This window comes from Adiantum capillus-veneris, chromosome 17, assembly GCF_014529385.1.
Source record: "Adiantum capillus-veneris isolate H3 chromosome 17, ASM1452938v2, whole genome shotgun sequence".
NCBI lineage: Eukaryota > Viridiplantae > Streptophyta > Polypodiopsida > Polypodiales > Pteridaceae > Adiantum > Adiantum capillus-veneris.
In genome coordinates, this window is record NC_140947.1 from 84,593,633 (window position 1) to 84,665,721 (window position 72,089).

Sequence of the window (72,089 nt, forward strand, 5' to 3'; positions counted from 1 at the left end):
ATGTAGATCCTCATTTCTCTACTTCTCTTGAATATACTCATAATAAATGAATAGAAAACCTCACCATTATGCTACTACAACAAGCAATGTGACATCATCTCTCACAGCAGAGACAAATTTGGAGATTCAAGGTGCTACATCGGAATGAGCCTCATCAAAGAATTCATCGACAAATAAGGATAATATGGCCCATCGACAAACAATCCACAACCTCTTAGCCTCCACGGACACTTTTCAATAGTGCCCGAGGATGGGCACTAAAATCGGAAGGGGGAATGTTAACTGAGCTAACGTCAATTAACAAGAGTTGCTAAAGGCCCAAGACTTGCAAATGCACATCAAAGAAAAAGCAAAGGAGCAATGGCCATGTATTGTAATTTTTTGATTTATTTCAAGCCATTGTAATAACTATAATGTGTTACAGGCTCAATGAGAGTTCCAAGCTATAAATAATATGTTGGTTAGTGTGCCTAGGTTATAGATGCAGTAAAATGTGGAGCTCTAAAGGCCTAGACCGCCCGGACAATGCACATTTTAACCCTAGGTATATAAGACAATGTGTAAATGGAATCAGGATTCTTAGCCTCATTTTGTTGAGACCACTCTTAATGAGAGCTCATGAGGTGTGTGACTATGGAGTCCTTGACCTTCACCTTGCTCATGTGACTCGATTAACATAGATCAATGCTTAATTATCTTTCACTATGCCTCTTTCATTCTCTCTTATGGTTATCTATGATGCTTTGATTAGCTAGATCGTAACTAATTAGTGGTTAATTCCACTCTAATCTTGTGTGATTGTCCTCTATTCTTTGTGTGTGCATGTATGCTTGATTGGAATGTGAATGCTCAATAGATCTATGTATTTACGCTTGCCATTAGTGTGTTGCATGATGGGATTAGTAATGTGTGTGTTATTGCAATTGTTGGCATGTGCGATTAGGTTGATTTGAGGTGGAAACAAGTGGATATGGAGATTGCCAATCATTGTGGCTCAACTCCTCCATAGGTCGAGAAGCTCATCTCGTAGAGTCATTGTTCATGTTGCCATGATTAGCTCGTTAATCGTGTGAGTATTTTCATGCCCTAGCTGAGTAGCTCATCACTCCGAATTGACATTTATTGTTGGTCATTAGAGCTATGCCGTAACGATGGTACCCCCAACAAAGGCTTTTATAAGAATCCAACAATTGTAGTTAAGAACTAAGGTTAAAGTCTTAGATAAGAAAAAGTTTGTTTGATCTATTCACACCGTGGGTGTCTAATAAAAATGACACTCTCCTCTTTGCAAGGTCAAAAGGAGTTTTCATACCATTTGCACATGAGCTACTCATACCATTCATACGTGAGCTATTGTGGTTCCCTTTCAAGTTCAACTGTTCAACCATGAAGGTTTTGTGCACACAATGAAAATTTGGCCATAAGTCTAGAAATGCAAGGTTGGGGGCATGGCTGTACAAAGTGAAGAGCACACCAACCAAGCTAAAATGAGGAACACAAAATCTCCCTACACTTATTTGATGGCCCGTGGCCAAATTGTATGGTATAACTTTTTTCTCACCCATTTCAATAAAGTTCTTTCAAGTAAATAGGTATTGTTTAATTTGTTGGCCTAATTTTTTGGCATTCAAGCCTCTAAACATGGCCACTAGGTATGATCTTTACCATCATCCTTGGGCCAAGTCGCAGATCTAGGAGACGTAGGTGCACTCTTTTAATACTATCCCCGAAAAAAAGTCCACACATGCTTTTGGCATGCATAAGGGTGACAATGGGTTGAAAATTTTAGAGTACTTGTCCATCATTTCAAAGATCTACACAAAGTTTGAAGCCAACATATGTTGTTCTAACAAATGTTAGTAGAGTTGATTATCGACCTTGCCCATAAGAGTCAAAAGCAGGAAACATTTTTGCCAAAAGCCTTCAAGAGAATGGGGCTAAGGTTCTTGAGTACTTCATCAAAAGTTTTCTCACAAGCATTCATGCTATTCTTTTTTTTGCAAAACTCACAATGGTGAGTAAAATATTATCAAGAATACCATTCGTGATATTCTTAGAAGACTGTAGATAAGGAGAAACACAAATTAAGCATTGAGATTCAATTTTCCTTAAGCTTTCTATCCTTGATGACGGAGGGAGAATCAAAGGTCTGCAAAAGGAGCTTGACCATGAAACTAAGTTGAAAGAAGAGTAACAACACATAAGTAGTGGTGATAGTAGACATGATAGTAGAAGTGAACACGACAATCGACATGATGGTTGAAGTCGTAGAAGAGATGATGATGGAGACTGTAATATACATGACATGATGATAAAAATCACGGTAGACATAATCGACATGAAAGAATCTATGAAAGACAAAGAGACCATGAAAGAGAGGATGATTATAGAAGGGTTCATAGCCACAAGGAAGGTGATCGAAGGACTCATAGAGAGCATGATGGTCGCAGTGATATACTCAATGGATATGTTGGTAGTGAGTAATAATGGTGAACACAGAGACTAGAGAAAGAGGGATCAATACAATGCTTCTTGCATCGGCCTCTTGCCCTTTGTGCCACAACACACTTTATCCACATTTAAAACAGGCTTTGCAAATTGACAACATAATTGTTTGAACAAAAATCTGCATCAATAAGTCATAAAGGCTGGTTATCTGCATCAAAATCTCCATATACATGCGTTTGGTTGGACAACACATCTAGACTACGAGGTAGGGTAGAGCTTCCATTCTTTATACCTTCTAGGAAGACATAGTGCTGAGTCCCCACCATACTTCTATATGGAAGATTTGTATGGTGTGCACCATATGGTTTGTAGTTTTCGTCATTCCCCATTGCATGACAACAAGTTTAACTAGTCACATGGTTCTCTTGTAGCTTGACAAAACAACATTCTTTGCCTTACACTCTCGGATGAGATACCTATTCGATTACTAGTCTATTTAATGTTTCCATTCCTCTAGTTAATATATGTAAACAAATTGTTTGTGACTTGCTACGACACGTCAATACTAAACCAAATCAACAAATTTCTATAGCAAGGTCAACCAAGCAAAACTAGTTTCATTTTGTATTTAAAAACTAGACAAGTATGTGGTGCTCATTTTCAAAAACCAAGTCAATGGAGAATCTACAAAGATTGTGTGTGTGTATGTGTGTGTGTGTGTGTACTTTAGACATTGCGGAGCTGCAACTTGTGTGAGCTACAAAGCCTCCTTGTCCTCATATGTGCGAAGGAGTGTCCGCGAGAGGTAGACAACTAGAAACGAAGGGGATGGGGCAACGATGTTGTTATAGAGCTGTGGAAGGAGCTGGGTGTGCATACATGGGAGGGATGTCATATCCTGTGCTTTGGCAATTAAACCAACACCCAAATGCAGTGGAGGATGATGAGAAGATTCTAGTAATAGTGTTGGAGCAAGGTCGAGGGAGGAGATAGGTGGACTAGGAAAGTTAGGCACGTTGGGATGACTCTAGGGCAGAGTCAACCCAATGTTGTGCAACATTGGGGTGATTGTAGGTCTTGAGGCCCTCGGAGGTAGCTCAATACTCGGAGGAGACAAGCCTGAACACTAAGTAACAGTGGGTCTTTAAGACCCTTGGGCGGTGGAATCAACGATTGTTGGCCCTTGCGATAATCTTGAGGCGGATGGACGGCCCAACAGAAATGGGCACCCGTCTTGCAGCCAAGCAAATTGAACCCAACACCTCCCACTTGCAAGACTGATGGCCTAACCACCTCGCCGACGCACATCATGTGCAATGAGTGGCAAACATAACATCGTTTATAACTAAACTCGAACGTCCACCTGTCCCTGTCCTTGTTTACTAATTGTGTCCTTGTTTACTTTTCGTCAATTAGACGGTACCGTGCATCTCGTGACTTTTGCTTGGAGTTCCCACCGTGGATATCATGGCAAGGGCTTCATTAAAGACCCCATGTTACTAAGCGATGACTCATGAGGGGGACAATCGCAAGCTCTTCACACAATTGGAATTTTTAACAAACGGGAGGAATCTCCATACTATTTGAAATTTTAAAAGATGGAGCCAGTACGAGCTTGCATGCAAAACGCCTCGACTGTTTTCTCGGCGGGAAATATGGTGGCGACAATGGCGGGGACGATGATGGTTTTTCTGTTGACGATGAGCTGTGTCAGCTACGTGCGGGCTCATTCTTCCCCTGTCGGCCCCTTGGTGCCGCCTACTCCTCTTGCCGATCAGCCGTGCTGTCCATCGCCGTTCGTGGGCTCATGTTAAATATCGGCTAGCTAAGCGACGTGTAGGTGGCACCAAATTCGTGCCACCAAATTTTCATCCTCTACTGTCAGCACCTGCTCCCGTTCCTTCTCCACTGTCAGCACCTGCTCCTGCGTCACCATCCGCTCCTTTGCCAACACCTCCTTCACCTCCAACTCCACAATGGCGAGTTATAGTCGGATTTTTGGCAGGTATACTGGCAACAGCTGGGGTATTGACATGGTTGGCAGTTCGAGCTCTTCCAGGGCTGCGTAGACGCCATGAGATTCAAGTGTGGGGGCGCATTTATACAGCATTGGATGCACTGATTGCTCAACGGGCCTCCGTTCAGGACACAGCGATTGCAATTGCCAGAGAGTGGCACAATGTAAGTTTTTATTTAAAGGCTTTTTTTAATCATAGGGCCTTGTCATAGGAATTTATGTTTTCAAGGTACAATAAGACAATATTTGTGAATTTTTTTGTAAACTTTATTGAATGAGAAATATATCAAGAAAGGTCGTATGAAACACATTTGTGATGCTACAATGAACCATATATATCATGGTAAAAACAAACATGATTCTTGCATAAAGAACAAGCATAATCTATTCATGAAGAGATCAGAGCACTAACCTTTATTTCGAGAAGTTTCCATTTCAAAAAATTTCGTTTGAGAAACTACAAAATAAAGCAAAATATAAGTTAAGCTTTTAACACTATGAAAAGTTTTCAAAGTTATAGAAAAGTAAACAGTGCACAGACTAAGTGAGTGTCCTACATAAGTATGGTGGAGAGTTGCCATAGTCTCTCTCCAAAATTCATAAGAAACGGAGGCCATGTTGTGCCTCGGGGTCCAGCTAGTCATGGTATTCAAGAACGAGACCACATACCTAAGATTCTCGTTGATAAATTGATGTTGGTGCCAATTTGTCAATGCTCATGCCACTACAATCCAATTTTATCACAAGCTGAGATGGGTAAACTCGGAGTATATTCAGCTCTGAAACATCGGGATTCAACCCCTTCATTCTCTTATACAAGATCTGGTACTTCTCCATGTCGTGTTGAAAAGAGAAGGATACCACCTTTTAGCTCAGTTAACTGCGTCCCTATAATAGTAATGAGTGCAGCATCTAGATAGTCACTCTCTCATTGCTTTGCTTACATAATTTTGACAGGAAACATGCTTCCTAGAATAGTGAAAATGTTACAGTCAAAACAGTATGCAGAAAACGTCTCAGCATCAAGTGTAGCTGAGGTGACTATAAAACACAAATCTTTTAGCTGTCTTACTAGGTCCTCCAAGAGTGCAAAGAGGACAACAATGTGTATTGTTCTTTCATGTGCTTCATCGAACATGATTACAATATACGTTGAGAGTTGGCAATCCACATAGACCCCAATTTCGAGGGATTTTATTGCAAAAAACCTTCCTTTTGCACCCATCTACGCGAGGTTTCACCTCTACTTGCAGCCTCTTAATTGTAGTTGTGTTTTGTGGAGAGGTGTTGTGGGAAATCTTGTCAAATGTCTGTTTATTTCGTAGTCTCCGTGCGGCTGTGTTTTCTTCAGCTAATTGAAGCTTGATTTGCAAAAGCGATTTGTAACAAGCTTGGACACTCCAAGCAAGAAATCAATAGCAACACACGAATAGGAACTTCAAAATCATTGAACCTCTAATATATATATATATATATATATATATATATATATATATATATATATATATATATATATATATATATATATATATATATATATATATATATATATATATATATAGAGAGAGAGAGAGAGAGAGAGAGAGAGAGAGAGAGAGAGAGAGAGAGAGAGAGAGAGAGAGAGAGAGAGAGAGAGAGAGAGAGTGTTGACACCACCCGGCGTAGTTCCGTGCCAAGAGGTATTGGCCCCAAAGTCTGGCTCCACTTTCGGTATTTCTTTATCATTAATCATTGCAAAGTACAACTCCCGAGGGACCTTTGCTCTCAGACTCTACGTCCAGATGCTCTACAGAGTGAGGCCCTAAGGGATCTTATAAACAATACATGGGATGCCCAAAAGCAAAGCCCCAAAAGCAATCAGTCCAAAATCACTTTCACCGGAAAGCTCTGGTTCCCAAAAGCTAACGTTGGAGATTCCCAAAAGCAGCCAGTGTAATTTGTGAAAATCCGTATAGCCTACCACGTGGCACTTGTAGCACAAATTGCGGAAATTTTGTACGGCCTTGCCACGTCAGCATGTCAATGCATTTTACGAAAATCCCTTTCAGGGTTCAAGCTTCTGTCTTTCAGGGTTTTGGGCCCCATGGATGGTGCTTCATAAGTTCTTCAAGTTAGCCCGTTCAGTTTCTCTTGTCCACTTGGCCATTTCTCTCCCAGATGATCATGCCACATCATCACTTTGTGACATATCCCCCTCTTGAAAGAATTGTAATTGCCCTCGATTACGCCTACAAAATGAGATATAAGCCATAAACCAATCAGTAGACACTAACTCTAAGTACCGACGCATTAGACGACACAAATCCAACACTTGCACAAAGATGATAGTCACTAAACATCAAATCACATTCATATCAAATCACATAAAACCATCGAGATTTAGGACCGTGATTCCTGAAAACGTGTTTAGCAATCATATCTAGATCCACACCGGACCTAATTAGTCAGATTGACTAATTCTTAATGTGATCATGTCCATAGAATCTCAAGACCGAAATGTTGCAGTCATTTCATCTTTCAAACTACAATTATATGAGTGAGCAAACATAAATCAGATTCATTTTTGGGAATTTCCATGTCGAAGTACTTCTTTCATAAAATCATCCAGCAGAATACTATCAGCCCATCAGAATCCCTGAAATCCAAAAGAAAATCAGTGACTTTATTCCGTCTGGTTAACTTGTGACAAAGGAGTGGAGTGACTCCCCTCTTGCGTAGTCCCGTCTGCACAAGATTCAACCTTGTTGATTTCCGAGATCTCTCGGAATAGTCAAAGCTAGACCGAAAGCCTCAAGGTAAAGTTCCAATATCTGCGGAGTATTTGCTAGGTCCTCCTATCTGATTTTTTCTAGTTGTCATCCAGTTCCCCTGATTCATTTTTTTCACTGGCAGACTCTTGCCTTGTTGAGGTGGATACTATTCTATCCATAGGATAAGTCAATGAGCCGGCATTTTTTTCACTGGCAGACTCTTGCCTTGTTGAGGTGGATACTATTCTATCCATAGGATAAGTCAATGAGCCGGCATGGGTTCCAAATCGTTGCTTATTATGTCCCATGAGTCTCTGAATGGAGTCAGAATGCTGGTTCAGACAATATTCTCGAATCTTCTTTGGCAAAGCACAACAAAACCACTCAATCTGGTCTCTCTTGGCAAATAAGTATTCCAAAACCTTTGGCAGTAGTCATCCAATGTATCTTTCTTAGTCATTCTCAAGTAATGCCAAGCCATGATGACATCTCTTTCATATTCATCAGATATCCAAGTTGACGTGAAAATTTTCTTCAACTTTAACCACATTGTAGGTGCTTCTGTGCGTAACAACAGAGTAGACGTCCATGTCTATGGAGTTCCCTTCAAGTAAGATGCCGGCCTTCGCACATTGGAGTGTTCTGTGAACCAACCTCCAAAGAAGGCGACGTCAAACTGTCGTACAAACTCAAGGGCATGATGGATGTGTTGGTAGCCTGAAAACCTCTCAAACCTAATGGCCCGACTCCCTTTCTTGAACTCCTTGGTCTTCTTTCTCATCTAGTCACTGTCAGACTAGGACGAGCTCTCCTCCTCCGAAATGCTAGATGGCCTTCCCTGCCATCTAGACTTTCTCAAAAATCTGCTTTTCTTGCTTTTTCTCCGCTTCAAAAATCTTGTCTTTGATGCTCAGAAATGGTGGGAACCTTCTTAGCACCCTCGACGGCCTCAAATGGCGCCTTCCCCGTTGAATCTCAATGAAGGAATTATGTTGTTGTAGGCAAACTCCACGAAAAGCAAATACTTTTCCCATTGAGTCTTTTGATCCGAAATGTAAGACTTCAACAAATCCAAAACCACTGAAATGGCTATCTCAAATTTCCCGTCTGTCTGTGGGTGGAATGAGGGCGAGAACTGCAACCGTGTGCCAATGTTCTCCCAGAGTGCCCTCCGAAACAAACTAGTAAACAGGGGGTCTCTGTCCGAAGCAATGGGCTCATGTATGCCATGTAATTGGACAATCTGTGAGACAAATAGTTTCGCCAAATGATTGGGCTTAAGTGTTCTTTTTACCGAAATAAAGTAGGTCTGCTTGCTAAACCTGTCAATGACTATCCAAATCCCATCATGCCCACTTTGGGTGTTGGGAAGATAAAAAATGAAATCCATAGCAATGCTTTCCCAGGGGCGGAAGGGTATGGGTAAAGGTTGTAGAAGTCCTGGTGCCTTATGCCTGCCAAACTTGATCTTTGGGCATACTAAGCGACTGCGAACTTGTCCACATCCTTTTTGAGCCTCGCCAATAAAAGTAACACTCAACACCCTTCGAGGCGGTATCTATGCCGCGGTGACCCCAAAAAGGCGGACAATGGCACTCTGTCAAAACCTTTTCCCTCAAAGGCTGTGTGACGACACACAACATCGTTTTCCGCATCAAAAAGCTGCCCCGTATGGAATAGCCTGCAACTAGCTCCCCACGTTGTATCTGGTGAAAGATATCTGCAAAACTCAGGATTGGTGGCGTATTGATCAATCATATGTTTGAAATTTTGATGATGCATCGCGGAAATGGCCAGATTCAAGGGCTTTCTAGACACGCATCTGCCACTGAATTCTTCTGTCCTTGAACATGGACTATCTAGAAATGAAACTGTGACAAGATGTTAGCATCTACTTCTCCAAAAACTACTTCTGCGACAAGAAGTAGCGTAATCTCCGATGATCTATGAAGACGGTAAAGGCAGCTCTAAGTAGATAGTGTCGCCACTGCGTAAGAGCATGGATAATTGCCAAAAGCTCTTTCATAAATCTGTGCAACCAATTCAGGACGTGAAAACATCCTGCTCTCGTAATTTATGACATGGCCTTCTCGTATCAAGACTGCCCCCAGACTGCGACCACAAGCATCATAGTAAACTTCAAATGGCTTTTGCAAGTCTAGCAAGGCCAACACTGGTCCCATAGTCAACTTTTCCTTGAGAGTCTGAAAGACTGCAATCTCTGTCGGGCCCAAAGTAAAAGGAACTGCTTTCTGAGTCAGTACATGCAAAGGAGAAGCTATCTTTGCAAATTTTTGAATGAACTGCCGATAATATGAACAAGCCCAGAAAGCTTTGAACTTCATGAACATTCTTCAAATTAGGCCAATCAAGAAAAGTCTCAATTTTGGCCGGGTCCATCTTTACCCCTAGAGCTGAGAGATGTGTCCCCAGAAATTTATCTCAGGCAAGAAAAAACTCGCTCTTTTCGCATTTATAACCAATTTATGCTTCCGCAGTGCCTGGAAAGCCTACGACAAGTGGTGTCTGTGTTCTGCTTCATTCTTGGAGAAGACAATAATATCGTCAAAGAAAGTGCCCACAAACGATCAGTAGTCTTTGAAAATCCTACCCATCATGAGGTTGAATGTAGCTGGAGCATTCGTATGGCTAAATGGCATCACCAAATAATCATACAAACTCAAAAGTCGTCCCGAAAGCTGTCTTGTAGACTTCTCTAGGAGCAATTTGAATCTAATGATAACCACTCTTCGGATCAATTTGACTAAAGGAAGTAGAACCCTTAGATCTGTCAAGTTTATCATCGACCCTCGGAATGGGGAATCTATTTTGGTTCATTATTTCTTCATTTTGGGCTTGGCTAACTCTGTAAGGTGGCCGGTTTGGTGATGTACTACCGGGAATCAAATCAAACGCGTGATCTTCGAGACGTGAAGGAGGCAACTCGCTTGGTAAGCCCTCAGAGAAACAATCAGCCTGAGCTTGCAAAAAATCTTGTCTTTCTTTTTTCGAGGACTGACATATTCGACCTTTAATCATCATTCAGTTCTTTCAAGAAAATCAAATAAACAAAAAGATTGGATTTCATCAAGTGGGATGGACTCGCCTTTAATTTTTAACATCAAATACAATCATATTCGACCTTTAATCATCATTCATTTCTTTCAAGAAAATAAAATAAACAAAAAGATTGGATTTCATCAAGTGGAACGGACTCGCCTTTAATTTTTAACATCAAATACAATCTCTTTGGCTAAAAGCATGCTTTGGTGGTACAAAAAGGACTGTCCTTGACAGCACCTTTGACAAATCTTTGAGCTACAATTTTTACATGTCACATGAAAAACTACCTATCATACTGTATATCAGTGGATAGATCTTCAAAAGGAGAATCTAAAAATACAAGGTCCGAAAAGTTTTGACCTAAACTACAAAAATTTTACTAGTCCCCACTTTTTCATTGGTAGAAGTAAAATAGGTCCTTTTTTTGTACCACCAAACCACGCTTTCACCCCTTTGTCCTTCTCATTCTTCAAGATGTACTTCCTTGCCCTATATCGACCACAACACTCTTCTTGGGGAACCAAGAGATTCCTTGGAGGACGTCACACCCTTCCAAAGGCATGATGTAAAAGTTCTCGTGCCCTAAATACCCCTGACAATGCAAATATAGTTTGCCAATGACAGCGTAATGGCGACATCCCGTCCGGGTGCCTCTAGAACAACCTCGGATGGTGGCCCCATTTCCTCGAGCGTAATTCCAAGTCAAGCCACCAATTCGGTTGAAATTGAAGTTGACCTTGGCTTCTCCATCAAAGAAGATAAGGGCTTCTTGGTCTAGCACTTTGCCCCATGCTTTGCAAAGTTCAATACTTTCGTTCAGCTGGTCAGGGTTGGTGGTGCCCACAAAATCTGGTACCAATCCTGCTTTCGTCGTTCCTTTTCTTCCGCGCTCGGCTGCTGCTATGTAACTCTTTGGCTTATCTTCTGGTGGTCCTCTGGTTCATCTTCTTTTCAAGAGTTTGTGTCCAACTCTTTTTGCGAGTACAGGTTCCGCCTTTTTTTTTTGCACTCGTCTGTCCTTTTAGCTGGCCATCTCTAGTAAATCTCATCAATCGGGTGATTTTTAAGGTATTTCGCAAATCTCGGGTCTCTAGAGTACTTGATCAATCTTTTCACACATGTATCAACCTGCAATTGACCTTTGTACTTCACTTTGACAAACTGTTCCGCCAAGAATTTGTCCAAATCTTCATTCTTTTCTTCAGTTCCCACGCCGGATTTCAACTTTTCGTTGCCTCCACACTGAGAGGTGTTATCTCTCTCAAATTCTCCGCGAAAACCCACGTGTAATCTGGGGTTCTTTATGGCTTATGCCCTATAAGACAACGCGATGAAAACGGGAGCGTGTCCGATGCGCGATGAAGTAAGGGTGGGAGTGGCTAATAAGTCTGGCGTTGCGACACGAAGATTCTCTCACAAAAACCTGCGTGTGCTGCCAAAAGGATTGGATCCTCCATAGAATAAGAATCTTTCTGAGCTTTGATACCACTGTAACAAGCTTGGACAGTGAGAAATCAAAAGCAACACACGAGCAGAAACTTCAAAATCACTCAGCTTTAATAGACAGAGAGAGAGAGAGAGAGAGAGAGAGAGAGAGAGAGAGAGAGAGAGAGAGAGAGAGAGAGAGAGAGAGAGAGAGAGAGAGAGAGAGTCAACACGACCCGACGTAGTTTTGTGGCCAGTGGTATTGGCTCCAAAGTCTGGCGCCCTTTCGGTATTTCTTTATCATTAATCATTGCAAAGTACAACTCTTGAGGGACCTCTGCTCTTTAGACTCTGCATCCAGATGCTCTGCAGAGGGAGGCCCTATGGGCTCTTATAAGCAGTACATGGGATGCCTAAAAGCAAAGCCCCTAGAGAAATTAGTTCAAAAGCACTTTCACCCAAAAGCTCTGGTCCCCAAAAGCTAGCACTGGAGATTCCCAAAAGCAGCCAACATAATTTGTGGAAATCTGTACAGCCTGCGACGTGGCACCTGCAACGCAAATCACGGAAATTCCGTACGGCCTTGCCATGTCAGCATGTCAGTGCATTTTACAGAAATCCCTTTCATGGTTCAAACTTCTATCTTTAAGGGTTTCGGGCCCCATGGCCGATGCTTCATAAGTTCTTCAAGTTAGTCCCTTCAGTTTCTCTTGTCCACTTTGCCATTTCTCTACCGGATGGTTATGCCATGTCATCACTTTGTGACACGATTTCTCTTTGGTGCGAATTTGAGCTTGTAGTACATATAACTCCTTGCCTTTTTGGTGGACACACTCGCACTTCTTTTGTGAACCCCAAGGGACCCTGTACCTATCACTTATTTTCCAGGCCCTACATTGGACTAAAAACTGCTGCCTGTAGTTAAAAGCCACTCTCACCCTTACTTCATTGCATGTTGAATGTGCTAGTGCTGCTGGCCCTTTGACTTAGCAAACCGAGCGTTTAAGGATTTTTTGGACTCCAATAGGCAATCGATCCCATTGGTTGGATCCCGCAGCTTCAGCACCAGCGTTTTCAGCCCCTCATCAGCAGCGTTTTCAGCCCCAGAACTCAGCATTTCAGCACCTCTATTCCAGCGTTTTTACCTCAGCATGCCAGCGTTTTTGCACCTCATCATCAGAGCATTCAACCCGTAAACCATCAGTAGTTTCCAGCAATGCAAATTTCAGCCCCTTCATCGCCATTAGTTGCAAATCACAGTCTCAAGACCATTAGCGTTTTCAATACTCAGCCTTAGCCTCGCAGTATCAAGCATCCCTAGCAAGTACCCATCAACATCCTAGTAGTACCAAGCCTACATTTAGTACCCATCAGCATCTCAACATTAGCATCATTGTATCAGCATTTTGTGCAAGTAATAAAGCAGGTACTTGCTCTGGCAACAGTGCAAGGGGGCCCTTGAGGGTGGTTGGGACCCGATGCAGTGTGGTCTCTCTTTTTCTCTCTGCCTCTCTCTCCTTCATTGTCTTCAGTTCAGTTTCTCTTGTCAAGTAAAGTAAAGTAACCTTGTGTTTGTGCGGAGTACTAGATCTGAGCTAAATCCTTTAACACTTTCGCTGTACTTGAAATTGAGCTCTGTGCGTGCTTCGGCTTCGTGAACTCAAGGGAAGAACAACCAAGAATCCAAGCAGAACTAAGAACCCCAAGCCACTCCCACCTTAGTCCATCGCACATCGGGCACACTCCTGTCTTCATCGCTATGCTAAGTCTTTGAACGAAGCTCGACATTGGATACACGAAAATCCAGATCTTGAATATCAAGATTTGCTTGCCTTGTATGCGGAGATGGAAAGAGTTGGAGAAAGGACCCTAACCCTCTTTTGCATTTGCATTTGCATGTAACATGCATCCACTTCCGACATGGAACCATTGAAAATACCTCCGAGCATGTAATGTTTTTACGAGAGGACTATTCGAGTGGTAGTACTTGCTCGCAAGGCAGAGTTAGCATCAAGGCTAGTATTCTGCGGCAGTAGTAAGGCTACCCAATAACTCGTAGGTCGGTGTTTACATTGCAGTAGTACCTACATCCAGAATATCCACAAGTTTGGAGGAGTTTTCATCGGCTTATGCATCCACAAGCATTAGAAGCATTCAACATCATAAGTATAGAAAGCATCCAAAGGAAGACGTTCGGCAGTTGTGTCTCACCTTTAATAGGGGGGATGTCACATGCGCACTGCACTTGCGCCACACCCACAAGCTTCTGCTACAATCTAGTGTCGGTCCTAGTTTAGCATAGGACCTAGCCTAGCACTTTGTGAGCCTCTAGCAGGACGTGCATGTTCAGGCAGGTCATAGTCATAGTTGCATATCCTTTCTTGCACAGTACAATCGTCTAAGCATTCAAGCATGTGAACAATCCCTTAAGTCAGTTTTTCAAGTGACACTTTAGCTTTATTTTCTGTCATGATCGTGATTTGCAAAGTATATTGCTCGACCAACATTGAAATCCCAATATAGGTGATCCTAGGGAGTCATTTCCTAAGGCAAGAAGCAGAAGAAGAAGTACCTGCAACTACCAGTAATTGCAGCACCAATACTCGTAGCTTCAGTACCAACGTTTTCAGCACCACAACTCAACATTTCGGCACCTCTATTCTAGCGTTTTTACCTCAGCATGCCAGCGTTTTTGCACCTCATCATCAGAGCATTCAACCCGCAAGCCATAAGCGTTTTCCAGCAATGCAGATTTCAGCACCTTCATCACCATTTGCTGCTGATCACAATCATAGGACCATTAGCATTTTCAGTACTCAGCCTTAGCCTCGCAGTATCAAGCATCCCTAGCAAGTACCCATCAACATCCTAGTTGCCCCCCTGCCCCTTGGCGGCCCTGCCTACCTGCCCGTCGCCCCAAACCCCCCACCTCGTCCCCTTCATGTCACGCTTCTCCGCTTGCGTGTAGGTTGTTTTTTTCAGCCTCCTGGTAAGCGCCTCGACGCCAACGCCTCCTCTTTATAGAAGTAGACACACAATGGTGGCGTCTGTTCCACCTCAGAGGGACTCCACAAAAGCCCCCTCGCCCGACACCGCGGAGCTGACCCTTCGACTTGCTCTTTCACCAGAAGAGCAAGTGAGCTTGATGGTCGAAGTGGAACGCTTGCAAGTCACCTCGGTTATCTACAAGATCATTGGTACTCGAAGAGCATTGGTACTCGACCCAATCAAGGCGAGGTTCGGGATTTACTTCAGGCTCGACTCCTCTCCGATGTGGACAAGGTCACCGATGTCCAGATCCTCGGGAGAGGGTATTACCAGATATAGTTCGAGTATCTAGAGATGACGACCAAGATGATATTGATGAGCCCGCTCGGCATTTGAACAGCTCGAGCTTACTTCAGACGATGGCATCATGGTTTTGACCCTACTACAGATGTGCTTGAGGAGGAGGCTGACTTGCCTATTTCAATCGGCTTCTTGGACCTGAGGAGAGAGTATCTCCCCTTACTTCCAAGGATTGGTTCCATGTTCGGGACGGTTCTCGAGTCACCATGCACTGCAGTTTCAGTTGTGACCAAGGCCGGAGGTTTGCCTACTGTGCGAGTTCTTGTTCGAGACACACACTCCCTCCTGAAGGTGATATTGTTGCCTCGGGTAAGTGGAGGTTGGATTAGGCAGAGTGTGGAGTATTCGGGTCTCTCGAACCAGTGTTTCATTTGCAAACAGATGGGCCGCTTAGCGAAGGCCTATCCTCGCAGGAGATCTTGACCCACAGTGCTTGCGCAATCTCCCAAGGTTGAACAGGCCCATCAGACAGATACCCAGAACACACAGGCTGGTACCTCGACAGACGCTAGCGATCAGCCAGCTGATGGTTGACATCAAGTGCTTGGCCAATGCTGACAGGGACGGGCTCACCACACTGCTCCCCCTGGCGGCCGACCTCTTGCAACTCAGTAGTATTGGGTTCCGACAGGGAATCGTTTTGACCCCCTTCAATGGGACCCCCCTAAGGAGGCTCCCTCCACCTCAGCTTCGTCGCCTCCCCCTCCCCCCCCTTCACCCTCAAACGCTTCCGTTCCGCCTCCTCTGCCTCCCCCTCCTCCCACTCCTCCTCTCTCCTCGATGGGGCCCTCAGCCTCATCTTCCGACCCATCCCGCTCTCCTCCTTAGGTGCAGGGGACTAGACACACTTCTGTAGCGCGACGTTCTCTTGGTGGTGCTTTTGCTATGAGTTGCATGGCTCGGGAGGGACAGCCCTATCTGAGACCGCCACCTTTGGTTCAGATCCCTCCTTTTGCAGCATTCCCTCGGGGATTGACCAGTTTCGACATTCGTAGGCATTGGGACTTCTTCGATTACAGCTTCATGCGCTTCCTAGCTGATTCTTCTCCCGACATGGAGGAGGCTTGCTTTCGAGTCCACGTCCTCTTTCTAGCTGCCCGAGGCACTGAGGCTCTGCATACAGCGGTAGGTCCTACGGAGTAGACCCTGCACACACTTGACTGGCTTTAGGTCTAGGCCACCGAGTTCTCCCACCACATAGGGGACTTAGGGGTGACAGATTTGGTACAGACACTTTGGCCTCTTGCCAAGTTTAGTGTGATGCCGACAAATACAGCAGGTTGCAGGCACATTGTGGTGCATTTGTTTGCTGACACCGAGAGCCCCTCTTATTATGTATTTGTACATGAGGATTCTTGGACAAAGGATGTAGCCCTTCGGGTTGCACGCTCAGCCTGGGCTTGGGTAGGACAGTCACTTCAGACACGCTTGTCTAGAGGTCGCTCAGATGCGGATTATTCCCCATCCAAACCGGCCTCAAAGATAGCGAAGTTGACTGTTGTGGCAGCATCTGTTTTTTCGCATTGACTCCATCAGGATCGTTTCATGGAACGTACAGGGATTAGGAGGGCTCTAGTTGCAACGTCAAGAGGAGTTGGTTGCATCAGGAGCTTCAGCGATGCCTTGTGGGAGGTGAGATTGATATGCTTATGCTACAGGAGCATCTTTGTGTGAGAGCCGCATTAGACGTTGTGGTCAGATTTTGCGTGGTCGCTATGAGACGTTCTGGTCAGTTGCATTTGAACCTGGAGGTATTCAGGGAGGGGTATGTATGACTATTGTGGATTCTTGGCAGCAGGCCATTGTGTGCAGAGGTATTATATGACAAGCGCTAGCATACACCATGCAAGGCATGCGTCAACACATCGGCAAGTGCTTCATATCTGATGGAGATGCTCATCTAGAAGTTTTTGATGACCGGTAATTACAATAAATTTGTAATTAATGTTTTTCATTCATTTCAATTTTGCAAAACTTTTTGCAATAGCGAAAGCAAGCTTTGGGACCATTGCTTAGAGGGGGAGCTTGTTCCAAGGGATGTTTGTCAAGGACAAATGTCAAAGTGTAAGTATGGCCGGCAACAAGTGCAGACAAGGTTGTTTAGCATTACATGCAAGTATAGGCAAGGCCTTTGGCTTGAATGGTAATATTGTGACTTGTATGGTCAAAGTACTCGCCAAGGCCAACCATTAACTACACTCCCAAGAAGTTGTCAAGCAAGTTTGCTAGGGCATGGCTCCTAGGCAATTTGTTGACTTGTGATGCACTCAGACAAGGATATGATCCACCTATTGCCCGCAAGCGTCATCCGACGAGTTTTTACAGGTACGCTTTGTTTATGCAATTATTGTCCACATTTTTACGCTTCAAATGCAGTACACTATTTGACAAGGTCGATAATTGGTGAGGTTAATTTTCTTTTACCTCTGTTGCTACTCATGCTGTCAGGCATCTCGCTAGTGTGCAAAACATAATGGAATGCGTTGCAAAGATCTGAACCAAGCAAGTCCAGTACTCTTGAGAGTCAAGCCATCGTCCCTTGGACAACTACCTCGGGGAGCGCTCTGAGGGCCTCATGGAGCTCCTCTAGCTCCTCGGTAACAAGGCAAGCCATCTGTGCCCAAACCTACTCTTTGCAAGCATCCTGGTGCTCTGACTGAGGCTCAGCCGACAACAAATCGCGATAGAAGTCAGTAGCAACTGCACGCATATCCTCAGGCTTTGAAGCAACTGATCTGTCAGGTCTCCTCAACTGAGTAACATTGGTGTGCGCATCGCGTGGCTCCACTATCTCAAAAAACTCCCCTGTAACTCTGTCACCCACCTGGGTCCACTGAGATGTCTGTCGATGGCAAACTCATGACACTGCTCCTCAATGCTAGTCAACTCTTGCCTAGCCTGCTACATTTTCTCCTCCAACCACTGAGATGCATGTCGATGGAAGGGAAACTCATAACGCTGCTCCTCAATTCTAGTCAACTCATGCCTAGAGTGCTATATCTGCTACTCCAACCAAGAATTTTCTGGATGCTGCTCCCGCATCTTCTTACAGAGACAATGCCCTGTCGAAGACACTTCTCCTCCATGGCTGCAGCCAAGCGAGCTCCAGACTCTTGAAGGAAGAAGCGACTAAGCTCTGCCAGTCCCAGAGGCCACTCTACCAGCATGTCACGTGACACATCCAACCCTATGTGTCCGTGGACAAGCTACAGCATGACCAGGGTTCAGTTCCGTCAAGTCAGTCTAGAATAGGAAGTGATCTGGCACTTTTGTGAGTCTGTTCGCAGACCGTGCATGTCCAGACATTTAGTGTAGATGCATATCCTCCGGTTGCACACAGCATGATCATAAGCATTCCCATCAAAATCCTCTAGGGGAATTTTCCAGTGCATTTAGCCCATTTTCCCTATTTTTGACAATTTTTCACTTATTATTTTTAAGTGACTTTTGTTGGAAAGTAGGTAGGGCAAATTGAGTAAGTTTGTATATAAGCAAACCTAGGCTAGCACTAATTGGCAGAAGAGGCAGCATGAGCACCATCGCTCAACCGGCAACTTCTCAGCAAGAACCTCCCTTGGTGGCGTTTTCTCCTCCAAGCAAGACATCCATCCCCTAGCGTTTTTCATCAAGAAGTGTCACCGCCAAGATAACCTCAGCCTTGGCATTTTCCTTAGCAAGCATCATCGCCATGATCCCCACTTTGCTAGCGTTTTTCCTCCAAGACGGATTGCAGCCCTAGCGTTTCCAAGATCCCCAAATTGCCCCCCTTTTTGCTGGCGTTTTTCAGCAGACAAAGCACCGATAGATTTCAGCCTTTGACCCTCCTAAAGACCAGCAGATTTCAGCCGCAAAGACCAGCCCATATCAGCGTTTTTTGTGCCAGACAATTCCAGCCATCAGTGTTTTTGGGAGAGCAGCAAATCGGCCTCAGATTTCAGCCAGCAGCGTTTTTTGGACAGCACTGCAAAAGCGTCAGTTTTCAGCCCTTAGATCGGTCTCGTCGTTCCCATCGTCGTCATCGATCTAGCCTAGACTTGCATCAGTCACATGCATCCACTTTGTACTAGTTTGTGCAATCAATCGTAAACCACTCTCGCCAACGAGAGTGGGGCCTTCGGAGGAGGGTTTTACAACGTCTCTGGTGTCATATTTCTCTTCTCTCTCTATCTCTCAGTCTCATACACCTTCACGCACAGTGTCCATTCACTTGTTTGTGATCATTGCACTCTCTCATTAAGAACGGAAGGCTCTCCCTTCCATGAGAACAAAAAGAACCTTGAGCACAGTTCGGAGCATTCATCTTGAGCAAAGTTTAAACATTCATTCCGCTGCACCTTACATTGGTATCAGAGCTTTGGCAGTGTTCTGTATCACTCAAGGAAAGAACCACAAGAATCACAAGATTTTTTTTTCTTGTTGCGGTCGCATAAACCCAAGTTCGCTTGGGCGCGTCGATTCCTAATCGTGTTTTTGAAGAGTGACAGGAATGGCTTGTCCAGCCTCCCCTTGTGCCTCTTTTCACTCATTGAGAGCGCACCGTGCACTTAGTGGCTGGCCAATCGACGTGAGGTGGGAAAAAGCAACCTTGGTGTGAGCGCAAGGCCGCCAAGGGGTGCGTCCGCAGAAAAGAGCAGAACTCAGGTGAAGACAAGATCCTTCTCTAACACAGATTGCAAGCGAAAGAAGAACCGCAAGAACCTCAAGACCCTCAAGAACCGCAAGAACCTCAAGAACCTCAAGACCCTCAAGAACTCAAGAACCCTCAAGAACCCCAAGAACCTAAGTTCCTCGTGAACTTCAAAACCAAAGATCATAGTGCATGGTCATCACCCGAAGCGGAATGGATACTTCGCATACAGGTAATGAGCATGGGAGTGGCGAAGAAGAGTTTTCCCCATCAGGAGGCCTTCTCGACCCTCCCCCTTCCCCATCTACGCCACGAGTTGTACCAAATTCTAAGGAGGCGATGGTCAAGTCGATGATTGAGATGATGGCACAACAACAAGAAACGAATCGGGTTGCGATGGCACAACTAGAAAGGAAAGCAGAACGACAAGAAGCCATGGAACGGGAGCGCGAAGAATGAAACGAAAGAAATGCAATCCAACAAGAAGCGACTCGCATTGCTTTGGAACGCGAGCGCGATGAACGAAAAGAAAGAAAATCACAAAGAAAGGAGGAAGCCAAAGCAAGACGAGCGGCCTTGGAGGCCGATCGTGATATTCAAAGAGACCTCTGCACTCAAGAATTGGTTCGATAAGTTCTTGCCTCGAAATCTGAACCAACCAAAGATGTCGGCAGTTCCTCAAGTGAAGCAAGCCGGGATGCGGACTCCAACAACCCAGTCACAGAGAAGTTGACTTTCAGTAAGTATGATGGTAAGATGGATGCTACGGTTATTCATTCTTGGTTGTATCAATTTAATGCTTATTTTGCGACAACTAAGAAGACAAGAAATAGCAAGGTTTTGACGACAGCTATGTACCTTGCTGGTGATGCCATTGATTGGTACCACGCATGGCAAGGGGAACAGTTAGCCGCGCACCTAGAGGAAGCCGACGAATTCATGCCCCTTTCCTTCAATTGGGCTGATTTCCAAGACAAGCTCAAGGCGCGGTTTATGCCACCTTAGTACCTCGCACGATTGAAGGACGATTGGCGCGCTCTCAGGCAAAACGGTATGCCGGTTATGTCTTTTTCTAATCGTGTTTTGCAGCTAGGTACCCAATTACGCAAGTCGGATGATGAGGGCAAAGAGGCATTCCTTTTTGGGTTAGACGACTACATCAAGTTTGATGTAGAAGTCTTCGATCCAATCGATCTCAACAAGGCGGTAGCGATTACTCTTGCACAGGAGATGAAGCACAACAAGGGAAAGCCTAAGGAGAACAAGACTTCCACAAGTACCTCGCAGACTTCTCAGAACCCTCAGAACGGTAAGAACGGTAAGAATGGTAAGAACGGTAACTCTTCTAACCAATCTTCCAACAGTCTCTCAGAAAAGAACTGTTCCAATGAACCTAAGGGTAAAGCTAACACAATTGCTAAACCTAAGCTTACTCCAGATGAAAAGGTAGCACAAGGAATTTTAGGAGGATACATCACATCGGAAGAGCAAAGCACTTATTCTAAGGAAGGTCGTTGTTTTCATTATCACATTAAGGGTCACATAAAAAGAACATGTCCTAAGCTTGACTCTAATGAATCTAAAGAATCCACAGAACCCACTTCCTCTGTCAATGCAATCAATGACAACACGAGTGTGCCCCAAGTTTCTCCTGACCCTCCCATTGATGGGTCTCATTAAATGTGATGGTCATATGACGGGGCAGCGTTTTGTCGTATTGTTTGACCCAGGTAGTATGCATGATGTGATCAGTCCCTCTCTTGTTGAGAAAGCCCGCCTAGAGGTTAGTCAGAAATCTCCTCTCAAGGTCTTTGGCTTTGCTCCCGGTATGGACTCTCTCATCGGAAAGAGTGTCTTGGTGTGTTGTTTACAGTTCAACAAGCTGCTTTTCGAAGAAAATTTTGAGTCTCTCCTCTCTCAGGTTGTGATATGATTTTGGGCATTCGATGGTTTCATGAGCATAACCCTCTCATTGATTGGGCGGAAAATACGTTCACTTTCAATGCCAAAAGTGACTCTCCCATTGTCATTCGTGGAGAGAAGGTTGTTCATTCTCCCTCTCTCATTGCTAATGTGTAGGCGAAGATTGCACGGATTCAGGAGAAGGAGACTCTCTCAGTCTCTTCTTCTCCAAAGCATGATACACAGGATTTGAATGACAATGATTTGCATGATGATTTGAATGATAATGGTGAGCATGATGATTTGGATGACAATGACAATCATGATGATTTGCATGATCAAGATGTGATTTCTCACAAGCATGAGGATTTGCATGAAGATGACGTGATTGTTCACAAGGATGATGTGTTAGTTGATGCTTTTTCTAGCGAAGCTAACATCATTGTAGATTCGATCAATCACGAAGAATCGATCTTGGCTCTCGAGTCAAGGTCCAAAGAATCCCTTCAGGAAGAACCGATCTTGGCTCTCGAGCTTAGGTCCAAAGAACCCTCACAGGAAGTATTATGTGTTCGCATGATTAGTACGCACGCATTGTTCGAGTGTTTCATTCGTGATCGTTTCTTGTATTTTCGTCAACGTCTTTACGTGATCCCTTTTCCTATGCATAACATATTGTACGTTGAGCACGTTTCACTCATGAATGAGCACGAATGTATGCGGATTGTTCATGAAAAGCTGAAAAGTATGCATTCAAGGAAGTCACATTTCATGTCTCTTCCTTGGCACGACACAGTCTTGGAAAGAGCACATGAAAGTATGAGCACGACGCATGGGCATTTTTGTTGTGAATTGCCACAGTTGATTGCTTTAGATCAGAAGAGAAAGATTCGATCTCATTGTTTGCGTGTATGCGGTGAACGGTTTGACACTCCGTCTCTTTGTTCATCTACATTGCATGCACAGTCTTTGAGGAAGATAAGATTTTTTTCCAGTCACTTTACATGGAATAGGTATGTTCATGGTTTTGTGTTAGAAATGGTTTCAGGAATTTTCAGCCATGGAGATTCTCGAAGAAGAAAGAAGCATGACTCTCGACGAAGTTGAAGCATCGAAGGAGCCATAGAACACTTTGTGTCGCTTTCGGCGTGGCCCAAAGAAGCAAGCGTTGCAGACCTTTATGAAGTTCAAGTATCGCACGACCCACACCTCAGAGTGGGCCGACACAGAGTCCTTTCCAGGATTCCGGATGCTATTGGCGATCTTCCTTGACGCCATATAGTTCGGTACCAGTACCTCACTTTGAAAAGGAGAGGATGTCACGTGACACATCCAACCCTATGTGTCCGTGGACAAGCTATAGCATGACCAGGGTTCACTTCCGTCAAGTTAGTCTAGAATAGGAAATGACCTGGCACTTTTGTGAGTTTGTTCGCATACCGTGCATGTCTAGACACTTAGTGTAGATGCATATCCTCCGGTTGCACACAACATGATCATAAGCATTCCCATCAGAATCCATCAGAATCCTTTAAGGGAATTTTCCAGTGCATTTATCCTATTTTCCCTATTTTTGACATTTTTCACTTATTATTTTTAAGTGACTTTTGTTGGAAAGTAGGTAGGGCAAATTGAGTAAGTTTGTATATAAGCAAACCAAGGCTAGCACTAATTGGCAGAAGAGGCAGCAGGAGCACCATCGCTCAACAGGCAACTTCTCAGCAAGAACCTCCCTTGGTGGCGTTTTCTCCTCTAAGCAAGACATCCATCCCTAAGCGTTTTTCATCAAGAAGTGTCACCTCCAGGATAACCTCAGCCTTGGCGTTTTCCTTAGCAAGCATCATCGCCATGATTCCCACTTTGCTAGCGTTTTTCCTCCAAGATGGATTGCAGCCCTAGCGTTTCCAAGATCCCCAAATCACCCCCCTTTTTTGCTGGCGTTTTTCAGCAGATAAAGCACCGATAGATTTCAGCCTTTGACCCCCCTAAAGACCAGTAGATTTCAGCCGCAAAGACCAGCCCATATCTGGTTTTTTGGTGCCAGACAATTCCAACCATCAGCGTTTTTGGGACAGCAGCAAATCGGCCTCAGATTTCAGCCAAGAGCGTTTTTGGACAGCACTGCAAAAGCGTCAGTTTTCAGCCCTTGGATCGGTCTCGCCGTTCCTATCGTCGTCATCGATCTAGCCTAGACTTGCATCAGTCACATGCATCCACTTTGTACCAGTTTGTGCAATCAATCGTAGCCCACTCTGCAACGAAAGTGGGGCCTTCGGAGGAGGGTTTTACGTCATCTCTGGTGTCGTATATCTCTTCTCTCTCTATCTCTCAGTCTCATACACTCTCACGCACAGTGTCCATTCATTTGTTTGTGATCATTGCACTCTCTCATTAAGAACGGAAGGCACTCCCTTCCATAAGAACAAAAGGATCGCGTGGCTCCACTATGTCATTGGTGTGCGCATCGCGTGGCTCCACTATCTCAAAAAACTCCCCTGTAACTCTGTCAAAAAACTCCCCTGTAACTCTGTCAAAAAACTCCCCTGTAACTCTGTCACTCACGACACTGCTCCTCAATGCTAGTCAATTCCTGCCTAGCCTACTATATTTGCTCCTCCAATCACTGAGATGCATGTCGATGGAAGGCAAACTCATAACGCTGCTCCTCAATGCTAGTCAACTCATGCCTAGCGTGCTACATCTGCTCCTCCAACCAAGGATTTTCTGGATGCTGCTCCCGCATCCTCTATACAGAGACAATTCCCTATCGAGGACGCTTCTCCTCCCTGGCTGTAGCCAAGCGAGCTCCAGACTCTTGAAGGAAGAAGCGACTAAGCTCTGCCAGTCCAGAGGCCACTCTACCAGCATGTCAAGTGACACATCCAACCCTATGTGTCCGTGGACAAGCTACAGTATGACCAAGGTTCAGTTCCGTCAATTTAGTCTAGTATAGGAAGTGATCTGGCACTTTTGTGAGTCTGTTCGCAGACCGTGCATGTCCAGACACTTAGTGTAGATGCATATCGTCCGGTTGCACACAGCATGATAATAAGCATTCCTATCAGAATCCATCAGAATCCTTTAGGGGAATTTTCCAGTGCATTTAGCCCATTTTCCCTATTTTTGACATTTTTCACTTATTATTTTTAAGTGACTTTTGTTGGAAAGTAGGTAGGGCAAATTGAGTAAGTTTGTATATAAGCAAACCTAGGCTAGCACTAATTGGCAGAAGAGGCAGCAGGAGCACCATCGCTCAACCGACAACTTCTCAGCAAGAACCTCCCTTGGTGGCGTTTTCTCCTCCAAGCAAGACATCCATCCCCTAGCGTTTTTCATCAAGAAGTGTCACCGCCAGGATAACCTCAGCTTTGGCGTTTTCCTTAGCAAGCATCATCGCCATGATTCCCACTTTGCTAGCGTTTTTCCTCCAAGACCGATTGCAACCCTAGCGTTTCCAAGATCCCCAAATCGCCCCCCCTTTTGCTGGCGTTTTTCAGCAAATAAAGCACCGACATATTTCAGCCTTTGACCCCCCTAAAGACCAGCAGATTTCAGCCGCAAAGACCAGCCCATATCAGCGTTTTTGGTGCCAGACAATTCCAGCCATTAGCATTTTTGGGACATCAGAAAATCAGCCTTAGATTTCAACCAGTAGCGTTTTGGATAGCAGTGCAAAAGCGTCAGTTTTCAGCCCTTAGATCGGTCTCGCCGTTCCCATCGTTGTCATTGATCTAGCCAAGACTTGCATCAGTCACATGTATCCACTTTGTACCAGTTTGTGCAATCAATCGTAGACCACTCTCGCCAACGAGAGTGGGGCCTTTGGAGAAGGGTTTTACAACATCTCTGCTGTCGTATTTCTCTTCTCTCTCTATCTCTCAGTCTCATACACTTTCACGCACAATGTCCATTCACGTGTTTGTGATCATTGCACTCTCTCATTAAGAACGGAAGGCTCTCCATCCCATAAGAACAAAAGGAACCTTGAGCAAAGTTCGGAGCACTCATCTTGAGCAAAGTTCAAACATTCATTCCGCTACACCTTACACAGCAGGGGTGTCCTGCGTGTCCAGACTCTCTGTTCAAAGTTCCTCCACTCGCTCTCTAAGCTCTAGATCCAACAAGATCCTCTCGAGGATGCGTAGCATCACACCCTCCCTCCTCTGTCTGTCAGTCAAAATGAGAATCACTGGCACATGGTCGGAAAAAGTAGTCCCAGCCAAGATGCAAACAGATCCCCCTATGTCACTAATGTGGTCGTTGGTGTAGATGCGATCTATCCGAGATAGATTCACTCCTCCTACCTTGCGGTCAGAACGAGAGAAATGGCTGTCTGGGGGTCTCATTAAATCTGAGTGCTGCCAAACATCAGAAACCCTCAGAGTTATACACAAGCTGCCAACTAAGCCCCGTGCACCGTAGCATGGCCACCTCCAATCCTGTCAGAGGGGTTCTCCAACATGCTAAAGTCTCCCCCAACACACCACTGCTCTGCATGCGATTAAGACTCAACAACATGAGACCAAAACTCTGCTCGTGCACTTGCCACAATGGGCGCATATATGTTCAGGAAACCCATGAGGCACCCCTGAACCTGCATAGTAATCCACTGAGCTCTGCCTGGTGCCCCTAGCAGGCCCTCCATATGCCTTGGATGCGGCTCATTAGGTTCCCTTGCCAAATCTCGTGATTCGTCTTGCAAGTGGGTCAATTTTCTCAGATGCCAAGAGCCTGGTCAATCATGTTGTGCCTTGCAAAAGCATGAAAGTTTATGCACGTCAAATCTCGAAAGCTTCGAGATCCTTTATCGATCTTGTCGGTTCTTCCCAAAAGCAGCTGCTTGCATGCTGTGCATGGCTAGTTCATGCGACCTTGAGGGTCGTCCACCCTTGCATGGTCACACAATTCCTGCACGGGCTGCATGGTTTTACTTTATGTGTGGCCTCCCCATGGGATGGGCCCCTAAGGTTGCCTCATGGGCACCCTAAATTTGAAATCGATTGCTGCCAAGATGAGCCATGGCGGCTGCTGCCAATTGTACGTAGGTAAAAACACACCAAGAAGTCACCGTCGAGGCCGAACCAAGTGCCGTCCACGTGACAAACAAGTTGCAGGGGTTTAAGGCAAAACCGAAGTGGGTGATAAATCCTTGTTTCGTGCAGGTCGAAAACACAGCCTCCATGTGTGATGGGGTTCCTTCCCACGCGGCCTCGTTGGCCTCCTTCCCGCGTGGCCTCGTTGGCCATCTTGGTTCTGCAGGGGCAGTTTCCTGCAACCGAGAAAGAACATGAGAGAGAGAGAGAAATGAAATGAAATGTTATATTAACGTCTTCAAAAGGCCAAAATGACCTATGAGACCAATTAGTTACAAAATAGTGAATCTAATACCATGTCTGGGTACAAAAGAACTAGAAAAGAACTAGAAGTGGAACAAAATACTACTACTACTACTACAATCTAAAACTACGTGGGTGTAGCAGCTGATACAATAGGTACCCGGTAAACTGGATGTAACAGTGTGTGAAACAAAGATGGAAGAAATGGTGAGGATCCATCCTCATCTGCACTCTGGATGTCGAGAGAGTATGGCTCGAATCTTCTGTTGTAGTCTCCGTCGATGCTGTGTAGCTCCTCTCCTCAGTCGCGAGAGAGAGAGAGAGAGAGAGAGAGAGAGAGAGAGAGAGAGAGAGAGAGAGAGAGACCACATGCAAAAAGCCATGCAAGTTCATCTTTCCCCCTCCTTCATAGCTCTCCTCCCCTGAGATCTGATACCAACGTGAGAACTTGGGAACTGGAGCCTACCACTTTCCACCCAACCATGCCCTATATAGGCCTTGCCTAGCTATTTATAGGGACCCACTTAACCGCATGGCTCCGTCCTAGCCCTTGGCCTACCCGGTCCTACCCTAGGCCTGACACTTGGCTCAAAAACAACTGAGATAAATCCTACTCTAGTCGAGCTAGAAACGCCCTCTTCTTCCGTCGTACCAAACACAGAGAAGGAATCAGTGACTGCCTATGAGTAATGACTCCTAGAAGTACCGCCCTCTGAAGTCGGGCTATGGTCTCTCTCTCTCTCTCTCTCTCTCTCTCTCTCTCTCTCTCTCTCTCTCTCCTGCAATAGCGCGCAAGTTCCTCTCAGCAGCGCGCGCAGGTCTCTCTCACACAACAGCGCCACCAGCTACGCGAGCTACGCCACCAGCTGCAGCTTAATCAACCTCACTGTTGCTGCAACGCGATGCCTCTCTCTGATGGGCTGCTGAGCGCGAGGGTGAAGGGGTCTCTCTCTCTCTCTCTCTCTCTCTCTCTCTCTCTCCTGCAGCAGCGTGCCCCTCTTTGAGCACATGGCGGACTGCAATGATTGAGGACGTACAGAGCGCGCAGCCTCAGCAGGTCAGGTAGGGTTCTCTCTCTCTCTCTCTCTCTCTCTCTCTCTCTCTCTCTCTCTCTCTCATAGGTCATTTTGGCCTTTTGAAGACGTTAATATAACATTTCATTTCATTTCATTTCTCTCTCTCTCTCTCTCTCTCTCTCTCTCTCTCTCTCTCTCTCTCTCTCACAACAGCCCTGTGCGTTCCTTCCTGAGGGTTCCCTGCAGCCTTGCACGTCCTCTGCAGCGCGGTGCTGCCTATGTTGTTTTGCACATGGCCTCTGCTCTGCTCTGCGCCACCGGCTGTGTGCAACACTACACCTTCGCTGGACTGTCCTCGACGTCCTTGGCTCCCCCCTTTTTTGCGCAAATTGTGTGTTCAGGACTCCCCTCGACAGTCAATGCTTTGCACAATCTCTATACAGCTCGTGAGGTCTTCAATCCAACACATATTTCTAGAAAGCAGATCCGCCATTCATTGGAATCGAGCTTGACCACCGTGACTCGGGAAGGGAAGGCTGTTCTGTAAACACCTGAGCTATCTTTGGAGAGCCCAAGGACTGGTGAGGAGCAGTCAATGTGGAAGTGAAGGAGGTTCGGCGCCTGAAAGAGTTTGGTGTCACAAAGGGTGAATTGACAAGGTATATGACAGCACAACTCAAGGACAGGGAACATCTTACAGCCATGGCGGACAGTGTTGCTTCAGTAGAAAGCTTGAACTTTATAATAAAAAATGATTCTTTGGGCCACACCGTAATGGATCAACGTCAAGGCCATGAATGCTTGATGGGTGTTGCACAAACTGTCACACTTAAAGATGACCCTGCACAGGACACGGAAGCCGCCAATGTCTCACCTGTTTGCAAGCCGCGAGCAAAGGCAACCTTCATGCTCACGAATAAGCGGATGGCGCAAATGGAGAGGGAAATGAAGGAGTGGAAAACAGAGATGGAAGGATGGTGGAAGGAGAAGGCCAACCTCCTTCAGATGGTCTTTCATGAAGGCGCACAATGGAAGAAGGAGAAAGAGAGCCTTAACGCAGAAATACAGACACTCAAAGAAGAAGTCTCAGCCCTCAAACAAGAGAACCCAAACGTCGAGATACGGGCACTCAAAAAAGAAGTCTCAGCCCTTAAACATGAGCTTGCTAATAGAGTAAGCAATGGACTAGAGGAAGGCGAATTTCAACCCTCAGAAATCAAGGAAATCAAGGAACAGGTAAGGATGATCACAGACGAAGAGAAACTGAGTGTTGCAAAGACATCTTCATGGGCGGAGATGATAACAAGGACACAGAAAAAGACGGACGAGGCTGAAAAATGGATTGAGGTCGCCAAGAAAGGGAAAGGTCAAGAAACTCCTTGTACACAGACGCTTATCAACATGACTCTCGAAGAGGAACAAAGAAGGCGGATGCGAGCATTGCATGTGAGAGTGACCGGTCTCAAGGACATAAACAATGTGGATAAAGAGGTCACAAGCCTTACATCCATGATGGGGATGGAGAAGCCTTTGCACACAAAGGCATGGAGGGTAGGTAAGAAAAGTGATGGCACGTGAGAGTCTTCAAAGGGGAGAGCTCTCATACTGTTGGGTTCAAGCCCTTATTGGTCAGCCCGTGAGAACAAGTCTCATAGGCATGCAGTAAAGTTCAGTTATAAGCCCAGATTTCATGACACACTTTTTCTATATATAGAATGTAAGGCTCTTACACAAGATGTAATAAACAATAGCGTTATTTTTCTACTGTGTCGACTCCTGCCCTCTCTCTCGCTCTCGTTCTTTTCTGCTGCACCACGCCATGGATTGCCTCCGGCATCACCCGCCCTAGCTAGCCTCGATCCTCAACAACTGGTATCAAAGCTTGGTTCTCTAGGCGCTGCAGGTTCATGGGTGTGTCGCCAAGCATGGCGTTTTGAAAGGTGCTCGTTTGCAGCAGGTTGTAGCCGTCGTCTTCTTCCTACACAAACCTAGGCAACATCCCAATGGCGTTCTAAAACGCAGGCAAGATCGCAGCTTGTAGGCGGTGATTAGGAAGGCATATCAAAACGCAGGTAGGAGATTGGCAGCATCTCAAAACGCTGCTGTCTTGTGACGTCTAGGGGTAGCAGGCGGCATCCATCTTACTTGCATCTCAAAAGGCCACGGTGTGGCGGTTGTTCCCAGGCAGACAGCAACGGCGGGCTAGCATCTCAACAAGTAGCATATTCAGTTGCTTCTCAAAACGCAGCCCTGTTGCAGCAGTTGAATTGCCTCTCAAAAGGCTGTCTTCAGCAGTGTGATTTTGAGAGCATCTCAAGATGCTCACATTTGGTTCTATGCACTACAGCCCATATACCTGTCCACAAAAGCATCTCAAAATGCTGCAGTACAACCTAATACCAACAAAGACACCTTTTGAAATGCTATCTAGAATAGCTAGTCATAAAAGGCACAACAAGTTATGGCCGACTCAAAGCTGCACCTTAAAACACCATTTGTGGTGTATGCAAGCCAACAAAAGGCTTCTCAAAACACCATCCAGTTTGGAAAAGATTTGTCTACATGAGAAGAAAGCTGCAAATGAACAAAAGCAAGCACTAGAGTTCCATTGTGGCGAAATGGTTATCCAGTCTATTAAAGCTAAAAGTGGAGGTAGAGTGAGGTGTCAACTCTTTCTTCAATACATGTGTCAACTCTTTCTTCAGTACATGTTGATCTGGAAAAAAGACGAAGAACATCCAAAAGCAAATGATTTGCTTTCAGCACCAAGAGGTACATCAACAGATGCAGAACATGAAGATCTGCTTCGAGATTGTGGTACAAGACTTCACAAACTATTTTTTATCTGCTCAGTGTCATAGAAGTTTTATGTTTATTTGTCAACACAGTCATATACTTTTTAGTCAAAGCCTTCTTTTAGCTTGTCTTTGTCAATTATTGCCATGCCAAAAACTTTGTACGGGTTATAGACACTGCCACAAAGATAAGTGGTAAGACCTCCCAATTTTTATCAGTTCTCAGCCCATTTTTGTTGCACTCTCATGAGGTTACTGGGTACACCATAAACCCAAGGTTTGGCAGTGAACCAAAAACTCCATTTTTGGTAGCTACATATTTGACCTACACCCTATCTGTTCAAGGGGGGGTTACTGATCTAGCACCAGGTTATGGATACACTAGAAATCCTTGGTTGTGAGAAAACCTAAAACTCACGGTTGACGAGTACACCAAAAACTCGAGGTATCATGAGACGGCCTGTCTAGTTCGGGTTTGAGGGGGGGATTGTTGGGTTCAAGCCCTTATTGGTCAGCCCGTGAGAACAAGTCTCATAGGCAATGCAGTAAAGTTCAGTTATAAGCCCAGTTTGCATGACACACTTTTTCTATATATACAATGTAAGGCTCTTACACAAGATGTAATAAACAATAGCGTTATTTTTCTACTATGTCGACTCTTGCCCTCTCTCTCGCTCTCGTTCTTTTTTGCTGCACCACGCCATGGATTGCCTCCGGCATCACCCACCCTGGCTAGCCTCGATCCTCAACACATACTACACTTCCCCTCGTTGGAAGAGAAGAAGGAATTCTTGAGGAAGAGGCCTACTCTCAAAAAGACAGGTATTTTCCTAGGTGATGACTCGACTCTCTCACAGCTCGCACATATGAGAGAGGTAATGCCAGAGATTACAGCGGCAAGGGAGAAGGAAAAGATAGCCTTCTACAGAGATGGACGGGTGGTGATTTTAGAGCAGCGTACTGCATGACGGTGCGAGACCGATGGGACCACACTGAAGATGGCTACCTAGAATTGTAATGGATCTATGAGGTTGGACGTGGGTGCATTTGAGGACAGTTTCAAAGACAAGGATATTGTATTCTTCTCAGAGACTCATCAGGCCCTTGGATAGGTAATGCCACATGTGGTGGGATACAGATGGGAAACAGCTCACAGGACAAATGTGAGATCTGAGCATGGGAGTAGAGGTTCAGGAGGAGTAGCAGTGCTATTCAGAGAGGAACTACAACCATTACTGCATATTGTACGAAGAGATGATCATGCTAGATATATGTGGGTGAGACTGAGAGCTGACACAGGTCGATTCCTATATATTGCCATATGTTACTTTCCTCCCAGTACATCAATGTATGCCGCATCCAGAGGGCAGTCGCCTTTCTCTATCCTAGATGATGACATTTGGGAGTTTTCTAGGGATGTTGATATCATTCTCCTAGGGGACTTCAATGCCCGAACGGGCAACTCGTAGATAGTCTTCTACGACACTTCAGATGAGATGCTTAGAGAGATGGATGTGGGTGAGTTGGGACTTGACTGATGCTCAGAGAGCAGAGGAGTATGGGAGATACCTCATAAAAATGACGACTACACATGGATTAGCCATACTTAATGGCTTACAGCGATTTCCTCGAGTAGCCGGTTTCACATGCTTTCCACATAGACATGGGGCCAGTACAGTGGATTATGTTATGACACAACCAAGCTTTGTCCCCTGCATTCAAGATTTCACAGTGGGAGTCAGGCCAGTGGGCATAGCAGTAGATCATGATCTCTTGACACTATCAGTTAAATTTCAGTATAGTACAACCCAGACATCAGGAGGCAGGTCACACACCCGCTATACATTTACACGAGAGACTGATTTCGTTTGTTCAGAGGAGATCTGGGACCGTCTATTGGAAGGCACAACTGGCACAAATGGTACAGGCCTCTCAGTGGAGGAGTGCACCACTCTACTGACTGAGACACTACATGGGGCTGCATCAGTGGCATACCCACACACTCAGCCGGGCAAGAGACGACATTCTGGGAGCATGCCCCAGAATAGTTGGTATGATGAGGAGTGCAAAGAGATGAGAACCCAGCTTCAGAGGGATCTTCTTTTAGGAGTCATCACTTATAGACAGTCTCGGATTGCTTTCCGACGCCTTGTGCGACGGAAGAAGCGAGCTTACCTAGCTCAGATGGAGCGAGACTTGTATCAGATGTTCTTGAGTAGGGACTCAGGAGAGGCATGGCGACTCTTCCATGAGCACTCCCCTCCCCCAGTGATTACTTCACCTCATGTGTGGGGCCAATATGCGACATCATTATATACGGTTCCTGGACAGGAACCCCTTCCAGACCCTACCAAGCCTTGCCCAGCTACGAGCACTTTCTTTACACCTGAGATGGTACAAAGGGCCATCGACAGGATGAAGACCGGGAAGGCATATGATCATGACGGTCTAGTAGCGGAGCACTTTATACATGCCAGGGATATGTTGATGGAGGTTCTCGCAGTGTTGCTCAATCGTGCCATGTGTGAGGGATTACCTGAGACTTGGAGGTTGTCTAATATTGTGCCCATCTTCAAGGCTGGTGACCCTACAGAGCTTGGGAACTACCGCACTATTATGGTTGGACACACATTGGCACGGTTGTATGCATCTATCCTGGAGCAACACTTGAGTAATTGGGTAGAGGGCGAGGGTGTACGAGCAAAGGGTCAGGCCGGCTTCAGGAGGGGTTTCTCCACTCTTGATCATATTCTGACACTCAGGGCCATCATTGAGGAGGGCAGAGCACATGGGAGACGGATCTATTGTAGCTTTGTGGATTTTCGCAAAGCATTTGACATGGTACCAAGAGCTCGATTGATGCGCAGACTACAGGAGATGGGGGTGCCCATAGAGGTGATTTGGGGGATTATGGCTTTGTACAGATTAGTGATGGGACATGTACGCACTCCGGAAGGGGTATCTGATTTAGTTCACTCTACTATTGGAGTGAAACAGGGCTGCCCATTGTCTCCTACTCTATTTGGTATGTATGTTGATGAGGTGTCTGATTACATCGACAGAGAGGGTGATAGAGGTGCACAACTGGCAGGGACGTGGATCCCGTTGTTGCTATATGATGATGATATTGTGTTGATATCTGACTCACCAGAAGGTATGCAACGACAGTTGGATGCACTACGCAGTTTTGCAGAGGATAGTGGATTGTGTGTAAACCTAGGTAAAACCAAGGTTATGGTGTTTAACACCACACCGCAATGGGTCAAGAGATCAGTACCTACTTTCAAATATGGTCAGGAGATTGTGGAGTATACAGATGCATACACTTACCTGGGGGTAGTCTTTACTGGGCCGAAATTTTCCTTGAGAAGAGCAGCAGAGGTTAGACTAACTAGAGCTGGTGCAGCTCTGGGAGGAATGGAGAGGATGTGTTCGCAGGTTCAGTTCCAGGAACCTAGGACAAAGTTATGGCTTTTTGATACTTTGGTTGTCTCTACTATGTTATATGGGGTGTAGGTTTAAGGACCTTCTGTAGGCCAAGATGGTTGGAGGCGTATGGAGAAGCCCATGGTATCTATGATCTCTCAACTGATTAGAGCCAAGGCTTCCGTACCGCATGATATCATTCGAGCGGAATTAGCTACCCCCCCTATGGAGATTGAGGCGCTTACTAGATCAGTCTCCTTTGTACACAGTCTGTGGGATACTACCAGAGACAGATATGCCAGGGTGGCTCTAGAGTCCTCCAGACAATTAGCTCTTAATGGGGATACATCATGTTGGTATGCACAGATGGCATCATGGTTTCAGACACATGGTTTCACCATGGACAGGTTGCCTCCTTTTCAATACTCTCTACAGGCACCCATGAGGTCTTTGACGCGGGTAGAGATTAATAGACTCATTCGTCAGGATTTGATCCAGCTGGACACGAGGAGGACATGGATAGAGCCGATACAGGAGTTGGGCACAAAGAATGCTTCCTATAGAGAGCATTTTCTCCACCTCACGGGGGATGGGTTTGTGATTCGACCTAGCTATATGGACACACATCTTTCTCATGGTGTGCGATGTGCCATTGGCCAGATACGCACATCCTCACATCAGCTCGAGATTGAGACTGGCAGATTCAGAGGGACACCAGCAGATAGCAGGATATGCCACTTATGCCATCTAGAGCCAGAGACAGAGGTACATTACATATGTCATTGCACAGTGTACTATGAGATACGAGGCCGTTTTCATTGTCTATTCAGAGAAGGTTTTGGGCCTCTATCTAGGGTCATGAGTTATGAGGATCAGAGATGTCTTGGGCTATATCTACTTGAGCTACACAGGCATAGAGAAACTTTACTAAGGAGAGCTGAAGAGAGACAACCCCAAAGACAGATCACAGATTTCTTTACAATAGATATTGTACACCAGAAGAACAGACAGAGGAGCAGCCAACAGTGGAGAGGTCTACCCGCACTACTGGCATTCTCATAGACCGAGCATTGGAGCTAGGGAGATCTAGACGACCCCGATGGAGAAGAGGAGCTACACAGTTTCGAAGGAGGCTACAGCAAAGGATTCGAGCCATAGTTTTTCGTCGTCCAGAGTGCAGATGAAGATGGATCTCTATGAAGATAGATCTCTACTTCCCTCCCATATTGTCTACACATTGTATAGCTCAGTTCACACATTTCACGCCTTTCGCATTTAACACCTATTAGCTTAGTTTAGGATTCCGCAGTATTTATATCTTGTTATCCTAGTTTAATTTATTTTGTTAATCTAACTTTGTATCAGATACACCGCATTGTAACTTCCTGGTCTCTTAGGTCACTTTGGCCTTTTGAAGACGTTAATACAACATTTCATTTCATTTTTGCAGTGCAGAAGGAAGTAGGAGGAGGCTTAGTGTCATCATTCTTAGTGGTTTCACCAGCCATTGCATAGGAGGTACCAGCCGTTGCTAGGGCTTTGCCTTTAGGTTTCTACTCTTTTCTAGACATGATGATGCACCAAGAGAAGAAAGAGACAATCCGCATGCAAAGATGCAATGAGGATACCCCAATTTGATGAAGTCACTAAGTTTGTTAAGGCTTAGAATTGAGTATACCTCCATGAGAGAGCTGTCAATTGTCAAGGAGCGTAGTATCCTTGACAACATCTTCACTTTCTGAGAGGCGTTTGTCCTCGCACGACTCCAAGGGATTTGGTGATACCCCTCAATTTTGAGAAGGCCTACAATAGAGTTGACTGGGACTTCCTGGACGCAGGATGGGCTTCACAGATGCTTGGATCAGAGGTGTGTCAGCTCTCTACAGGCGTGCGCACAGTCAGGTGCTTTCGGCAGAGGGACGAGGGGAGCGTTTCTTGCTCACACGATCGGTTAGAGAAGGCTGCCCTCTTGCCCCCTTTCTCTTTCTGTTGTATGTTGAGGCGATGAGTAGATTTTTGACTTCTTAGCAGGTTGGCTTGCGTGGTCTTGAGCTCCCTATTAGGGCAAATGAGCTTCTAGACGCTGAGTTTGTTGACGACTCACTCTTGTATTTGGAGGGCCAGGAGGCCAATCTGCACAGGTGTGAGCAGGCTCTTGAGGTTGTGTTGTACATCAGGCACAATGGTCAATTGGAGGAAGACAGTAGATTTTTGGGTTGGCAATGCACCTATGCCTGATTGGTCACCAGGTGAGGGTTTTAGGTGGATTCCCCCAAGCACCGTAGTTCGTTAATTGGGTTATCAGGTTGGCCTGGACTTGTCCCCTAAGCAGCACACTGCTCCCCTCCTCGTGTCCATTCGGAGGAAGTTGTTGCATTGGAGTTCGGCACGGCTCTCTTTGGCAGGCAGAGTTGTAGTGGCCAACCAGGTGTTGTTGGCTACTATGGGTACATCAGGCCCTATTGTGCATATTTTGTTTTCTCACTAAGAGAGTCTCCCCTTGTCTTTGATGTAGCCCTCTCTAGTAGAGGTGGTTGTAGCCCTACGGGCAGTTTTAGTAACTAATGGAAGGATCTTTTTCTTGGAAAAAAAAAGAGCCCAGCCTGACTTTTGAAATAGTCCACATTTTTTCAATAGTACGTAAAAAACATTTCAAAAGGCGGAGTACTGTACGTTAAAAATACATGTATTCATTGAACCCACATTCTCAATCTCTCAATATCCCAAGTCTCTCTAGTGCTTACACTACACAACTATTGGAATTGGTTTATTTTTATGTGGTTTCTCTTGAGTAGTGTAGGATGTGTTCTATTAATAAGAAGCCACACACAATCCTGTCAACCTACAGATAATATGTGGAGGCTCGATCCATCACATTCATGGTTTGTGGTATGGCATTGCATTTGTCTTGAGAAATCTAAATTTGCCTATCATGCTTCAGTATCGACATAGATATCCAAGCGGATAGGATGAATAAGGATTGCTTTGCACACTTCAAGGAGCGTCCCAAGGGGATTTCTATCCGGGCCTGATGAGATTCAACTGACAAGTTGCATGCAGATCCTGATGAGGTCCTTGACATAGTTTCAGATTATTTTGAGCACTTGTTTACTGCCGTCATTGATGTCGGCATGCCAGAGCAGAGGTTGGTCTCATGTTCAGCCTGAGGTTACAAATGTTATGTGCCACACTTTACTAGCCCCCTTCTCTATGGAGGAGATGCATGAGACAATGGTTGGCCTAGATGGAGTCCCGTTATGCTTTCAGGCTTACAACACATTTTTGACATAGGAGAGATTCCTGCCTCCATGTGTTCGGGACTCATTTCTCTTGTACCGAAAGGGTCCCTCTGATAGTGGAGACCGATCACTCCAATGTTTCCATGTATGACATCTTTTCTTGCATGATTAGTATGCGCTCGAAACCCCTTTATGCCCGATCTCATACATGCTTCACAGACAGATTTTGTGAAGGAACAATGTATTGGATCTTCACTTTCTATGAGGGAGTTGAGTGGGCTCTTCAAGTAGGACAACCAATAGATTTCATGCTTCTTGATTTTGAGAAGGCTTATGATAGAATTGATTGGGGTTTGTTGGAGGGCACTATTCCGAGCATATGATTTCCTTTGTAGTGGATCAGAGGTGTATCTGCATTGTACCGTAATGCGTCACGATGAGAGACCACATTACTGTCATGGTCTCCACATGGCTCTCTCTCTTGGACTGATCCTCCTCCTGGCATCAATAGACCAATGGAGAAAGAGTGGTACATGCCTCAAGGCTACAAGCATGGCTGCCATTTAGAGGACATGTAGGTCTCTGCACTCCTAGGCTTGCACCAAGAACTAGGTGCTTTGCCTCTGCATTGAATGCCACGGGACGGGCTGCCCTGAGGAGGAAACAAGGAGAGATCAACAATGCTACCCATAACTGCCGGTGGTGCTTCTCTACTGTTGGGGATGAAAAACGCTAGGGCTGAATGGGAAAACATTGGGGCTGATCTGTAGCAAAAACGCTAGGCTGATCTGCACCCCCTACCCACTGCCCCTCCCGGGACTGCTGCCCCTAGGGGCACCTGCATCCTACACCCAAGGTCCTCTGCTCACACACTCTCCCTCTAGTTCCTGCCTTGCATAAATACCCCCAAAGGTGCTGGCCAGCCAGCTGTCCACCAGCCCCCATGACCTCATAAATGGGAAAGAGCAGGAAATAGGCACCGGATGCCCAAAAGAGCTATGGGAAAAATAACAGCAGCCTGCAGGAGCCTAATGGCCAAGGAACCAAGCCGAAACCCTGAGCTATACATGAGTGCTAGAAATTGGGACCGACTGGAAGTATCTAGAGAGATGCTTGAACTCTAACACAGCCGTAATCTATAGAGTTGTAACCCTAGCCTGTGCTGTCGTGCACCAACAGTTGCCTGGTCCCGCATCTTTCCTACACGCTGCACCTTGCACGACCTCACCTGTGTGCTGCTATTTGATGTACATGACAGGGTTGTTGCTTGAGGCTTGCAACAGCTGCCCAATATCTGCCCTTGCTCTATGCGGTCTACCCCTGTAGCCCGAGCTTACTTGCAGTCTGTCTAGGTGTTCGAACCCTAGCGGTTGGCATGATTTTGCAAAATTGTTTCAACCAGCCATTCTCAAGCTTTTTTGGAGGTTGGGGGTTCTTCACGGATCTGTGTGATAGGAGAGGAAGCCATGCCAGATTTGCCTCCCCCACCTTTAGCTTGGTTACCCCTTGAGCTTATGCTTGCTTGACCTCGGAGGACACTAGAGGAGATGTTTAGACCATATCCTTTGGAGATAGATGTTTTGCTTATTCAAGCCACAAAGAGAAGAGGTCATATGTTTATTGTAGAGACACTCCTACTTTCAGGACTAGTCTATCTCTAAAAAGCAGGGAAGCTAGCTATTGGAATGAATTTACAGTAGTGATAGAGCTCATGATTCTTCCAATCACTTGGGATGTCAGATGAGTATAGCGAGGAGCTCTTAGAGTTGAAGAGGATGCCATGGGGAGATTAGTATGGCTTTCAACATCAAACTCATGGTATTTACCTTTTAGTTTCCTCATCAGACCAGATTGGCCACATCCATCGGTAGTGACAATGTGGAAGATCAGAGAGGCAGCTATTATTTTGGGTACATATGAGGTGAGTTTAAGTAGATGGACTCAGGAGATGGCCAGTGGCATTTGTAGAGGTTATTTAGTACCTTGGATATGATCTCTTTCTGAGATGGTACAGTTCATTGTAGATACTTGCACCCATAGTTACAGCGAGTGTCTTGGAGAGTATTGAGGAGGATGCCTTGTGCATAGGTCCTGGAGACCATTATAGATCTCCTCCATGGTTGTCACAAACTGTTGATGTGTCAAGCCACTGAAGAACAAAGCCAACCTAGAGATCCCGGCCGAGAAGCCTAAACCCTAGAAGCAGCAGAAGAAGTTTCACCATGTCATAATAATCAATATCTAATTCTCCTAAAAGATTTTCTCATATTAAACTGATCATTTAATGTGGGGAAGTGCCAAGGGAGAAAAAGCTAGAATATTGGTTAAGCTAGCAGACCGGCCACAGTAGGGATCCAAAGGAGGGAAAATAGGGATCCAAAGGGGGGGCCATCTGCAAAAGAGCCATGTGAAACAATGGGCCAAAAAGACCCTAAGGTTCAGCCCATTAAGACTTCCAAAATGCTAAGGTTCCAAAATTCAAAGGTTGTGTCCAAAGGTCAACCCTAGGAAAAATTGGATGCTTTGTGTATGCCCTAAAAGTCTTTGCACATCCCTACATGGGAGGGGGCGAGCCCCAAAGCTAGGGGATGAGAGAGAAAGCCACACACACACACACAGGCTCCCTTTACACAAAGGGAATGAGGGACACATGTCAGCTCCCTAGGCCAGATGCCCACAAGGTGTGCCCAGTTCCTATTGGAAGACCCTTGAAGTGGACCAATGAGACTTAAGCTAGAGTAAATCTAGTTTAATTAATTTAAAAACATTTAATAAAAGAAACCAATGAGAATTAAGTCTCCTAGAAGACTATTGGGCAGTCTCCCAAGGGGCCAATGAGCATTCAGGAGCCCCATGGCTTGCCTGATTCCTATTGGCCAGGAGGCAAAGGGGTCCAATGAGAGTTTAGTTTAATTATTTAATTACCTAAAGCTCTCACAAAAGGGGAAAGGGGGACACATGTCAGAAGGCTATCACTTATGCTGCTTAATTCTTATTGGCTTGACCTGGGGAGGTCCAATGAGGCAAAAGCCAGACCTAATTAGCAGCTAGGGCTCGCCCAAGAGAGAGGGGGGGCTGATTTTTGCTTGGCATTGACACACACACTCTCACACTTGACCATGTGTGAAGGGAAAATACTCTATCTCCTCCCAAGCTTTAATGGAGAGCTCATCACCTACTCCAAGCTTGTGAGATAGAAGCCTACATCAACACTTTCTTGGCATGTGGATGCAAATCCAACCAAGAGCCAAGCTTCAATGCATGCTCATCTTCTCTACCAAGCTAATTACTAAGCTAAGCTATGCTAATATGAGTGATTATGTGAGGAGATGTACATCTTTCTCGTAAGATACTTCTTTTTCTTCTCAATCTACTCTCATACCCTGCTAGCTCTCACCATCTTCGAAGGTGTGTGAGGTCTTGGGTCTGAGAACGGGGATAATTCAAGTTGTGTTTGATTAAGTGTTTTGCTTGGTGTATGAAGCTTCCATCTTCATTGCACTAGCTAGTCTTGAAGGAACACAAAGAATTGTATTGTACAATGTCTCTCTTGATGGGAGAAACCATAATACAAAGCCTTTTGGAGGGGGGACCGGCTCCATGCAAATCCGGTCCTCAACTGTTGTCAATAGTTTAATTTCTCTCTCTCTTTTGAAAGTATTGTCGATGCTATCTAACTAGGTGTTATGCTTTTTGTTGCTCTCTCCACCCAAGCACTCTTGTAATTCTCATTAGGAATCTATTCTAATGAAATGCCCACTATGTTCATGCTAATTTCCGCTACACATAAGATTATAGGCCATTAAATGTTACATTGGTATCAGAGCTCAAGGTTTCTCTTTTCTTGCTCAAGAAGGGAGGTCCTCAAGCTAGCTACAAATGGTTGGTATTATTAATTGCCTGTGAGTAAGTAGAATAGGGATTTTTCAGCCTTGCAGTGCGCCTGCCTTTGTGCAGTTAACGGGGCATCACCGTCGAGAGCTATGGTCTTAATAGTGGAGTCCTACGGGGCTTGCCTACGGCTTAACCACTATTAAGCTATTAGAAGCTTGACAGGAGCCGGTGCTGTTTTGGTGTCGAAAGACCCTCTCTTCTATTCCTTGCAATTAATGGTATTCGAGCCGCGGGTACAGTAGCTTGTTTCTAAAGGGGTAAAGAGGAGTAGCAACTAGGGCTTGAAGTGCCAAAGTACACATAAAAAGTTTACACCTAAAAGTTGTTAGAATGGCTGACAATAGTAAAGAGAGTGAAATTAATGTTGATAACTTTGATTTTGCTCATGAGCAAGCTACTAATGATGCTTCAATGCTTGTTAACTATCTAGTTTCTAGGCTTCAACAAGCCATGGGCAATCCATCTCTCCAAAGTGAAGTGCAACGGCAGCTCCGTGCTCACGGGATTCTCCAAGCTCATCACCATGACGAGAGAACACCTAGGAAGCCTCCTTGTGAGACTACCAAAAGAGGTCTCTCTCCGATTCGGGAAGAAGAAGAGAATCCATATGAAGGGCTCAAGAACTTACTTCTTGATGATGCATCTCCTTCCCAAAGGAGAACTCAAGAGCCTCCACCGAAGGAACGAGAAAGAAGCGAGTCTCCCGTCACCTCGGCGGAGATGGCTCCACGAAGACGGCGGGCTAAACGCTCTCCATCACCACCAAAGCGGAGAAGACCATCACACTCTTCTCCACGCCATAATTCAAAGAGGGATGATAAAAAGCAAGAGAAGAAAAAGGCGAGAAAGAGGACACCCTCTTCTCCATCTTCTTCATCCTCTTCCTCTTATGAAAGCTATGGTGAAGACGACAAAGATCAAGACAAGAAAAAGGCGAGAAAGAGGTCACCCTCTTCTCCACCTTCTTCAAATTCTTCATCTTCTGAAGCAAGTGATGGTGCAACTTTTGAACCATCAAAAAGAAGAGGCCATAGGAAATCCTATGCCGCATGGAAGAGGTCGTCCAAGCTGAAGAAATTCAAAGAGGGAGGGAAGAGAATCTCTTTCCTTACCTATGATGGCACCTTTGGTGCTACAGACAAAGTTTTGGCCTTTATCCAGCAATTCGATGCGGCGTTTGGAGATGAGGGCTTCACGGAGTCCTCTAAGCTACGCCATGTAGCTATGCACTTTCAAAAGTCCGCCAGACAATGGTGGTCTAGTCTACGAGCCAACGGTGAAGCTCCACGAACATGGAAGGCTTTAAGAGCTTCCATTATGAAGCAGTTTTTGGCCACCGATGCCAAAGACAAAGTACTCACCGAATGGCGAAGCTTAAAGCTCTCTCCCAATGAATCCATCCACAAATATGTAGACAAGTTTTGGGACCTACAACTCAAAGCCACTGTCTTCAAAAAGTTGGATTTTGGAGAGCAAAAGCAACAATTTTGTGCGGGCTTAACCGAAGAAATGGCGGAGTATGTCAACTCCCAAAGGCCACGTACCATATCGGCGGTAATACACCATACTATGGTGGCCTCGCGAATCAATTTCCAAACGGGGGGTAAAAGAAATAATAAGCCCCCGGAAAACAAGGGTTCCAATGAGCCTAAGGGGAAGGACAATGTCCAAAAGTCTCCTAAGGGCAATTCCAACAAGGCTAAAGAGAAGGGAGTTTACAAAGGAAAGAATAAACTCTCTCCTGAAGAGCTTGAGCGTTATGTAAAGATAACCGGTGTTTCAAGTGCGGCGAACAAGGGCATGTATACCGTGCTTGTCCCCAAAAGAACAACCGCCAAGATCCTCCTAGAGCTTCTTTGGTTGAAATCCAAGAGGAGGAGATTCACCAAACTCACCACAAAGGATCTTCTCTATGCCATGCTTGGGGAAAGGTAAGAGAACATGATGCTTTTATTCTCTTTGACCCTGGTTCTACTCACAATTTCATATCTATGGAGTTAGCCACCAAGCTAGGCATACAATCCTACGAGATGGGAGATATCCTACCCGCAGACAGTGCCTTCAAGGGGCAAGAAGCTTCAGTCACTCCCTTAATCGGGAAATTGAGGCTTCATGTCCAAGGCTATGTGGACAAAGAGGACTTCTTTATCTCTCCTCTCAAGCATGAGGATGTAATCCTAGGGGCACCATGGTTTGACCGCCTAGCTGCCGATGTTAAATTTCCTGAAAGGAGAATCTCCTTTAAGTTCAGGGAAAAGGACATGTATATAGATGCTAAGGAGATGGGTAACACCATCCCCATTGTACATACACCAGCTTTCAACAAGTCAATAAAGAGCTCTATTTCCGTGTACATGATTTTTGTTAAAGATTCTCAAAATGAACCTAATGCTTTAACAAAAGAAAATAAAAGCAACCAAAAGGAATTAGAGTTATCTAATTTTCTCAAGGGGTTTCAAGATGTTTTTATTGACGACATCCCTTGTGAGCTACCTCCTAAACGAGGTAATGACGACCATGCAATTGAACTTCTTCCAGGAAGTTCACCGCCTAACAAACCTCCTTATAGAGTTTCTTAAGCTCAACAAGAGGAGATTATGCGGCAAGTGCATGAGTTAGTTGAGAAGGGCATGGTTAGGCCTAGCTCATCTCCATTTTGCTCACCTGTGCTATTAGTGCAAAAGAAAGACGGCACATATCGTATGTGTGTCGACTATAGAGCACTAAATAGGATCACTATCAAGAATAGGTTTCCCGTTCCAAGGGTAGAAGACCTATTTGATAAGCTACAAGGATCGACCTACTTCAGTAGGATTGACCTAAAAAGTGGCTATCATCAAATAAGGATAGTTGATCAAGACATTGTAAAGACCGCATTTCGTACTACATTTGGTCTTTACGAATACATTGTCATGCCTTTTGGCTTGACCAATGCACCAGCCACATTCAACCGCTTGATGGAGAAGCTGTTCAGGCCTCATCGAACCTTCACTGGAGTGTTCTTTGATGATATTATCATCTACTCAATTCATTGGAGGAACACAAGCAACATCTCCAGGTAATATTTCAAGTTTTAAGAGAGAATAAACTTTATGTTAATCGAAAGAAAAGTGAATTTTTCTTGCAAGAGATTCAATATTTAGGTCACATTATCTCTCAAGATGGAATCCAAATGGATCCATCCAAGTTAGAGGTAATAAAAGGATGGCCTAAACCAAGGAATCTTCATGAACTAAGAAGCTTTATAGGTATGTGTGCATACTATAGACGCTTCATAGAAAAGTTCTCACGAATTGCAGGACCATTACATGACCTAACAAAGAAAAATGTTAGGTATACATGGTCTGCTAAGGAGAACAATGCTTTCGAAAAGCTTAAAGAAAAGCTTATCTCTCAACCTGTGCTTACACTACCGGATCTCTCAAAACCATTTGAGGTCCAATGTGATGCTTGTGGTGATTGCCTTGGGGCTGTTCTGCTCCAAGAAGGGCACGCCATAGGCTATGAGAGTCGAAGGCTCGACCCTGTTGAGCAAGCTCTAGGCATATACGAAAAAGAACTCCTTGCAGTTCTATATGCCTTAGACTCATGGAAGCACTATTTATTGGGGACTCCTTTCATTCTGCGAACGGATCACCAAAGTCTTAAGTACTTCATGACGCAGACCAAGCTCTCCGACAAACAAATGAGGTGGGCAAATTTTCTTTCGCAATTTCATTTTCATATTGCTCACATTGCTGGCAAGCATAATCAAGTAGCCGATGCACTCTCAAGACGACCGAGAGTGAATGCGGTTTCCATAGCAACTCACAATGATCTATCTTCAATGATAGATGAGTATGCTATTGAACCCGATTTTAGAGATGTGATTTCAGCCCTTGCATTAGGGAAGAAAGAAGAACCATTTACTTTACAAGATGGTTATCTTCTCTATGGCAATAGACTATGCGTTACTAACATTAAATCGGAAAAATTAGCACAAAAATAAGGTAGTTGATAGGGCATACGCACCACAAAAGATAGAAAGAATTAGCACAATATCAATTGGTCGTAACTAGGACGAAAACTTCACAATGTGAAGTCTGCATGTCCGCTATACGACTACAAATCAACTTCTCCACACATCAACTTCTTTAGTCAAAGTGGGCTGCATTTTTCCTACTTGTTTCGCTGTTCTCTCTAGTTTCACTGTTCGTTCTCACCAGGATAGTGAGTGGTCTTGTGGCGGGAAACCTGTAGTAGGGCTACCGTGACAAGGGCTACAATATCACTGCATAGGACTGGCAGTTAGTTACAGTTGGTCATAAGTTCCCACGAGACGGACTCTCGCCTAGGTAATGACACGTGGCAAGTGATACGGATGGTGGTCTAGTGGACATCGTGGCCAGATCACCATCACCTCTGTTTGGAGATAGGCTTTAACAAGATTGGGATATCCGCTAACCGTTGGTGTCTCTTTAGGAGATATATATGTGTGGTTCGAGACATCATTATCATCATCATCATCATCTACTGTGTATGGTCGAGCGTCTTGCGTCTCGAGCCTTAGAGTTCATGCACGGCACGTCTACACCGCCCCTGCACATTGGAGCCAATAGTCACAAGGGACGCGTCCCGAGGAGTGGGTACGTTGGACGCAGGACGGGGCTCAAATGAAGTTTTAGTGTGAAAAAGAGGGTGGGATGGAAAACTGGAGACGGGAAGCCCAAAAATGGGCGTCCCCTATGACTATGATTGGAGCCTCGACACCCCCATTGAACCCTTGAGTCTGGGCTTGGAGATGAGTGTGCTACCAGGCCAAAGTCTATATGGTTCTTTGAGTTTATAGACTTTCACTGAGTTTCGAGTCTGCTATGCTTTGAGTCGTCGTTCCATTTTAGTGTGATGTTTTCTTTTTGTTGGAGTGAGGTTTCTTGCATATTGCACTGAGCAACACTCACTGTAGAGAGCACGAGACACTTCGCTACAGTACGCCATCGAGAATGCATCTCGTCAAGCGGGTGCTTGATCAAAAATTTTGCATACTGAGGATCCTTGAAATAATGAAGCATCTGTTGAGCACAAGTGTCGACCTGCTATTGATGCTGCATCTCCATTCTTTCGCATTCAGTAGGTGCAGACGGTCGTACTCTTCCAAATCTTCAGTAGATGGTCAATGTACGTTTGAATCTCCATTACTCTCTCTTGAACCTGAGTGGTTGTGTGCCATAGTTTCCTCCTGGCGTGTACTGCAAGTAAAGGGATCAGATCCTTTGTAGAAGAAGAATCATCTAAGCTCTGATACCACTGTAATAGACTTGGACACTCCAAGCTGAAGATCTAATGCAACACACGTGAGAAAACTGAACGAATTGAATAAAACTGTAAGGGCACGCCATGGCGGAGTTCCTCGCCCAGAGAGATCTTTGGGGCCACTTCTCAGTATTTCTTTATTATTATGCTTCACAAAGTACAATGTTCGAGGGTCCTCTTCTCTCAACAGTGCTCCCAAGCTAGTCTGCCAAAGAGAGACCTTGGCAACTCTTATAAAGGCTCCTGGCCCAAAAGCAATACATGAAAAGCCTCAAGTTCAAAAGCATCTTGCCCCAAAAGCTAGCGCTACAAGCTACTGCAAAACGCGTTGCAAATCGCGAGGGTTCGTACGTTGTGCCATGTCAGTAGTTTGCCGCAAATCGTGAAAATCCGTACGATGTGTCACGTCAGCAGTCTTTACGCAAGTAGGGCCCCCTGTTTTTATTTTAATGTCTTGTGTCCCCTTGGGCCCCATCAGACAGGGTCCCATAAGTTGGGGAACACTGGCCTTTAAAAAAAATAGGCCGAAAGTTGATAAAACTTCTTCTGCATCTTTCACTAGGGTTTTGACCCCTCTGTGTCTAGAGTCCGGCCTTTAGGTCATTCCACGTCATCGCTTTGTGGCATATCCCCCTCTTGAATAAATTGTAATAACCCTCGATTACGCCTGCAAAAACAGACATAGGACAAAACTAGTTCAATAGATACCGACTCTGAGTAGCGACACACTAGACGACTTTTATCCAGCACTTGCAAAAGACAACAGTCACTGAACATTCACATCACTATCCCAGTCGAGCTCTTAAGAGTAGAATCATGATTGTTGTAACTTATTTAGCAATCACACCCAGACCGCGCTGTTCTCTTAGAGGTGTCTTGATTGACTAAACCTCGTTATTATCATATCCACATCACTCCTCAGGTGAACAAGACAAAAATGCTGCAAATATTTTGTCTCTCAAAACAGGCACTCAAACATTACACATGAAAGTGCAGATGTACAGAATCATTTTAGGGATTCCCATTTCAAAAGTACTTTACATAAAGTCATTCAGTAATAAATTGTCAGCCTACCAGTATCCCTGAAATCTCCAAAGAAATCAGTGACCAGTATGCACAACCAATCTAGAGAGTGGTATGTTGTTTGCTTATTAGTGTGAGCATTCATGATGGGTTTGTGATGTGGGGGCCAATTGCATAGTGTTTGTGATTTTGCATGCTATCTTTCATGGCTCTCCCAAAGATCTGGTGTTCATGCTTACATCTTTGAAATATAGATGAGACACTATACATCGGTGTGACATTCATTAGATAGGTGCAATTTTTACTACGATTTGCAGCATCACATCATGGACCATGTGGAAGGCCTGTTGTGCTCACAATCTACGTCGCAATCTTCACTGACATCGGCTATCTTGAAATCTACTGAGTTCTACTTAGACTAAGCTGCTGCATGCTCTTCGTGGCCCATGGAATACTTCAGCAGGCTCCTCTAGGCTCCAGGGCAGCAGAGCGGCGTAGATACTCTTTCCTTAGGACATGCTTCAGTCCTGCCACATCACCTGGCACTACGCACCTCCGCGATCTTCCAACATGCCACCTTGATGTGTCCATAGCACATTCTTGTATTCCCCGTCTTGTACATCCTCTGCATGATAGGCCGTTTAGCATCCCTAGAGATCTCTTTCGTACACAGTATACAGCCACTTTTCCTGAAAAAAGACCTGTCATATTAACATTGTGTAGAGGCCAAAGTTTGACAGTAGGACCTATCAAGTACACCATTGGTTACATTTCACTTTGGGCATCATGCCATGAAGGCATATAAAGAAAAATAAACTACAGAAATTGTTATGTTTTAAGAGTTTCAATTACATTTACAAGGACAGTTTGCATGGGAGAACTAGATGCCATCTTGTTGCTAAGAGTTTGTATTCTCTCCTTGGGGAGTGTTGTATGAAATTCTCATTTTAGTGCTCTCCCTTCTATGTAGCCTGTCCATTTTCCATTTTCACAGTGTTGTCATGGCGAGTTTCCAAATTGGCCTTATGCGGATAGCTTTTGAAGGAATTCTGAAGGTAAATTATTGCCGCAGGTTTAGTGCTGCATAAAATTCTCCTGAACTCTCTAAGTGTGGCCTTTTTTATGGCTTTTATTCGTCTCATAGTGATGTATCTGAATAACGCACCAAATTCTACCGATAGAACTTATCTTTAACGCCTACTTTGAGAAAAGCTATAAAAACATCAATAACAACAGGATTACAAAATTGTGATTTTTTGTTATCTAATCTTGATGGAAAATACAAGATTGTATGGAAAACTGCTAGTGGTCCAAATACATCTGTAGTGTCCACATTTGGGGCTCAATCTTGAAATTGTTTGGTTTTTGCAAAATGCACCGCTGTATCTTATTAGGTAAATGGACTTATGCAACACCCTTGCTGTCCAATTTGAGGATGAACTTTGAAAAAACGTTTTCTATGCTTTTTCCAGTCTATACGTGATTTTCGAGAGGACGATGCTGAAGTTTCTGATTCATTGATTATGTTTTTTGATGCTGCATCGCTTTATGAGTGGACTGGCTTCCTCATTGAACTGAATTCAATCGTGAATAGAGTAAGCATAGCCTCTTTTTGGTCTCGTTTTCATATGCATTGTAAATGCATAGATATTCTTGATTTGGCTCTGACATTCTGTTCTGCAGGCAACCCAAAAGCTGATAGACGCCATGTATCGTGTGGCAGCGGAAAGTGGACAGCTATCATGAAGAGGGTTAAGCCTTTTGGTACTGATCTAAATAGAGCTTTGGACATGCAGGGCAATTCCACTTTTTGGTCCTTTTTAAAACCTATGTGTCTAGGTACTTGCAACTATTGGCCATGGTCAAATCAAAGATTCTATTCTATGCTTAAGTTTCCTATTTACTAGTTCAGGTCAGCTTGCTTTAGTTTGGGATAGCTTTGGGAAGCAAGCACATACACCAAACTGTGTTTGTAGTTTTCAGTTGTGCTAGGAGGCACAAGAGCTTTATGAAAAAACAGCCTGGTATGTGTACAGGGGTAGGTGCCTATGTCTCAAAGGTAGTGTGTGTATCTGTAAATCCAAACTTGATCTATTTGTTATAGCTTTCCTTGGCAAGACTGAGGATATAAGAGGCGCATGATGACTTTTGTGTTCCTGAGTGATGCCAATTTTGATGCCCAACAACACTAAATAATGTCTTTCTTCCATGGTGCTATCACGTCTTCTGCATTTTGAGTGATGTATTGTGGTGGTGTGAAATAAGAAACTATCGTGTATGTGAATCCTTGATAAATAACAAATTTGCGTTAAGTGTCCAGCTCTTTTGGCCATCTTTGGCACACTTCACAGTTCGTAGAGCTATTGAAGGGTCATAGCCAGCTGGCTTGAAAATTGAAACCCGAACCTGAAGCTGAAGGCGGCCTTTGATGGTGATTCCCTTTTCAAAAGCAGTCGAGTTGTCAAGTTGAAGGCAGCTGGCATCCAATAAAACTGTATCTGAAACTTTATCGCTAATACACGTTGGCCACTTTTCATTTTGAAAGAGGATTGGCATTCTTACCACATTTTTTTTTCTGAGAAAAGCTGCTAAAATTAAAGAAAGAAAAAAAGTACAAATGCCCCTAAGGCAAGATAGGACTCATTGTACATCCAGTCTAGTTGGTGAACAACACTTGCCTTGCCAATGATGCACCCCCCTTCACTCGACCTCCGGACAAGAGCAACAACGTAGGGTTGCTACAGCATCACAACTTGATTTGTCGTCTCATTTGCTTGTTTTTGTTCATGAAAACCATGCCTCAATTATGTTTCTCCATTTTCTTCTTTCCCTTATATACAACCCAACAAAATTTCACGCATACAAGTTCAACTCTAAGCATTGCTCACATGTACACATATGTCATTGGTTGAGAGAGAGTACCATTCTCTCTATGGTGTAGATTCACCGGTTTAAGGAACATTGTAGGATTGTTTTGGAAAAAAACCCTGGTACTATGGTGCCGATTTTCCAATTGAGATAGCACACCACTTGTTGCCTATTTGTTGATTTAGGTGGCATCGTGTATGGAAGGGCTTTGCAAGAGGCAAGGGCCCCTTGCAAATTTAGTAGGATTAAATTGAAAGACGACATGAATCTTTGATGTTGGGTGATGTTGTGGCCAATGATACGTTGACGAGGCAAGATATGATACATATTGACTATTCTAGGGGTGTGAAACACTAGAATATGTAGTATGTGGGTTTTTGGAGGCATATGATAAGATTTTTGGAGTTTTCAAGGAATTTTCACGTATGTGATCTATCTATTATGTGGTTTCAACTGTAGGCTCTTTACTTGACATACAACTAAGGAAAATTACGTTCTTAACGGGAGAGCGTATTATGGTAATTGAGCTAGGAGTGGATCTCTACCACTATAGTGTCATCCAAATTCAATGCCTCACAAAGGAGGCACATCTAAGTAAGGATTTATAATTATTACGTCGTGTTGTAAAGCCTCTCTATTTTTGTATCCTTTCTCAAAGTAATAGGTAGGGCTCACATTGGTCCATTTAGGGATCCATGTGTGGGGAGTAGCATCGGCCTTGCATAAGCTTAAGACACACTAGTACGACACAAAGATATCTAACAAGTTAGGCACATTGTGATATACTTTTTTGAGGATTCACACAGTGCTTCTTGCTATGTATTTGTACATGAGGATTCGAGAGAAAATACATCCCTATGGACTATACACTCTTCTTGCGCATGGACTAGACAGTCACTTTATACACGGCTTTCTCGAGGTCGCTCGGATGGAGATTAATCATTACTCCCCATTAAGCCGACCTCAAAAATTGTGAGGTTAGTTGCTGTGCAGGAACTAGGTGGATCCCAGTTTCTATGTCAGAGGGGTCGCTTGCGGCGACAAGAGCTTCAGAGATGCCTTGTGGGTGGCACGATAGATATTGTTAAGCTTCAAGAGCACCACCTTTGTGAGAGCCATATTCGACGTTGTGGACAGTATTTTGTATGGCCGCTATGCAACTCTTTGCTCCATTGCTTTTGGGCCTAGTGGCATTCAAGGACGATTATGTATAACTATTGCGGGCTCATGGCAACAGGCCATTGTGGGCAGAGGTATTCTTGTGCCAAGCAGGGCACAGTGGGTCACCATGCAGTTTCAAGCTAGCCATGTGGGCTTCCTAATGTTTATGTGCCCAACCATGCAAGTGCATGGGCTAAGTTTTGGTCACATATTGACAGCGAGATATAGACACACACACGAACCCTGCTACTAGAGGGCATAGTTACATGGGAAGGCGGGTCAGGGTCGGGACGGCAAAAGTCAAGAAACGGGGACGGGGTCGGAACGGCAAAAAAAAAAGAGAGTTTTTTTAGCATTTTTTGACCTACACACATGCCACACACATAGAGCATCACTCTAACCATAAATTTACACTAAATAGACCAAAGAACACAAGTCATATAGGCTGAAATGTGCTAATAAAACATCGATGATCGATGGATACAAAATGAGAAGTGCATGCCACAAGGGCTCAAGAGTCAAAAAGCCTAAAGGACTTAGGACAAGCTTGAGGCCTCAAGGATAACAAAAAGTACAAAGGGCTATGTAGTAGGTAGAGTCGTAGACTCAAGAGTCTAGACTCGAGAGTCGAGTGATCAATGATCATCAAACTCAAAAAGTGCTCGCTTGCTGAATCTCCACATCGTCGTCGTAGTCGAGGTCGTTAGCGACGTATGAGGGCTCGGGAGGCTCGCATTGAGGCTCGAAATCCTCCTCTAGCTCCTCTCCTCCAAAAGAGTATCGGCCATAGATGGATTCTCTTGTGCCATCTCCCACTCAGTGAAAGGATCTGCCTTGTGTGTGACGCTCTTGGCAAGCATGCGCAAGTTAGCGCTCACAAACACCAAATCATTGGCCCTCTGAACCCCAAGGCGATTCCTCTTCTTAGAGGCAATGGGGCTGTACACACTCCATAGTTGCTCCAAGCAACTAGTGGTACATGCTTGGCTAAGGACACGAACAGCCAAGCGCTGCAAATGTGGGCCATCTCCTCCATAGTCCTTCCACCACAAAACCGAGCCAATCTTTTTGCGATCAAGCTGTGCATCTACACATCCATAGGAGCCCTTCTTTTGCCTGTAGTTGAGTAGCTCGTCTCTAATCTTGCGCCTAATGTCACTGCTAGGCTCAAGGCGCTCCAATGCAAGCCGCCATCCTTTGCTCACCTCCTTGTCGGTCTCTTGACGCCTTCATTGAAACTCAGGGTCAAGCACATAAGCTGCCGCATGAAGTGGAGAGTAGTATCCATTCCACCTCGACTCACACAAGCCATGAATCTCCACATACTGAACAGGGTCAGGCACAAGCTTCTCAAGTGCCTCTATCATCCGATCCATGGCTTCGTAGACTTTGCCAATGCATGGCTGCAAGCCATCCACCACTCGAAGTAGGTGTAGAATAGGCTTGACCATGACGTCAAGAGTCTTCACCTCCTCCCACCAAGCGGCGTCGTTGGCCCATTCTCGGCATTTCAATCCTACTGCTGATGTAGACTCCGGCATGGCTTGGAACTCATCACTGAGAAAGAGGCCCCTTAAGGCTCCGCCACATGTAGACAAGTGGCCTAGCATAAGCCAATTAAATGCAAATCTTGTCTCTGAATATTTGAGCAAGGACAAGTGGCTCCTCTTTGAGAATTCATGGCGCACTTTTTGATGGTTGAGCACAAAGGAGACAATTCGAGAGGCGTCACCAATGGTGGGTGAAATCCATGACAAGTTCCCTATGTCCTTGAGGAGGTTATTGAGGCAATGCGCCATGCAAAATGTGACATGGATGCTGGGATACATGCCCTCAATGATAGCTCCGGCTGCCCTATTTGACGCCTCTCCATCTGCAACCATACAAAGGACATTCTCCGGGCCGGTGATCTCTATGGTGCTTGTCCACTCCGCAGCAAGCATCTCGGTGGCCTTGCCACTATCGGATGCATCATGTGACTCCACAAAGTACATCTCCCTCCGAGAGTAGGCCACCACCCCGTGGATGGACCGCTTGCGGGTGTCGCTCTATCCATCTACAAGAAGAGAGACACCATTGGTCTCCCACAAATCCTTTGTTGCTTGGGCCGCTTGCTCCACGGCAAGCTTCTCTTTGTCATCCTCAGGTGCCTACTTAGCAGCAGTGGGTTCCCACGAGGAACCATTTTGGTCCTCTTGAGCAGGATGAGGTCCCTGCTCCAGCCCTCACCCCAGCTTCACCCTCGACAGCCCCTCCCTCCCCAGAATTCCCCCCCTCTTCCTCATCCTCCCCCCCGCCTCCTGCTCCTGCAGCCTCTTCCCCCCGTCCCTCTACCTCTATCGCTCCCTCCCGCCCCTCTTCTCCACCACTCCCCCCAGCTCCTTCTCCCCCCCCTCCTGCTTTAGTTCCACAGCCGACCAAGGAGGCAGGGCCTTCTCCGGCGGCTAGGAGATCTCTTGGCAGCGCCTTTGCCACGAGTCGCTTAGCGAGAGAGGGACAGCCTTTCTTGCGGCCCCCTCTGCAGGTACAGACATTTTCCCTTGCAGCTATCCCTCGTGGTCTAACGAGCATTGACATCCGGTGCCGATGGGACTTCTTCGACTACGGCTTCACTCGTTTTCTCGACGACCCCTCAGCAGATCATGAGGCAGCTTGCTTCAGGGTCCATGTTCTGTTCCTTGCCGCTAGGGGGACAAAGGCCTTGGACTCGGCAGTTAGCTTCTCCTTCCCCCTTTGCGGCAGGGACCAGACAGAGTGGACTCTCGACTCAGTGTTGGGATGGTTGCACACACAGGTCCTAGAGTTCTCTCACCACATGGGAGAACTAGGAGTTACAGACATGCTCCAGACTTTGTGGCCATTGGCTAAGTTTGCGGTGACACCTCCAGACTCAACAGGATGTAGACACATTGTGGTTTACTTCTTTGCCGATACACAGTGCTTGCCATGCTATGTATACATTCATGAGGACTCCTCGACAGAGGAGATTGCTTTCCGTATGGCTCGCTCTGCTTGGACTTGGGCCAGGCACTCGTTGAAGTCACGCCTATCTAGAGGACGCTCGGATGCAGATTACTCCCCATCCAAGCCAGCCTCGAAGATAGCCCGTCTAGCTGTTGCGACAACATCTATTCTCTCTTGCGCCCCATGAGGATCGTCTCATGGAATGTGCAGGGACTAGGTGGGCCCCAGTTTCAGCGTCAGCGGGGCCGACTGCATCAGGAGCTTCAGCGCTACCTTGTGGGAGGAGAGATTGATCTCCTTATGCTTCAGGAGCACCATCTGTGTGAGAGCCGCATTAGATGTTATGGTCAGCTCTTGCGTGGACGATATGATACTTTTTGGTCAGCTGCTTTTGGACTTGGAGGCATCCAGGGTGGGGTATGTATGACTATTGCAGACTCTTTGCAACAGGCCATTGTGGGCAGAGGGATTATTGTGCTAGGCAGGGCTCAGTGGATTACTATGCAGGTTCAAGGTGGCCTAGTGGGTTTCCTGAACATCTATGCGCCCAATGTGGCCAGTGCTCGTACAGATTTTTGGTCACAGATAGTTGAGTCTTTGCCACAGGCAGAATACTGGTGCATAGGAGAGGACTTCAACATGTTCGGGGACCCTTCTGACAGGATTGGTGGTAGCCATGCTACTGTGCATGGAGTTGAGCTGGCAACTTGGAAGAGGCTTTGTATGACTCTGAGGGTTTCGGATGTTTGGCAACACTCTGGTTTTGTGAGGCCCCCAGACAGCCTTGCCTTCTCTCGCTCGGACCGCAAAGTGGGAGGAGTGAATCTATCGCGGATAGATCGCTTCTACACTAGTGACCACTTCAGTGACTTGGGAGGGACAGCGGGCATCCTGGTAGGGACCTCCTTCTCGGACCATGCACTAGTGATCCTCACAGTGGCAGACAGGCAGAGGAGTGGGAGCACGATGCTTCGCATCTCAGAGAGGGTCTTGTTCGACTCAACACTCAGAGAGCGGGTAGAGGCTCTCTAGACAGAGGGCTTGGATAGGCAGGATTCTCCTGCTGACAGAGTGGCCTCAGGCCTAGCTCAGATTAGCCATTTTTTTCTCCAGGAGCCTCTGGCTCGCCGGGCTGCAGTGAGAGAGGAGCAGCAGCGTCTCAGACGGGCATTGCTTCGTTACAGAGGATGCAAGAGCAGCATCCAGACAGTCCTTGGTTGGAGGAGCAGTTACAGCAGGTTCGACAGGAGCTTGCTAGCACAGAGGAGAGGCGACATGAGTTTGCTTTCCATTGACAAGCATCTCAATGGACCCAGGTGGGCGACAGAGTGATTGGTGCTTTCTTTGAGGCAGTGGGACCTCGGCACTCGCATGCCAAGGTCAGTCAATTGAGGAGGCTCGACGGGTCAGTTGCTTCTGAGCCCGCGGATATGTGTCTAGTTGCTACTTACTTTTACCGTGAGTTACTGGCAGAGTCCCAGTTAGAGCGTCAGGATGCATGCAGGGAGCAGGTTTGGGCACAGATGCCTTGTCTTGTGACTGAGGAGATTCTTTAGGAGATGCTTTAGAGGCTTGAGCTGCCACTTCAGCTTGAGGAGCTGCACACGGCTCTTAGGGCCCTCCCCCGTGGTAGCTGTCCATGTGAGGATGGGTTGACTCCCAGTTTTTTCTTGGAGTACTGGGACCTGCTTGGCCCTGATCTCTATAGTGCTTTTCTGTACATTTTGCACATAGGAGTGATGCATGACAGCATGAGTGAGGGCCCGATCTACCTCATGCCCAAGGAGGGTGGCTCCTTGGATCAGATTCGATAGTGGCGCCCCATCACCATCCTCAACTGAGCCTACAAAATTCTTGCCAAGGCTCTGAGTTTGAGAATTCAACCACTTCTAGAGAGCCTTATACATGGGACTCACACAGGTTTTGTCAAGGAACGCAGTATCCTTGACAACATCTTTACTTTTTGGGAGGCTTCTACCCTGGCACGGCTCCGTGGTGAGGACCTCGTGATTCTTCTTCTCGATTTTGAGAAGGCATACGACAGAGTTGACTGGGACTTTCTAGAGGGCACTCTATGCAGGATGGGCTTCTCAGATGCTTGGATCAGAGGGGTGTCAACTTTGTACAGACAGGCTCATAGTCAGGTACTTTTGGCAGGAGGTAGAGGTGATCGCTTCATGCTTACACGCTCGGCCAGACAGGTCTGTTCTCTTTCCCCCTTCCTCTTTCTGTTCTATGCGGAGGCGATAAGCAAGTTTTTGGTGTCGCAGCAGGTTGGTCTACGGGGCTTAGCACTCCCTATTCGTGGAGATGAGCTAATGGACGCTGACTTTGCCGACGACTCAGCCTTGTACTTAGATGGCCACGAGGCCAACCTTCACAGGTGTGAGCAAGCTCTGGAGACCTTCTGTTGTGCATTGGGTGCACTGATCAACTGGAGAAAGCGGTGGCTTTCTCGGTTGGTAGTGCTCCTATGCCCGATTGGATGCCAGGAGAGGGTTTTAGGTGGATTCCCCCAGGGACTGCAGTTCGGTACTTGGGTTGTCAGGTTGGTTTGGATTTGTCTCCCGAGCAGCAGATTGCTCCCCTTCTCCTGTCTATCAGGAGAAAGTTGTTACATTGGAGTTCAGCACGACTTTCTTTGGCTGGCAGAGTAGTAGTTGCCAACCAAGTGTTGTTAGCGACTATGTGGTACATCACTTCTTGCTGGATCTTCTCGAGTTCTTGTATCAGCCAGGTAAAGAGGCTGATCAGGAACTTCCTTTGGTAGGGATGTGACACTCAAATAGCCCGAGCCAAAGTGGCTTGGCAGGTCATCACTCTTCCTTGTTCACAAGGAGGGCTTGGGATCATTGATCCAGCAGAGCAGAGCAGAGCCCTTCTTGGGAAGTTCATCATCAGAGGACTTCTTCCAGGTGAGGAGCTTTGGAAGGAGTTCTTGCTACAGCGGCTTAGTGCTAGGGTGCCTCAGGCAGGAGGCCCTTGGCAACTTCGACCAGATGGATCTTTACAGAGATGCGCAGAGTTGGTTTGAGCAGGAGACTGGAGGACCGCGTCGCTGTGAGTTTGCTTCGATCTTGGGAGCTCTTGCGGCGTGGCCTGGAGCAGAGACAGCCTACGTGCACGGAGGAGCGCCTACGGCAGCCCCTCGTCTGGAACCCCATGGTTAGCACTCAGAGAGGCCACTTGGTTGGTAGTCGGCCTCATGTTTCCTGGGGTCCCATGGCAGCGGGTCCAGCGCGCTCTTTAGGTGACTAGCTAGAGTTCACAGGTTTGTCAGAGGAGGTGCAGGGTGTCCAGCTACAGGGCATGAGACGGGTGTAGAGCATGTGCCAGGACATCTCAGAGTCAGTTCCAGGTGAGTGGCTCACGCCTCTCGAGCTAGTAGCACCCCGGTGGATGGGAGCCTTCACACAACTGGAGGTTCTCATCTCAGTCAGGGCCTGCTAAGAGACTGTTCCAGCCCTTTTCTTCGAGCTTCACGGTGGGGGACGCCTTCACCGAGTTGTAGTAGAGGCCTCGTAGGTGGGAGAGTGCTGTTTTTAGAGGATCCGAGTAGTGGGCATCTGTGGGAGGACTTGTGTCATAGATCCTCACCCAGCAGCTCTTGAGACTGGACACTGGAGGCTGTGGGCTTGGGAGTGTTGTCCACTGGCACGAGTACAGTGGGATCCTGGTGAGTGGCTATGGAGGGATCCCTTCTCTTCTGCAGACCACCAAGGAGTCCCGTTCTTTCAGTACACTGTTAGACTGGGACGTCATATACTAGCAGCACAGAGAGAGGCCCGCCCCGCTGCAGCACCTCACTGGCAGGAGGAGGGTCTCACAGCTGAGTTCTTGGCAGCATTTTGGGAGAGGTTGTGGGACTCCAGACAGCCGAGGCGAGTCACCTTGTTTCAGTGGCTGGTCGCACACAGAGCTACAGCAGTTGGGAGCTGGCTAGTGCATAGTGGTCTCTCAGCCGCATGTGCAACTTGTGACCATCTTGTGGAGAGTCAGCGTCACTGTCTTTGTGACTGTCCCTCGGCCCAACAGGTGTGGCTACGAGTTCTTCAGCTGATGCCTGCTGTCTCCACGGCTCGACGGTACACTTGGGGAGCAACGGCTTGGTCCACCCTCACGGACCCGGCACTTCCGTTTGAGCTATCTTCCACCAGCAGGATGATAGTGATGCAGGAGGGGCGACCTACACTTCAGCCTGCTACAGAGCTTACTCCACAGGAGTGGTGCAGTGAGAGAGAGGAGTGTTGGGAGCTCATCAGTGGCCTGACACTCTAGTTCATTTGGTGGGCCCGTTGCTTCCGCATCTTTGAGGCTCGCCCTGTGCCACCAGTAGAGACTGTTCGCGATTTTTGGCTAGAGTTGATCCACACTCTCAGAGGACAGCTCGAGGGACTACAGGACAGCTCCGACCGCATGAGGGAGCGTAGAGAGGCTTTCCTTCGACTCTGGCGTCCTGGGCCTTTCTACACCATGGTCCAGGGTGTACTCCGATGGCACTACCGATCACCTGTGTGGCTTTTCCCTCCCCCCATTTCTTGATTTAGCCCCATTGTACATATGCTGGTTTTGTCATTGGGAGAGTCTCCCACCATGGTTGTTGTAGCCCTCTCTTGAAGAGGTGGTTGTAGCCCTATGGACAGTTTCAGTAACTAATAGAACGATCTTTTTCTCGAAAAAAAAAAAAGAACTTTTTGCACATAACAACAAAGTTATTAGAGCACTTATCTATGTAAGAGATTACAAAATCACGATGAAACTTCCTAAGAGCATCACGATCAAAAGAAGATATGCTATCCTTCCTAAAGAAACGTTCCTAGAGCAAGATGCTAATTTCAAAAAAGCTTTCTTGAGGACTATAGACTTCCAATGGGTAAAAACACCTGAACTTATAACTTTACTACGAAACTAGAAATTCCTTTCTCTATGGCTTTGAGAAGGCAAGAGTCATTTGAGGAAGGGAACCTATATTTAGTCCCTCTTGAGAAAAAGTCTTTCAAGGAATCCGAAGGAAGAATAGAACAATCGGTAGTAATTATGTCACAAGACGAGCACCACGTACCAATAGAAAAGAACAGACTGAAGAAACTTTTAGCACTCAAATAACAACTGAACTGAGATAGAGAGACGACATGCGACACGGAATGGCGAAATTCCACCCCAGAGAGTATTGGCCCCAAACCTTGGCGTCCCTTTCGGTATTTCTTTATATTGCATCAACACAGTACAAGCCGGTACTCCACCTCTGCACCTTCATACTGAAGCATGCAAGATAATGAGCCCTTAGCACATATTTAACACTAGTTTGGTACCAAAACAGTACACTTTAAGTGTCCTTTTTTAACAAATTTAAATTAATTGCTACTTGCATTAGATGGCTTATTTAAGAAAACCCTCTTGGTATGCTTAAATATGTTAGCTAGAGGGTCTTCAAAAATTATAACCTTGCATTTTAGAATCTATTATGATCAAGAACTATACTCATCAAGTTGACCCTTGTAAGACAGCGATTGACGCTATGAAGAAATTGCCTTTATAAGCTCAACAAAAAAATGAAGTGACCTTGTAGAAAATTCTAGGTGACTCTTCCACAATTTTGCTATACATAATTGAAAGTTTCATGTGCAAAAAAATCGACTTTGGAGTCCATAAAATAATGGAAAGTTCCATGTGTTTGATATGGTCATTTCAAGCATATGTTGTATACAAAGAAAAATATGTTTTTGATGTATCTGTGAGTTTTAGAGAGTGATACATTGCTTGCCCTTTCCATTGAGTACTCAAGGTGGCAAATAGAAGGGCTTTGGTATGTAGCAATTATTGGATCATTTTAAATATTCAAAACTGCATAAGAGAAAACTTTCATATTTTCATTCTTGAGATATAAGCATTCAAAACCTTAAATAATATCAAACTTTCCATGTAGATCAACTAAATGTATCAAAGTACGTGGTACATACACAATTGGGGTGCCTAAAACCTTGGTTTCAATTTTATTATGGAGAACTCAAGATTTTCAAGAGTTTTTGCACGATAAAGAATTCAAGATAGAGTTCAAGCAACAAGATTTAATTGAGTTAGGGAGCCCAAAAAATAAGTAGTATCTTGGTTTAAACATATAAATTCATTTGTAGTTGTCAAATTGTACTAGAATAGTACCAATTTCATGAGGGGACCTTTGGAAGACAAAAATTATGCTCTTATTCAGCACGTGCTGAAGTATGAAATTATGTCTATAGCTTGCATGTGGCTTGAAAACTTATCTTTGAAGTGCATTCCATTGTTTTGTAACACTAAGTGCTAACACTTGGCTTTTATAAACAAAGAAAAGGCCATCTCTACAAAAAGATATAATCATTTTATGATTTTTTTGGCAAAACAGCTTGAAATTTCACTAAAGTTTATGTCTTAGAACTTACTAGAATTCTCTCCATATAGATTGTATTTTGATATGGAGAAAAATCCAGTGTTTTCTTTCTCTCATAACCAATCTATGGTAGAAGCAAGGTGTTAAAAACTTCTTTTTAGCTTGACAAATAAATTGCCAAAACTTGGTAGAAAAATAGGACACTTTAGTGTCTCAGGACACTTAAGTGTCCAATTACAGAACTAGTGTTAAAGGCCCTTGGCCTATGAAAAGCAGTTTACATGAAAAGCCTTCAAACTCAAAAGCTTTTGGTCAAAAGCTACCAGCGTAAAATCCGGAATTCCGTACAGCTGCCACGTCAGCAGTCAGCGCAACACGCAAACATTTGTACAGCCTACCACATCATCAACCAGCGTGATCTTCGGAAATCTGCCACGTCATCAGCAGCTTCACAATTTCGCGCGCGCGCGCGCGCGCGCGTGTGTGTGTGTGTGTGTGTGTGAGTCCTACTTTATTTTAATTCTTTATGTTACTTGGGGCCCATCGGACGGGGTCCCCATAAGTTGGTAGGACTTCTTCTTCTGTTACTTGTTCTTCTTAGGGTTTAAGCCCCTCGACTGGCATCTGTAAGTTGGCCCCATTCTTCACGGCTTTGACACGTCAGGAGGTTGTGACAAACTACATGACCCAAAGTTCCATTTACGTAAGAAGAAAAGGTAGTTTTACTACAAGGGCAATCAATACTTGAGATTGCTAGGTTTTCTTGCTTCTAGATTACGTCCGATGTCACTATAGTTAAACTTTTTGTCCTAAAGCTTTCACATATTTGAAAGCTACAACAAGATGGTTCCATACCTTTCCCACACAAGGAGGGAGCGCATCCAAAGCTTCTTGAGATCTCAAAATAGAGCTTAATCCAATCTTGTCTAAATCAGGGGAGGTAAAGATAGTTATCAACAAATCTTTCTTTCCAATCAAGGGATTTTTCAGACTAGGACACTTGGACTTCAGAAATTTGCCTAACAGTACTAGAAGTGTTGTGACATTGTGTTGCATCCGGAAGCACGTATATGAAAGACTCCAAGTAAGCATACTTGACTACATTTATGTGAGGGTTGAACTTGCGATGACACCAATGGTAGCGGGGAATTCCTATCATCGCACAATGTCATCCGTTAGCAAGAGATACATGCAATGACACATATAACCTGGGGAATCTTGTTATCGTCCGGTGTCATCCGTTAGCATGTGTGGCTTGCAATCGTGGTCGCTTACTTCTTTCAAGAGGGGGGTATGTCACTAGGTGGTGATATTTTTGCAGTTACTTTTTCTATTTATATACATACATATATCTTTTTCTTCTTTTTCTTGCTACTGTTGTTTTCCCCCAGAATTCTCTTGGAATAAGCCTAGGCTATTGCATGACCAAAGAAGACAGCCGTTGCAATGGACATTGGACTAATGGTTGTCTGAGTGTCACAAATTGATGGCATGGCAACCAACTTAACTTATGGACAATTGTCAAGAGGCCACAGGGGCCACAGGCAATTAAAAAATTGCGTATGAACTGCTGACGTGGTTGGCTGTATAGATCATAGTTACCCGGAACGCAGAACAAGAACGGGAACGGGAACGAGAACGGGCCTCCCCGGGGAACGGGGGAACGGGGAGGGGTCTAGAACAGGAACGGTGCGTAACAGGAGGCATAAAAAACACCCACATAATGCAATTCTTAGCTTTGTGTGATTGAAAACAAGTACTATTAGAGTCCTTGACTCCTTTGACTCTGATACTCACAATAACCTTTATTTGAAGACCATTCAACATTACTATGGCAAACGTGGCACGACGTGTGCCGTGTAGACTTGAGAGCTTGAGAGGGGGGGAGAGGGAGAGGGAGAGAGCTTATACTATGTAGAGTTGAAGAGGCTAAAGCTTGAGAGTCGAAACTCGAGAGGATAGAGCTTGAGGCTTGGCACTTGAAAGCTTGAGACTTGTGTGCATTGTGAAGGCAAGGGGTGACAGGAGGGGCATTTTATAAGCCAGAAGCTCACAAGATAGAAAACCAAAAACTGAAAATTTGGCTCACAAGAACAAAATCTGAAAATTTGGCCGTTCCGAACCGTTCCGGGCCATCCGTTCCGGTATCAACTGCTTGTCCAGAACGGCTAGCCGTTCCGAAACGTTCCTTGGCTTGATTGGATCCCGAAACACCATTCCGGCATCCCCCCCCCCGAAATGGGCGTTCCCCGGTAACTATGGTACGGAGCGCGTGATATGTGCTGCTGACGTGGCTGATGTACGGAATTCCCTAGGTCGCGCTGACTGCTATGGGCGGCAGCTTTTGGCATCCCTTGTAAGAAAAAAAGGAGTCCAAGGGCCTCACTCTTCAAAGCCGAGGACCCGCGGGAGTTGTAACTTTGATCAAGCATTGATATAAAAATATATACTAAAAGGGGCGCCTGGTTTTGGGGCCAATACCTATGGGCACAGAACTACGTCGGGTCGTGTTGACTCAACTTGTGAAAGTGTGATAAAGTTGTGAAGTATTTTTAAGTGAATATCTCTCTCATGTCGCGACAGATTTTCCACTTGGGGTGCCCAAGTTTGTGACATTGAGCCTTAGAATTGGCATTGAAGAACAGATTGATAGTGAGTCGTCACCGTGTGCTTGGTCACTGGAGAATGCGCCAAACAGTGTGCATGACCGGACATGACGACACACTCCTATGAGTGGTCACTTATTGAAAGTCACTCTATCTGAGCCACATTGCATTTTTAGATGCGGTCACAGTGTTGAAGGTTGGTCAGAAGACCCGAGGAAATGCAATGGAAGTGATCCCTAGAATTTAGGAAGTTGGTACTTTTGGACCTTGAAATGTGTTTGCGTCATTAGCTCGGAATGACAAGAGGAACATTTTATTACTCTGCCACTAAGTCAACTAAACAACCGGTTAAGATATTTTTACACCGGTAGGTACAAAGCAAGAAAACAATGCATGAGTGCCACTTGGCACATTTTTGGCTACTTTCCAGCTTGAGAGAGAGAGGGCGTTTTCATCTTGCGTTGGGCTCTTTTTGCGAGTGTGGTGGATTGTTATAGGTACCAAAGCTATTGCCTGCTGCTCTCTCCTTCTCCCTCGTGCACACGTGGTTGAGCTTGCTCCCTCCTAACTCCTACTATCCCTTATGAGCAGCGGTAATGCCCCACTAGAGGGCTAATCATTTGACTTTATGTACAGTTGTGTGGGTTTGATACTGAAACGCCGAGGCAAGAGTCTCTTTGTCCAGGAACAGGAGTAGCTAACTGCTACTCCAAAGCAGAAACAAGAGAGTGATAACCTCTCTACACAGTTACTAAAATTCACCTCTGAATCAGTGCAGTTTTTGGTGCCGGCAAGGGAGGGAGGTGGGCTGTGGGGGAAGCAGCGTTTTAAAACGCTGCTGGAACTTCTTCTCCGGACTGCTCCTCCACGCCAAGGGCTTCAAGCCTGCTGCTTTGATACCATGTCAAAGTCGGCGATGCAGAAGGCGTAGAGACCAAGGGGGGGGGGGGGGGGGGGAGAGAGAGAGAGAGAGAGAGAGAGAGAGAGAGAGAGAGAGAGAGAGAGAGAGTCTCTCCTGAACCAGTCAACCTTGGCAATGAATAATTGAATGTGTATACAATGGAGGCAAGGGGTTGCTTATATAGCAAGCCTAGTAAATTGCCCTACCCAAGACTTTGACAAATAGGTAAAATAAATACCTGAAAGCCAAACTAAATAATGGGATCACATTGGGCAGTTCACTTGAGATGACTAAACTTTAACATGTTTCGCATCCGGAATAGTGCAAGAATTGATGGGAACTTAGCCCAAGGTATAGCGAGCAGGACAAGGATTGATTAAAACTGGAAATAGGTGGAAAAACAAGTCAAAATCAGAGTTTACGGCGGTTTACGCCTTCTCAAATCGAGGAGTATCACAAGATGCTCTCTTTGGAGGTGTGAGGCAGCCTGCAAGGGCAGTCACCTCCCAAAAGGTGAAAATGTTTTCAAAGATGTTGCACTCCTTGACAAAGTCCCTCTATATCTCATGTATAATGCTTTCAAAGGGTGGCTGTATTCTCAAAGTGAGTTGAGAATGGTGACGGGTCGTCATTCCCGAATCTTGTCCAAGGAGCATCTCTCCTTGGGGATAAGATAGATCAAACACTCACTCATGTTGTGACTTGTCCTTGTGTGAAGAATGTGCTGGTAAGTACTACAAAGGTCTTAACCAAGCAACTCCCAATACTCCAAGAAGAAGTTGGGAGTCAAACCATAAAACTGGTCTATGGTCTCATAAATCGGTGATTCTGTCAATTACATACCTAAACTTTTCATTCACACACAAATTTCAAATCTCACTTCTTCGCTCAACAGCACATTGGCCTAAATTCCGGTGCCCCTTGCGATATTTCTTTTTTAATTAAGAGTAGAGAAATTACAAAGATTGAGTGCTTCAGAGTACACAACCCTCTCACAATAGATTTTCAAATGTTTTGGAAAATCTCGGCAACATAACGACACTATAACTTGCACAAAATAAAATCTAAAGTTATCAAAACCTTTTCATTTGAGCCCAGAACATTAAATTTCCCGATATAGGTGTACGCACAGTCAGGTGGTGTTAAAAGGGGGAGGAGGGAAGCGCCTCATGCTCACACGCTCCGTTTGACAGTCTTGTACTTTGACATTGATTTAATACATAAAGAAATACCGAAAGGGGCGCCAGTCTTTGGGGCCAATATCTCTAGGCACGGACTCCGCCGGGCCAGTGCAAATCTATTGTGACCTGTGAATTTTTTTGAAGTGGTTATTTGGTGTTGTCGCAGTTGATTCTCGACTTGGAGTGTCCAAGTCTATTACAGTGGTATCAGAGCACGGCTGATTTCTCTTCTACAGGAAATCCGATCCCCAATTTTTTTCCGCGGCACCTATGGCTTCACCTAAGGATCAGTCGACTCCCTCTGCATTTGGAGATGCGGGCAGGGATCACAACGAAGATTCCGGCAGAGAGTATGGCCCGCCTCGGCCTACTCAGGCGGAGCAAAGAGAGATGAAGCGTCGTCAATTGATCGGCGATGCAACAAAGATGATGCTCAGTCTTGCGAAGGATCCAAAATTGGCAAAATATATGAGCGAGACTTCTTTTCAGGAAGTGCATGCGCAGTGGCAGAAAACCACTACACCACCCCTAAAACCCGCTCTCAAGAAACCTTCTGATCAAAAACAGTATTCAGAGAAGGAATTACAAGAGGTGGTTGATCCACATATTGCTCAGCTTTTTGACACGCAAAAGAAAGCCAAAAAGCACGGCAAAAAGCAGAAGAAAAGCACTGACTTCCTGAGATATTTGGGTCGTCAGTCGACTTTTGACAAGGCAAAGAAACAGAAGAAGCGTGTTCGATTTGAAGGAGTACCCAGTCCTTCTAGCTCTTCAGATTCGAGCGAAGAAGACAGAAAAGGTAAAAGCGAAGCAAGAAACAAAGCTTCGGAAAGGGCAAGAAAAAGGCAAAGAAGACTAAATCTCGCCCAGAGACTGACAGTTCTACTGAGGACTCGTCTACAGACAGCTCAGATTCCGATGACGGAAACTTTTATGCGAACAAGAAGAATTTTTACAAAGCCAACCAATATGACTTTCTCGAAGATAAAAGCAAGAAAGTCCGAGAGTTTAAGGAAGGTGGCCGCTCGATCAAGTTTGATACTTTTTCAGGATACTCAGATGCTTCGAAGGCTTTGTCTTTTATACAACAGTTTGACATCGCCTTCGCAGGAGGACGCTATTCAGAGCACTCCAAGATTCGGAGAGTTGCCTCTTACTTTAAGGGGAATGCTCGTACATTGTGGTCCACGCTTCTTTTAAACAAGACTGCGCTAGTTAAATGGCTGAAATTTAAGAAGCTTTTTATTTCTTCTTGGTTGACGCAAGAATATGAACAAGATGTACGAGCTGCTTGAAACCATCTTCGGATGACCAAGAAAGATACAATCAATGCTCACTGTGAAAGATTCTGGAGCTCTTTTCTACCCGCCTCTTCATTCAAGAAGATCTCGTTCAAAGAACAGATTGAGCGGTTCACCTTGGGTCTACCTACAGAGATCCGAGATCACTGCTTGGAGCAGAAGTCAGCTTCTATTTAGGAGTTGATGAGTCATGCGAAGCGGGGCTTTGTCATTCACTCTGGCAATCTGACCTACCCACAGATGAGACCATGAGACAACGAGCCGAACAGACTTCTGGGAATGAAAGTAGAAAGAAAAAGAGCAACCCAGAGAAATTACTCCTGAGGAGCGAGCTCGCTTCATTAGAGAGGGGAAGTGCTTTGGATGCGGGGAACATGGACATATCTCCGCGAAGTGCCCTAAAAAGGCACAGAAATAACAGAATGATAAAGACGACGATAGACCTGAGAGTTCGAGAGCAGCTGAGGAACGTGGCAGGAAAGGCAGATAAAAAAGTAGAACGGGTACCACATGGCGTGGGACCTGCACCAAATCAAATGATTGAAAGTACAAACTTTGCCGCTTTTGGGGCAAAGTGAAGGATCAGGAAGCTCTTTTAAAGGAGCCAAGGCCAACTTCTTTTCACTTGGAATTGGGGGCTCGATTTGGAATTACGCCCGACAGATTGACGCCACAGGCGGAGGTAGTTCGACTAGCACCCGAATGGGATGTTGTCATTACATCGAGCATTAGCAAACTTCGTTTGCAATGACAGGGGTATTCAGGGCACGCGAGTGACGTTCTACTCAGGATCCCTTGGTACCACAAGAAGTACGCCATTGTTGACTATTGGGCCGAGAAAGCGACTTTGATAAATGAAGGGCTCAGAGATTGTACTTAATGAACTTCAGTTTCTTTACTCATTCTTCTGGGAGAGAACTGAACGATGGATAAAGGTTGAATATGTTTTGACCTGATCAAAATAACGCCAAGATTTTTCTCCACAGTCATGCCGATAACTTTTCAGAGGGCCTGAAGATCGGACCATTGACCTGATACCTGGAAGCACGCCACCGAACCGGCCACCTTATAGTGTGAGCCGAGTACAGAATGAAAAGATTATGAACCCAGTGAAAGACCTCTTGGAAAAGGGTCTAGTCGAGTTGTCACTATAGTGGCTCTCACCCTTACATTCAGCTTGTACACCCCACGTGACAGGCTATTTTGGCATCCGTTGGGGATTATATTGTACTCAGTAATATACAGCCCTGATTTTTCGAAAAAAAAAAAAAAAAGACCTCTTGGAAAAGGATCTTGTCCAGCATACTACTTCACCGTATTGCTCTCCACTGTTGTTGAATTTGAAGAAAGATGGATCTTGGAGAATGTGCATCGATTATAGAGCTCTCAACAAAATCACCATCAAGAACAGATTTCCGATTCCTAGAATCGATGATATACTCGACAGGTTACAGGGATCCTCGTGCTTTAGCTAGATTGATCTGAAGAGTGGATATCATCATATCTGAATCGCGATGGGAGACGTCTACAAGACAGCCTTTCGGGCTACTTTTGGGTTATTTGAGTTTTTGGTGATGCCTTTTGGCTTAACCAATGCTCCTGCGACATTTAACCGGATGATGGAAGGGATTTTTCGAGAGTACAGGCTATTTGTTGACACTTTCTTTGATGATATCATTGTTTTCTCCAAGAACGAGGCAGAACACAAAGATCATCTGCTTCAGAGATACATTTTTTGGGACACTTTGTCTCAACAGCAGGAGTGCACATGGATTCGGCCAAGATAGAGACTATACGTGATTGGCCCGATTTGAAGAATGTCCATGAAGTTGGAAGCTTCTTGGGACTGTGTTTGTGCTACAGGCAGTCCATACGAAAGATGGCAGAGGTTGCTTCCCCTTTGCATATCTTGTCACAAAGTGATGACGTGGCGGACAACAGAAACCCTAATTTTTGCCAGAAACCCTAAATTTCGGAAATCGCGGAGGCGGATTATTAATTTTTAATTTTTTTTGGAAAATGTTGAGCGACGCGAATTTTGCTTTTGCTTTTTTTTTTAAAAAAAAAAAGAGAAAAGACTCTCTAAGAGAGAGAGAGAACTGATGCTTTTGATTTTAAAAGCTTTTGGGGCTCTGCTTTTGGGCATCCCTTGTAACCTTTAAATTAGTGGTGAGGGCCTCACTTCTCAGGGCATCTGGATGCAGATTCTGAGAGTGAAACCCTAACCGCTCTTTTATACTTTGATGATTGATTAATATAAAAAGAAATACCGAAAGGGGCGCCAGTCTTTGGGGCCAATATCTCTAGGCACGGAACTCTGCCGGGCCAGTGCAAATCTATTGTGATCTGTGAATTGTTTTGAAGTGGTTATTTGGTGCTGTCGCGGTTGATTCTTGACTTGGAGTGTCCAAGTCTGTTACAGTGGTATCAGAGCCCGGCCGATTTCTCTTCTACGGGAAATCCGATCCTCGAATGTTTTTCCGTGGCACCTATGGCTTCAGGCAATGATCAGTCGACTCCCTCTGCATCTGGAGATGCGGGCTGGGATCACAACGAAGATTCTGACAGAGAGTATGGTCCACCTCGGCCTACTCAGGCGGAGCAAAGAGAGATGGAGCGTCGTCAATTGATTGGCGATGCAACAAAGATGATGCTCAATTTTGCCAAGGACCCGAAGATGGCAAAATATATGAACCAGACCTCTTTGAAAGAGGTACAGATGGAGTGGCAGAGAACCACAACACCACTCCCGAAACCCGCTCTCAAGAAACCTTTTGCCTCCAAGAAAATATACGGAGCAGGAACTGGAGAACGTGGTTGATGCACGGAGTGCTCAGCTTTTCGACGTGCAAAAGAAAGATAAAAAGCACGGCAAAAAGCAGAAGAAAGGCACTGACTTCCTGGGATATTTGGGTCGTCGGTTGACATTTGACAAGGCAAAGAAACGGAAGAAGCGTATTCGATTTGAAGGAGTACCCAGTTCTTCTTCTTCTTCTTCTGACAGTTCTTCTAGCTCCTCGGATTAGAGCGAAGAAGACAGAAAAAGCAAAAAGCGAAGCAAGACACAAAGCTTCGGAAAGGGCAAGAAAAAGGCAAAGAAGGCTACATCTCGCCCAGAGACTGATAGTTCTACTGAGGACTCGTCTATAGACAGCTCAGATTCCGATGACGGAAAGTTTTATGCGAACAAGAAGAATTTTTACAAAGCCAACCAGTATGAATTTCTCGAAGATAAAAGCAAGAAAGTCCGAGAGTTTAAGGAAGGTGGCCACTCGATCCAGTTTGATACTTTTCAGGATACTCAGATGCTTCGAAGGCTTTGTCTTTTATACAGCAGTTTGACATCGCTTTCGCGGGAGGACGCTATTCAGAGCACTCCAAGATTCGGAGAGCTGCCTCTTACTCTAAGGGGAATGCTCGCACTTGGTGGTCCACGCTTCTATTAAGCAAGACTGTGCCAATTACATGGCTGAAATTCAAGAGGCTTTTTATTTCTTCTTGGTTGACTCAAGAATATGAACGAGATGTACGAGCTTCTTGGAACCATCTTCGGATGACCAAGAAAGATACAATCAATGCTTATTGTGAAAGATTCTGGAGCTCTTTTCTACCCGCCTCTTCATTCAAGAAGATCTCGTTCAGAGAACAGATTGAGCGGTTTACCTTGGGTCTACCTACAGAGATCCGAGATCACTGCTTGGAACAGAAGTCAGCTTCTATTCAGGAGTTGATGAGTCATGCGAAGCGGGGCTTTGCCATTCACTCTGGCAGTTTGACCTACCCCACAGATAAGGCCATGACACAACGAGCCGAACAGACTTCTCGGAATGAAAGTAGAATGAAAAAGAGCAACCCAGAGAAAAAAAAGGATGCACGACCCAAGCTTACTCCTGAGGAGAGAGCTCGCTTCATCAGAGAGGGGAAGTGCTTTGGATGCGGGGAACATGGACATATTTCCGCAAAGTGCCCTGATAAGGCACAGAAAGAACAGAATGATAAAGACGACGACAGGTTTGAGAGTTCGAGAGCAGCTGAGGAATGTGGCAGAAAAGGCAGATAGAAAAGCAGAACTGGTACCACATGGTGTGGGCCCTGCACCGAATCTAATGAATGAAAGTACAAACTTTGCCGCTTTCGGGGCAAAGCGAAGGATCAGGAAGCTCTTTTGAAGGAGCCAAGGCCAACTTCTTTTCACTTGGAATTGGCGGCTCGCTTTGGAACTACGCCCAACAGACTGACGCCACAGGCGGAGGTAGTTCGACTGGCACCCGGATGGGATGTTGCCATTACACCGAGCATTGGCAAACTTCGTTTGCAATGACAGGGGTGTTCAGGGCACGTGAGTGACGTTCTACTCGGGATCCCTTGGTACCACAAGAACTACGCCGTGGTTGACTACCGGGCCGAGAAAGCGACTTTGATAAATGAAGGGCTTAGAGATTGTACTTGATGAACTTCAGTTTTCTTACTCATTCTTTTGGGAGAACTGAACGATGGATAAAGGTTGAATATGTTCTGACCTGAAGAAAAGAACGCCAAGATTTTTTTTTCTCCACGCTCATGCCGATTGCTTTTGAGAGGGCTTGAAGATCATACCATTTATCTGATATCTGGAAGCACGCCACCGAATCGGCCACCTTATCGTGTGAGCCGAGTACAGAATGAAAAGATTATGAACCAAGTGAAAGACCTCTTGGAAAAGGGTCTTGTCCAGCCTAGTACTTCACCGTATTGCTCTCCAGTGTTGTTGGTTTTGAAGAAAGACGGATCTTGGAGAATGTGCATCGATTATAGCACTCTCAACGAAATCACCATCAAGAACAGATTTCCGATTCCTAGGAAATCACTGAATTGGCAATCTCAGATTGCCCGTCAGTCTGCAAGTGGAACGATGACGAGAACTGCAACCGCGTGCCAATGTTCTCCCAAATTGCCTTCCAAAACCAACTCATAAATCTGGGGTCTCTGTCGGAGAGAATCGTCTCAGACGTGCCATGTAATCGGAAAATCATCGTGATCATTCTGTGTTCTCGGGAGATCAAAAATGAAATCCATTTCAATATTTTTCCAGGGGCGAGTGGGTATGGGTAAAGGCTTTAACAATCCCTGTGCCTTATGCCTGTCAAAATTGACCTTCTG

The 72,089-nt window shown here is 45.4% G+C and overlaps 1 protein-coding gene across 1 annotated transcript; it reads left to right on the forward strand.

The window, feature by feature from the left end:
• Window positions 1-3,276: 3,276 nt before the first annotated feature.
• On the forward strand, window positions 3,277-49,763 carry LOC147437605 (uncharacterized). The gene is made up of 4 exons (XM_086486584.1): window positions 3,277-3,424; window positions 4,163-4,629; window positions 49,074-49,196; window positions 49,285-49,763. Exons 1-4 carry the CDS (start codon window positions 3,277-3,279, stop codon window positions 49,345-49,347), a joined length of 801 nt encoding a protein of 266 aa, XP_086342710.1. The 3' UTR covers window positions 49,348-49,763.
• The last annotated feature ends 22,326 nt before the right edge of the window (window positions 49,764-72,089 follow it).

What these genes read in the sequence shown, in the direction of transcription:
- LOC147437605 (XM_086486584.1), top strand. Translation starts at nt 3,277, where the DNA reads ATGGGGCAACGATGTTGTTATAGAGCTGTGGAAGGAGCTGGGTGTGCA. An exon ending in AGTAATAGTGTTGGAGCAAG is followed by an intron (nt 3,425 to 4,162) that starts GTCGAGGGAGGA and finishes GAGCTGTGTCAG; the next exon opens with CTACGTGCGGGCTCATTCTT. An exon ending in TGAATTCAATCGTGAATAGA is followed by an intron (nt 49,197 to 49,284) that starts GTAAGCATAGCC and finishes TCTGTTCTGCAG; the next exon opens with GCAACCCAAAAGCTGATAGA.